Source organism: Eurosta solidaginis, chromosome 2 (assembly GCF_040869045.1).
Source record: "Eurosta solidaginis isolate ZX-2024a chromosome 2, ASM4086904v1, whole genome shotgun sequence".
Classification (NCBI taxonomy): Eukaryota; Metazoa; Arthropoda; class Insecta; order Diptera; family Tephritidae; genus Eurosta; species Eurosta solidaginis.
The window spans coordinates 18,926,839-18,998,927 of NC_090320.1; the positions used below are offsets into that span (position 1 = coordinate 18,926,839).

Sequence of the window (72,089 nt, forward strand, 5' to 3'; positions counted from 1 at the left end):
AAAATGACTTTAAATAACTTTTACGAGCAAAAATTAAGACTGACAGACAACGAACCGGTATATGTTAAAAACTATAGATTGCCATACTCTCAACGCGAAGAAATAAATCGCCAAGTAAATAAATTGTTAGACAATGATTTGATTGATCCCAGTTATTCGAATTACAATAGTCCTTTGATTGTAGTCCCAAAGAAAGATACAAATGGTCAACAAGCTTATCGTATGTGAGTAGATTTTCGCGCAGTAAACAAAAAACTCATTGCTGATAAATTCCCACTAGCTAGAGTTGACGATATTTTAGACAATCTTGGTAGAGCAAAATATTTTTCCACATTAGATCTTTTTTCAGGATTTCATCAAATCCCTTTGCATCCTGACTCTCGTGACATTACGTCTTTCAGCACTGACCGTGGCGCATTTAGATGGAAAGTGCTTCCATTCGGCTTAAATATAGCACCAAATTCATTCTCACGAATGATGACAATAGATTTTTCGGGTATACCACCCAATGTCGCATTTTTGTACGTCGACGATATTATCTTCATAGGTTGTAGTGAAGCACACCACATTAAAAATCTTTCAAAAGTTTTCGATACTTGTAGGTCTTTTAATCTCAAACTTAACCCAAATAAATGCAACTTTTTACGACCAGAAGTTACATTTTTAGGTCATAAATGTTCAGCCAAAAGTTTGTTGCCAGACGACTCTAAAATAAATGCAATTAAAAAGTATACAAAACCGACTGATAAAGACGCGGTACGACGATTCGTCGCGTTTGCAAACTATTACAGACGGTTTATACCTAATTTTGCGTCTCTGGCAGCGCCTCTAAACCGATTAAGCAGAAAAAGAGTTGAATTTGTATGGGATGTTGAGTGCGAAATAGCATTTTTATCTGTGAAAGCAGCGTTACTTTCACCAAAATTACTTCAATATCCAGATTTTACTAAACAATTCATTATTACAGTTGATGCTTCCACAACTGGATGTGACGCTATTTTGAGTCAAGAACAACAAGGTAGTGATTTACCAATTTGTTTCGCTTCTAAAGCATTTAGTAAAGCCGAACAGAAAAAACCCATTATAGAATTAGAGATTTTAGCTATTTACTTTGCAATCAAGCAATTTCGACCATACGTTTATAGCACCCATTTCATTGTAAAATCAGACCATAGACCTCTAGTAAACTTATTCAATATGAAAGACCCATCTTCAAAACTTTCAAGAATACGACTGGAACTATCTGAATATAACTTTACTATTGTATATATAAAAGGTAAATCAAACGTTTGTGCTGATGCACTATCGCGTATAACAATCGATGAGATTAAAGAAGTTAACAAACAAATTTTGGCAGTACAGACAAGAGCCATGACAAAAAAGGCAAACGACAAAAATTTACATAGGAAAACAGACAAAAACGATGAAAAACAACTTACTTTACATGTCTACGACAAATTTTCATTTTTCGAAAAAAGTTCCACGAATAAGATTTGCAATTACGCACGATAAAAGTAATAAAACAACAAGTTTAAGAATTTTTGCGCATATTAAACATAAGAAACTCGAGTTACTTAGTTTTGAGCTTGTTAACGAAATAATGACTTTAGAGAAATTATTTTCGAGGCTTGAATCAGAAGCAGGCAAACGCAAAATTAAGAAAATTGAATGGTCTAAAAACGATATTATGTTCGAACATTATACTATTACAAATTTCAAAAATATTGGAAATAAAATTTTAAAATCATTAGAAATTATATTAACAGATCCAGTGGAGACAGTAACAGATGAATATACAAAATTAAAACTAATGAAAATTTACCATAATGATCCCATTTCTGGTGGACATTGCGGAATGAAAAGACTTTACTCAAAATTGCGAACAAAATTTTATTGGAAGAACATGACTTGTGTTATTTTTTTTATTTTTATCAAAAATTGCAATGATTGTCTTTTAAACAAGGTTAAACCTAAAACAAAAGAAAAACTTGTTTTAACACCAACTCCTTGTAAACCATTCGATATACTAGTAATTGACACAATAGGACCCCTACCTGAGTCCAAATATGGTAACAAGTTCGCACTTACCATGATTTGCGACATGACTAAATACCTGGTAACAGTCGCTGTACCAGACAAATCGGCAAAAACAATCGATTCAGCTATTTTTGAAGGATTCATTTTAACTTACGGCACAATGAATCCCATAAAATCACATTTAGGTACTGAATTTAAAAATGAATTATTCGAAGAATTAACAAAGCTTTTAAATATTCAACATAATTTTTCAACTGCATACCATCATGAAACTGTTGGCACGATTGAATGTAATCATAGAGTTTTTAATGAATACTTACGTGCATATTTAAAAGACACCTTTTCTGATTGGGATGTTTATTTAAAATACTTTACTTTCCTACACAATACTACGAGTAGCACAGTTTTCGACAATCAATTTTCACCTTACGAGTTAGTCTTTGGGAAAAAGGCAACTTTGCCTAATGAATTAACAAAAGAAAAAATTTACCCAATTTATAACATCGAAAACTATGCCAAAGAAGTTAAGTTTAGGATGCAGAAAACGCACAAAATCTAATTAATAAAAATAAATTACAAAGTAAAAATCTGTACGGTAAAACGGCACGACCTCTAATTGTAAAAATCGGATATAAAATACTTTTACAAAAAGAACCACATCATAAGCACGAAAATATTTATCAAGGACCGTTTATTATAACTAAAATTAACGAACCCAACGTAACTATTTTCGATGAAGTTAAAAACAAAGAAAAAGTAGTACATAAAAACCGCCTAAGTAAAGTAAATTAACATTACTCCAATTCGTTTACTTTAAATTTGATTAAAAAACAAATCCAAAATTTACTTACTAGCATTTAAGCAGCCACGAAGGCACAATTTTGTATATTCAAAAAAAAAATTGTTTATAAAATTGTCCGTAACACAAAAATACATACTTAATATATAATACAAAATGTAAAACTTTAAATTGAATATGTAAAGCACAAATATTTATAAAAAAAAACATTCAACATATTTTGTCGTAAATCAAAATATTATTAATATTTATACCTTTTATTTAAGTTACAATGAACTATTAAAATGTAACCAAAATTTAACTATTTGATGTATAAAATCTTTTTTCAATTATTAATAAAAATGGTTCCGAACCAACGAAATAAAAAGGGGAGGTATACCCTAATATAAATATATATTCCTTTGTTCGCAACAATTTTTATAAGTTTTTGGCCAAAGAAGAATGTGACAAAATTGATCACTTTGTCAATTCTTCTTTTCCCCAAAAAGGATGATGTAAGAGAGCCTTAATACATAATAAAATGTCACCCTGTGTTCAAGTTGCTGCAACACCCGTTGTCTACCCACGGGTGTGGAACAACTTGAACACAGAGCAATTCGGCTCTGGATATTCATTTAAAAAAACTTTGGACGACACAAGTAAAACACGAATTAAGTGAAAAAGTTAAAATCAAACTAAATACAAACTAGAAATAAAACTAAATACAGAAGTGTACAAATAAATGAAGAACATTTATTATACAAAAACTTTGATAAATAAAAGAACAAGAACTTAAACAACAAATACGTGTTATGTGGAGTGCGTTGCGACGTGCAATGAACCTTTATAGTGGGCTTCAATCTTTCGCACAATACACTTGAAAGGACCTCATATGCGATATTAAGAAGGCTGATTCCACGATAGTTGGTGCATTTTGCACTATCCCCCTTTTTGTGGACTGGGCAAAGAAGCTGCATGCGTCTTACCAACTCCTCGCCACCGAACTTGAATAGCTCCGCAGGCAATCCATCAGCGCCCACGGCCTTGTTGTTTTTCAATCTGGTTATTGCTATTTTAACTTCGTCATAATCTGGCGGGGGACATATATTCCATCATCATCGATTGCGGGATCGGGTTCTTCATCTCTGCGCGGTGAATTGCTGCCTCCATTTAGGAGAGCAGAGAAGTATTCCCTACATAATCTAAGCACTCTCTGGACATCAGTTACAAGGTCGCCGTTTTCATTCCTACAGGAGTTTGCCCCTGTCCTAAAACCTTCCGTCTGTCGCCGTATTTTTTGGTAGAACTTTCGGCCGTTATTCCTGGTGGCTAGCAGCTCAAGCTCCTCGCACTCAAGCCTTTTTGCTTCTGCTTTTTCTTCCTGAAAAGGCGTCTCGCTTCCCTTTTCAACTCACGATAGCGTTCACACACTCCTCTTGTCGCGCTCGCTTTTAACGTAGCCCTGTAAGCAGCGTCTTTTCTTTCGGTTGCAACGCGGCATTCTTCATCGTACCAGTTGTTTTGTCGTGGCCGCCGGTAACCAATTTTTTCCTCGGCGGCAGTACGAAGTGCTTTGGAGATATGCTCCCACTGCTCCTGTATTCCTTCAGGATGAGTTGTGCTCTCAGAGAGCAGGTATGAGAGTCGAGTTGCGAAATCATTGGCAGTCTGTTGTGATTTAAGCTTTTCGACGTCTAGCTTTCCTTGTGTTTTTGAAATATATCGAGTACTAATTACTTTCGCCCACCGTTTGGCTCGGAATGATTTACCGCAGTTGAACTGTTGTGAAGCCAATTTTCAGAATGTTGGGTGCATAGTTGGGTTCATATAATCCAAGTTAATGGCCTCATGTTGCCCCATCTTCCATCACATTAATGTTATTGTTATTATATATGTACAATAAATTCCTTTTGCAATGTTTTTAAAGAGATTTTGTATACATACGGCATTAATACAACCACATGCATACAGAATTAGTATAAAGGGAATAATAGAGTATGCATGATCAATGAGAAACTACACGTGTTAATAAGAAATAAACGTGTATTGATACTGGCACGCATACATACATATGGTCCAATTCATGCCTCAACTATCGATGTTTTATGCATACATTTACAACTGGATGGTGAGCACCCTAACCAAGTTGATTCCCAAAGCTTATTATAACTTAAAGCCAAATAAAGGAGACATTTTATAATTGCTTGCAAATCGATTAATATTTATTAAAAAACGTACTCATATGTTTACATATTTGTAATTAAAATTTCCGTGGTCACATATCCTATTGAGTTCCCCTGATTTTGAAGGTATCGATTGCTGTCACTCTACCCACTTTGTTCACAGGTTCGCCTACAGGCTGCTAAGTTGCAGAAACGATTCGAATTGCCAGCACAGCCACGATATTGATAACAAACGCAACGGCGTCCATAGAAACCCCACCTTACGCCAGCTTGGCAGCCTCTACCACTATTACCCCTAATAATGGGGCTTTGGCAATTAGGACGTCCTGGAAGAAGATATTAAAGAAATGTATAACGAGTTTCATGAGGATCGATTAGTAGACACTTACTTGGTGTATTTGGATACTGAGCTTGTGCCTACTCCAGGAAGAGCCATACAACCACGATGAAGAAGACGGCGATGAATTTCATGTTGAAGGAGTTAAAAAATTTAGCTGAAGTAGTTTGTGAGTTGATATTCAGTTGTAGAAGCTTGGGCTGTTTAATAACACTGGATCACAAATTCCGGCAACAGAGACGTCATTATGAAATTCCTATGTAAAATCACCCCCTGATTCCGAAAATCGAAGTTATTTTTAATTCTATGGTAACGTTTTTGAGATACTTACGAATAACGGTTTTTTCCAATAAAAAAATTGGGTCCACTTAATCATATATATCTCAAGAACGAATTCAGCAATTCCAAAAGGTTTAAAGCTTTTAAAAGGTAATACAATTTGCTATAATCTGTGCATACAATACTTTTTGCTAGATTCAAAGATAACAAACAATCATTACGGATTTTTTCAAATCTCGAAAACTTTTTATTTTTTTGCAGATCCTTTTTTCTCTCTCTAAGCTCTGTTTTATTACAAAAAAAATAAGCTTTCATTCAACAAAATCGGTGATCTAATACAAAAGTTATAAGCATTCAAATAAATATATCCATTTAATACTTAAGTACCCTCTTGGTACATATGTGTTAGTATTGGTATATAAGTTGGTTAGCAGGTAGATTTTCGAAGGTTTATTAGATACAAAAAACTGTTAGTGTCATTTTCTCAAAACCAGGTACATTTAAGGCAGGTAGCGTTTTCTTTGTGGAACTAGGGAACCTTTTTGTCTAGGTAGGCTTAAATTTATATGGTCTAAGTATAAATAACAGTACATGCGCCTTGTTCCTTCATAATATCTGCAAGGCTCGCCGGATACTGTTCAGTTTATAATTGCAGGATATAACCCGTCATTTACTTCAAAATATAATATGAATAAAAGGGCGTGAGAGTTTGAGTGTACAAATGATTCAGATATGTTCTGCTTCATCTGCGGTCAATTTATCGTTAAAAGGATGCGACGTGTGTTTTCAAATCCTTTGAAAGTTACATACTATAAGTATTTTGGAATTAAGCCTAAAAACCATGGACACCGTATACTGTGTGCACCACATGTCGAGTCGAATTGATTTTTTCGGAAACCGGAACAAAAAGGTGCGTTGTAAAAATTAGGAATTTGCTCCCTTTTAATGCATAGCTGACTAATTTCTGACGCCACCGTGGTGTGATGGTAGCGTGCTTCGCCTACCACACCGTATGCCCTGGGTTCACACCCTGGTCAAAGCAACATCAAAATTTTAGAAATAAGGTTTTTCAATTAGAAAAAAATGTTTTCTAAGCGGGGTCGCCCATCGGCAGTGTTTGGCAAGCGCTCCGAGTGTATTTCTGCCATGAAAAGCTCTCAGTGAAAACTCATCTGCCTTGCAGATGCCGTTCGGAGTCGGCATAAAACATGTAGGTCCCGTCCGGCCAATTTGTAGGGTAAATCAAGAGGAGCACGATGCAAATTGGGAGAGAATCTCAGCCTTAGATCTCTTCGGAGGTTATCGCGCCTTACATTTATTTTTTTTTTTATTGACTAATTTCTGAAACTATCTATTTAGGCGACATATGAAATTTATTACACCAATGAAGTGGCGGGAACCAACTTGCCATTCAACGGACTGCTATATTTGTAGTACAAAAGTACTTGGAGTTGGAAAGTCAAGAAAAGTAACCTATGCGAGCGTATCTACATTGTCATTACCAAAACTATATTCAACATAAGCTACATTGCCAGAATCAAATTTGCCTTTAGTTCCGGTTCCAGTTTCATTGGCAACGGCAGTATCTGATTACGCGACATCATGTTGTACTGGATTTCAAACGGAAAACGAAAGAAACTCTTTGTCACAAGCACAACTCAATGATTGGATAAGGGATTTGGAATTGTCCAAGAAAAAGGTCGAACTACACGCCTCTCGTATGCAAGAATTTAAATTTGTTTCATTCGATGTTAAGGTAACATATTATAGAACTCGTTACGAACAATTTTCCAAGTACTATACGAAGGAGGACAGTGTTTGTTACTGCAAAGGCATTGCTGGTCTATTCAAACAGTTGGTGAACCATATGATTCAAAAGAGTGGCGATTGTTCATAGACGGCAATAAATTAAGTTTAAAGGCCGTATTATTGCATATTGGCAACCAAAAGCCATCTATCCCGATCGCGCATGCAGTAGATACGAAGGAAACGTATGAGATAATGCAAAAATTGCTAAAATTAATGAAATACGAAGAACATGATTGAAAAAAATGTGCCTATCTTAAAGTCGTTGGAATGTTATGTGGTCTACAAAGTGGATACACAAAATACTGTTGCTTTCTATGCAAATGGGATGGCCGAGCTCGTCAAGACCACTACATAATAAAGTATTGGCCAGGATGAATCGAGTTTCAAGTTGGGGTGGATAATATAAAATACTTCCCACTTATAAAGAAGGAAAAAATAATTCTGCCTCCGCTCCACATCAAGCTCGGCCTAATCAAAAACTTTGTCAAGGGATTTTTGTGGGACCGCAAATAAGGAAAATGATGACCAATAACCATTTCAAAGAATTATTGTCACCAGTGGAGGCAGCAGCGTGGGATTATTTTGAAAAGGTCGTTTTAGGCAAACACAAAAGTCCTAACTACGAGATGACAGTGAACGACTTAATCAAAAACTATGCGGAAATGGGTAAATAAAAAAACATATTTAAGACCGTTTTCTCCGTTAATTTTAAAACCTATCTGCCCAATAAACAAAAAATTTATATGAAAATTTTTAAATTTACATGAGAATATATAGCCCTAAATCTGAATTCATCGTCCAGTTCCGAACAAACAAGAACGAGAAAAATGTAAACAAAAAATTTGTTCTGAATTGAAAGATATATCCAGCCTAAGAAAATTATATACTAATGTGTCACTTATGTATTTATCTAATTTACTTTTTTATTTTCTTTCAGGAGTAAATATGTCTTTAAAAATTCATTTTCTACACTCACATATAAATTTTTTCCCGCAAAATCTTGGCGACGAAAGTGACGAGCATGGCGAAAGGTTTCACCAGCAAATGAAAATGATTGAAAGTGAGTATCAAGGATTCTGGGATGTCGCTATGATGGGTGACTACTGTTGGTTTCTCATAAGAGAAACCGATCCTAATCTAAATAAGTGTCAAAACAAGACATATAACTTTTTCAATTATAAAATAAGATCATAGAGTTAAGACAGAATCATATGCACATATGCTATTATTTGTAGGGTACTTAAGTTTTATTATATGGATGTATTTATTTGAATGCTTATAACTGCTTATGAAAACTTACGTTTTTTGTAATAAAACAGAGCTTAGAGAAAAAAAATCTGCAAAAAAATAAAAATTTTTCGAGATCCTTCCTCGCAAAGTACAAATTTTTTTATATTTTTACAAAAAAGATTGAAAAATTCCGTAATGATTTGTCGTTATCTTTGAATCTAGCAAAAAGTATTGTATGCACAGTTTATAACAAATTTTTTTAACTTTTAAAAGCTTCAAACCGTTTTGGAATTGATAAATTCGTTCTTGAGATATATGTATATGATTAAGTGGACCCATTTTTTTTTTTTTTTTTTGAAAAACAAAAACGGTTATTCGTAAATATCTCAAAAACGTTACCATAGAATTAAAGATAACCTTGGTTTTCGGAATCAGGGGGTGATTTTACATAGGCATTTCATAATGGCGTCGCTGGTGCGTTTTGGCTGTAAACCAGTGTAATCTTTAAACATAATATTCCCACTCTCATCTACATATAAAGCTAAAACTTCATGTGGCATAGACACCCAAACATTCCTAAACTGACCTCGTTTTTGTAGAGTCTTCTTTACCTTTAGAAATTCTGGTAGCTTTGTTAAGCCGGAGTCATTGGTGCCGTATGTCGTATCGCCGTATCCGTATCCCTAACGTAATCAGCTGTTTATCGTTACGACGGTAAACCAAAACCCAATTGGTTGGCTACGATACGGTTACGACCTTAGCGGCACCAATAATCGATTGCATTGATTCTCATAAGGTTGGTCGAATCAGCTGTTATAAGGTTACCGATACGGTTACCGATAAAGCACCAATGTCTCCAGCTTTAGTTGGAGGTGGTTTTTAGCTGTTTGATAATTTAGAGGTACCTGATATTTCTTTCCATCTTCAGTAGTAAGAGATTTGATGGCGACGGTGTTACTCTTTTGATCCTCATCTGCTACCAATTCAATTTCAAGCTGTAATCTTGACTTTATCCACTTATCCAAAACTTAGAAAATTGTTGATTTATAATATGTGTCGAAATTTAGGAGTAATCACTGCATTCATCTAAAGCAGAAGTTTTTATTGAAATTTACACAATTCACATGTGATCAACTATGCTAAAACAGAAGAATCAGCAATTAAAGTTTTTTATTTCCAGTACTAAGTATTTCGATCGGCAAAGTATTCACAACTTGTATTCATTAATAAATTATATTTAATAGTATAATAACTTCAAAGTTAAATTAAAATAGAAGATTTTATTATAATTTACACAATTCACATGTGCTCAGCTTACTTTCATATACTCAGAAAATGTATTCCTCTCATTGACTTGTCCTAGCACCTTTCTTTTCCATTCTCTTCCCACTTCTTCGTATCGTCGTGTTGCTTTACATAAGGTGCGTACGCATATACCTATAAACAGAATAATACAAAGCTTACATGTATGTATTTGAAATAATTTTTTTTTTTTCGTAAAGAACTCCACGCCATGAATAACTGATTAGAGATTGGGCAACTTGGAGCAATAAACTTGAAATATATCGAGTACTAATTACGATCGCCCACCGTTTGGCTCAGAATGTTTTACCGCCTCTGAACTGTTGTGAAACCAATTTTCAGAATTGTGGGGTTTGAATGCATAAGTAGTTGGGGTTCATATAATCCAAGTTACCCAATCTTCCATCATATCAATGTTATTGTTATTGTTATTATATATGCACAATAAATTCCTCTTACAATGTTTTTAAAGTGATTTTGTATGCATTCGGCATTAATACAACCATATGCATACAGAATTAGTTCAAAGGGAGTAACAGAGTATGCATGAACTCTGTTGCGTATGAAATAAACGTGCATTGATACTGGCACGTATACATACATAGGTCCAATTTACGCCTCAACAATCGATGTTTTATGCATACGTTTACAACTGGATGGTGAGTACCCTAACCAAGTTGATTCCCAAAGCTAAAAAGATTATTATTACATTTAAACCAAATAAAGGAGACGTTTTATAATTGCTTGCAAATCGGTTGCTATTTATTAAAAAAAAGAACTCATGTGTTTGCGTATTTGTAATAAAAATATCCGTGGTCACATATCCTATTGAGTTCCCCTGATGTTGAAGGTATCGATTGCTGTTACTCTACCCACTTCGTTCACAGGTTCGTCTAGAGGCTGCTAAGTCACAGAAACGATTCGAATTCCCAGCACAGCCACGATATTGATAACGAAGGCAACGTCGTCCATCGAAACCCCACCTTACGCCAGCTTGGCAGCCTCTACCGCTATTACCCCTAACAATGGGATTTGGCAATAGGACGACCTGGAAGAAGATATTAAAAAAACATATAACGAGTTTCATGAGGATTGATTAGTAGACACTTGCTGGTGTATTTGGACACTGAGCTTGTGCCTGCTCCAGGAAGAGGCACAACCACGATGAAGATGAAACCGACGAATTTCATGTTCAAGGAGTTAAAAAATTTAGCTGAAGTAGTTTGTGAGTTGATATTGAGTTGTAGAAGCTTGGGTGTTTAATAATTGTTGTAGTAATTTAGTTTAAATTAAAGGGTTTTATGTGAAACTTTTAGGACTTGCGAATTCTTGAAATTAATTGTTTTTATAATTTTACATTGTTGTGAATGTTTAAGCGCTTTTGTAACACAATCGAATGAATTGGAACAATTGAAGTTCTGCATCTGATTTATGTACCTGCAAAGTATTTATGTTTTAAAAATTTCTGTTATTAATTTAATAAGCTTGCGTGACCTAATTTAAATTTTTAGTGACCGAATTAAAAGCCGTATATGACAATTGAGAAATAATAACAACCCAATTTATTTAATAGAATAATAGCATATAGGGCCAGGTCACATCTTGACGCCCGATCGATGAGCTTTGTAACAAAATAAACAGCTATATCCCTGATCTCTCCAGTTTTTTCGCCTCGCGAAACCTGACATTGTCACCGACCAAATCATCGGCAACCTTATTTACAACATGGACGCGCCAAATGTCGACCAAAGTGAATATCCACGTCGATGGCACCACGCTACCGACTGTCTTACACCCTAAAATCTTGGGTGTGACGTTCGATCAGGATCAACATTTTGGAGAGCACGCAATTGTACAGAAAACATAGAGCCGTAATAAAATCCTCAAAACTCTTGCCGGCAGCACTTGGGGTAAAGATGGAGAAACACTCATTACCACTTACAGGTCGGCCGATTGCATGCTACACGTCCCCGATATGGTCCAAAGGTTACTCATTGGAAAAAACACAGGCCTGCCAAAATACAACCCTCAGAACAGGTACGGGATTAAGGGGTCATCTCCGTAAGCATTACGAGGAAATATAGCACCTGAAAATACAGCCGTATGAAGCAAAAAAGCACAAGCAGGTTCTCAGCGATATCCACAAACAGGCGTCGGACCTCTGTCAGGAATTGCCCGGCAAATACGGTACTCAACGAAAAATACCCAGAACTAGCAGAGGAGGAACGCACTCTACCTAGGGAAACGCGCGTCAATCTAGCTCAACTTCGATCTGGATACTGTAAAAGGTTAAGCTCTTACCTATTTCGAATCAAGCCCGACATACAAAATATATGTTCTGCTTGCAATGTGTCCCCAATGACACCAACCATCACCTATTGGATGGGGTGAAGCACTGCTACAACGAGAACAACAACATGGGGATGACACCATAATCTGAGAACGATACTGGCGTGGAATTTCAGGACTCTTGCAGGCAAAGGCGCCGATAGAGGGATATAACTCAAAATGATATATAGCCATGCTTAACCTCCTAAAAAGCAGCCCAAGAATTTTAAAATACATACCCACAAGTCACTGCAAGCTTAATGCAAAAAGTAGGCATATGGTCTAATAACCTCTGTCGTTTCTGCTAAAGAACACATTTTTATCGAATGTCATGTCGTCGCAAAAAGAATACTAAGGATGCTTGGATCGCTAAGACTAGATAGTAAACTCATACACTCTCTGAATTTCCGCAGGGAGCTTGGCATGGAGAAGTTGCTGTGAATAGTATGAGGGCACAATAGACCCAAAGGTCGTAGTGCATTACATCACAACAATCTATCTAACTTCCCTTCTTTTTATAATCGACGGCTGACTGGAATATGACCCTATGTCGGCAGCAAGTTGACAGTGTCTCCAAACCGGAAACCGTATATAAATTCTTTGAACCCCGCTTTCAACTTATTTTTATCGCTTTGATAACGTTTATGTAATTTATCGATGACTTATCGGCTTGTTATCGACGAGCTAGGCGCGTGTTATCCATTATCGGTTTGTAATCAACTAAGAGATATCAATTTGTAATCCATAACAAATTGCATTGGACCGTTAAAAAAGCTATCAGTTTGTTATCGAAAATTATAGATTTGTTATTGGAGTTTAACCGAATGGTTTTCGACAAGTTATCTTTTTGCTATCGATTGTTATCAATCAGATACTGATAAATCCCAAACATAAAATCAATAACCCGGCGATAACAAGCAGTGATAAGAAACCAACAACTAGTCGATGGTTCGGCGATAACACGCATAACATGGTGATAACAAAGCCAAAACACGACGGCAATTTCGTTATCGGTAATAAGTTGACAGAGAAACGATGACTCATCCATATTGGTTGCAAGAAAGTACGAAATCAATTCAAAAAGATGAAGAGGTGATCCCTTAAGATTATCATTTACATTGCCGCAGGATTTTCGTTTTGAGATTCTTTGTTTTTGAATTTTCTTGTTCTTGTAGCAATAACGATACTCCGCGAAAGTTTTGGGGAGTGTTATCAATGTTGATATTCCCGAGATAGTCGGGCTTCTACGTTAACGGTGTTTGTTTCCGGAACGTACCGTATTAGGAGGGAGTGCGACAAAAAATTGAGGCAAAAATACAAGAAAAAATACACGAAAACAAAGTAGTGTCATATAGGCATTATTAGTTTATGTTTATGTTTATTGATAAGAAGTATTAGTATAGCAAGATTATTGATCTTTTATAGTACAACAAAGCAGGAAAATATTAATAGTGGTATAAAATTAAAAAATTACAAAATATTAATAAGCATGTATTAAAAAGTATGTATGTATACAACGGAGGCTTATTCAAAATAAAGCTATTTAGTTTTAATGTCGGTATTTTAAAATTATATAAAATTATATATGGCCAGCCTATGTCTTAAGTATTAACTGAGAAATAGTTATAGATAACATTCTTATAGTTGCATACACTTAAATTATTTCTTATAGAATTGGGAATAGAATTCTAGGTACGTATAGTGTTTACGAAAACTAGTTTAGTCGACGAAACTGATTTAAATGTAAGTACGATTAGATCATTTGTACGAGCAGATCTTGTGAAGGTAAGCTTAATATAAAGGTATAGTGGCGTTTTATTAAGAATTAGTCGATAAAAGAAAATGCAGCTCCTGGCTTTAAGATAGTCAGAAATTTTACATCCCAAAAGCGAGACACGAGATATATGATCGAACTTTTGCAATACATACGCGTAACGTGTAATATGGTTAAAGGCCACACCTATTTTATGAGCAGAGTGCGAATCTAGCTTATTGTAGATCAATTCAACGTATGTCTAATAAGGTAGAATTAGCTGAACAGCCAGTTTATGCCTTATGTTATAGGGAATAAACATAGCCGATAGCCGCAAGTTCCGCAGGGCACCATATACCTTACCTATGGCAAGTTAACGTAATCAACATTTGTTAAACTTGAGTTGATTACAAGGCCAAAGTTCGTAATTTTATTCACTAGCGTAATTTGGGCCTATGTAGAGAGGTGGTACCTATGTAGAGAGGTGAAATTCTCATCTCAATCAACTTTCTCTTTGAGATAGGCAGAACAAACGTGTTATTAGGTTTGAGGCACAGCCCGTTATTATTAGTCCAAAGGGAAATAGATGAAAGGTCAGCATTAAGTTTCGAACACAAATCATCAACCTCATCAATGCGTCTAGACAGGTAAAGTTGAACATCATCCGCATCAGTATGCATACTGACGAATTCGCAGAACGTAAAAATATCATTGATGAATAAACTAAATAACAGTAGGCCAAGTATTGATCCTTGTGGTACACCGCAGACTACTTCGCTAAGGCATGACATTTTGGACCCGATCATTACGCGTTGATATCGGCTAGTTAAATAGCTGTTGATTAATGCCAATGAATCATCACTAAATCCAAAGTAAGCCTTTAGCTTAGCGCAAAGCAACTGATGGTCAACGGAGTCAAATGCCTTAGAAAAATCAAGTAGACAAAGTAAAGTTACAAAGTTTTCATCAAAGTGAGTGCAACCATGCTTGGCCCTACAACCAGTCTGAAGAGGTGACAGCAGCTGATTATTTTGTGTGTGGTTCGTGATTTGGTCGGCTATTAATGCTTCAAAAGCCTTGGAGAAAGCCGGCAATATACTTATAGGGCGGAAGTCGGAAGGAGTATCGGCAGTTCATAAGTCATTATTGCTAATTAAAACCTGATTTAATAGAAAGGAAGTTGTACCAATCCTATCCGAATACATACCCGGCGCGAGTATAATTCCCCATTCGCATTCAGGTACACCCCTAGTGTTCAACGTATGCTATATATTCGACCGATTTCATCATTTTTTTCAGACAGTAATATGTGCAATATACGAAAACATATGGTGAAGTTTGAAGCTTCAATATGATAAATTAAGGAAGATATGACAAAAATCCTCTTTTCTGAAAAGTCGGTTATATGGGAGATATATGCTATAGTGGTCCGATTCGGCCGGTTCTGGCAAATGTCTAATCGAACACCTAAATATACCCGCTTACAAAATTTTATCAAGATATCTCGAAACTTTAGGGACCAGCTTCCATACAAACAAACAGACAGACGGACAGGCGGACATGGCTAAATCAACTCAGCTCTTCATCCTGATAATTTCGGTATAATTAATGGTGGGTCTACCTATTTTCCTTTAAGGACTTACAATTATGAGATTCGTGACGAAGTTAATATACCATTTCATTTTCATGAAATGTATAATAAAAGTCTAGACAAAATTGTATTAAACACAAACGGACGTTTTATTTTATTAGTAAAACATCCAAATTTGCAAAACCGATGAAGCCTGTCCTTGAAATCATGTTTCTCTGTCCAGGATTAGGGGAAAGAATAAAATAATTGATTTCAATATCATACACATATTTGGTCTTTTATTCCAAATGATAGAAATAAAGTGTGACCGCTTTTGATTTCCGGATGGACCTTATTTGCGATTCGTCCACGTATTTATAAATAAACAAACAATTGCAAAGAAACTTTTGTTTTCAAAAGTATAGCATTTCGCTAGAATATCAATAAATACATTTCTGTTATTTAGGTAGAGCTAATTCAGCAAATTAAAGAGTTTGTTCAGCGAACTAAAATAAACAAAAACAAGTAAGGGTGTCTAAGTTTGGGTATAACCGAATATTATATACTCAGCATGAGTTTGAGCTGTACAGTTCATTTGAGATAAATTACTTTTTCGAATTTCGTTACGAGGGATTTTTGAAGGTCTAGAAACGTTTTGTAATGCTTGATCGGAATAGGGGCGTGGCTTCGCCCATTAAAAACCTTTAATTTTTCTTCGAGTTATTGTTCCCGAAATATATAAAATTGTTTGGTCATAAAAGGACGTGGCACAGCCCATTTTCAAAAATTAAAATTTTTTTTGTTTTTTCTTGTTATAATTTCACTTGCAAAATAAAACACCATTGATACAAAGCTCTGTTTTGCAAAGATATAGCTTATTTTATTCGTCCACGACCCTTTTAAAAATCTTTTATATAAAAATGGGCGTGGTACTTCAACGATTTCACACATTTTTCGTGGAAGCATTCTTTATAGTAATGGCAACCTCTCTGTCGAATTTTGTTACGATAGGTTTAACAGTTTTTAATTATGATTAATAATATTTGTTAAATTGAAATTACCACATGTGGGCGGTGCCGCGCCCATTTTCATAAAATAATCAAGAATCTTTATATCAGTGCACACATGAAACTTTAACAGTCTAGATTAATTATTTACTAAATAATCAGGTTTTATGTGTTTTCCAAAATGTTATATATGTAAAAGTGGGCGTGGTTACCATCCGATTTCCCTAACTTCTAATAGCGATGGGAGATGCGCGCCAAAGACCCCATATACGAAATTGCAATATTTTATTCTCAATATTTACCCAAGTTATCGTGTGCACCGACAGATAGACGGACGGATGGATGGACGGATTGGCGGACATGGCTAAATCAATTCCTTTTTTCAACCCCAGCATTTTGATGTATGGAAGTCTATATTCATCTCGATTCGTTTATGCCCGTTATGTTACCAAAGTTAACACACTCTGTGCGCAAAGCTCGCTGAGTATAAAAAGAGTAGCTTTAACTTAAATTTAGAGGTACTTTTGTTATTTCAAATTCTTGAAATCGTATTTTTTATTTACACGTCTCAAAACAGATAAAACTCATTAAAAATACGTTCATTGTACACATGTCAACTTAATAACATATTTTCAAATACAAATGGGCAAGTCCATGGTAACGGGCGCGCCGCACGCATTTCAACCTGCATAGAAGAGAACAAGAGCTGCGGACTGAGCGAACATTACTTATTTATTATATTTAAAGCAACAATTATGGGTACCTCAAAAATTTAAGTACATATATTTGACAAGGTTCGGACGCGACAAGAAATAAAAACAAATTTTAATGCTTGTGAAAGTATGCAAAAATTAATGAAGGAAGGGAAGAACAGAAGGTGAAATAAAGACCCAATGAGCGTAATTTTTCGAAATTTGAAATATCCTTTAAAAATGTTTAACTACGGTTACGCACGCGACATAAGAACTTGATGACTATATGATATTGAAAATATATTCCTTGCGAGACATCAAGTCTTAGGTCGAGTAGAGTAAGCAAAATTGTTCAAGTTGTTCAAAAATACGGGTTTACATAACCATTACTTACAGTACTCGATTCTACGCTGCAAGTATTTTCAATTGAACAAAAAGTGTTACAAAGCTTATCTTTGTAAAATGAAAAGAAATATAACTTGCAACCCGAAGGCATTTTATGGATTTGCAAACTCTAAACGCAGGGTGAAAGGGTTTCCATCATCCATGAAATTCAAAGATAATATTTCCAGCGATGATCAAATTACGCTATTGAGACCAAGGTTTCACCTAATGAATACCCATACCATATTGATTCATGTTCTTCAATCAGAGCTCCATTTATATCTTCAGAAGATGTATTATCTTATTTTTAAACTTTAAAAGTATCATATACATACGGCCCAGACTGGATCCCGACACACTTTCTTAAAAAATATGCTGCAAACATGTATCAGCCGCTAACAGATTTATTTAATTTGTCTTTAATTTATGGAGTTTTCCCAACAATGTGGAAGGAATCTTTTCTTATACCGCTTCATAAAAATGGAAGCAGGTCTTTAATGGAAAACTACCGGAGCATAGCAAAGTTATCCGCTATCCCAGAGTTATTTGAGGCTATTATTACCCACCACCTAACATTCTCTATTTCCTCCATAATTGAAAGGGCAAATCACCTATCACCAATTTACTAGAATTTACCACCCACGTTTCTAATGGATTTAGAAAAGGCCTTCACACTGATGTAATTTACACCGATTTCAGTAAAGCTTTCGACAAAGTATCACACCCATTACTTATTCATAAGCGCGGTCAACTCGGTTTTCAACCCCGTCTTATATGTTGGATTTCTTCGTATCTTGGTTATCGTACGCAAAAGGTAATCTTTAAAAATACACTTTCTGGGGTCATCAATGTTTCTTCTGGTCTTCCATCTTGGTCCGATTCTGTTCTTGTTGTTCATAAACGATATATCTAGTACAATTAAATACTCAAAAATCTTGATGTACGCAGACGATGTAAAACTTTTCAAATCATGTGCCTCACTTGAGGAACATTCCTTGCTTCAAATGGATTTAAATCACTTGGTTACCTGGTGCAATGTAAATTATATGCCGCTCAATCTCAAAAAATGTAAATTCATGTGTTTTTCTCGGAGAGTTTCGCCACCAGCTTCATATACAATTAACAACTATAGTCTAGAAACTGTTAATCATTTTATTGACTTGGGAGTCATGATGGATTCCAAACTTAGTTTCAATCTTCATATTAATGCTACAGTGAATAAAGACAAAGGTGTTTTGGCATTTGTTAAACGGTGGTCAAAAGAATTTAACGACCCTTACATAGCTAAAGCACTTTTTACAACATTAGTTAGGCCAATATTAGAATACGGCTCAATAATTTGGAATCCGCGTTATCAAGTCCATGCAGACAGTCTCGAATTAATACAAAAACAATTTTTACTATTTGCCTTAAGAAATTTTCAATGGGACTCTTTAACTAATCTTCCACCTTATACTAATAGATTAAAACTTATCAATCTTCCAACTCTTGCTAGACGAAGGGAAATGCTTGGTCTAATATTTATGACAAAACTTTTAAATGGATCAATTTCGAGCCCATTCCTTCTGAATGAAGTGAACTTTGCCGTTCCCTCTCGGACATCGAGACACTTCAAACCTCTTCTGCTGAAACAATGTAGAACGAATTTCGAACAAAACGAACCTTTCCGGCGTTTATGCCAAGATTATAACTCTCACTCAAACATATTTGATAGCTCGGACAACCTTTTTTCTATGAAAAAGAGTGTTCTTACCTCTCTTAATTAATGTATAATACGTTTGCTTCTGTTCTCTTTAAGTATTACGCTTGGCTGATGAAATTTCTTCTGTAGCTGAGAAGTCTCAGATCGCGACGCTTGACAAACCGCTCCCCATCAAAGACTCGGCAAAATGAAAAAAAAAAAAGTTATTGTATATATATAAATCGATCGCGTGAACAGGATTAGCCTGGTTTCATTGGGCCACTTGAGGGCAGCGCGCTGCCACAACGTCCATTAAAAAAAAAAAAACAAAAAAAAATTTGCATACCTGGAATTTCGAATACGCCCATAAGCGGAGACGTATACTGGTATATAACTTTCCCTGTGTTTATTCTTCGATAAATTTTATGGAGGGAATAGAAAAGAAGTACAAAATAAATCAAAATTAAAAGAGGCCATAATAAATCCATGGAAATTTGGATAAGATATTCCCATTTAACCGTTTCTAGTCGACAAATATATTCACAAGAAAAATGCTTTCTTTTCGTCTTCATATGAAATTGTTGAATACACCAATAACCAATAAAAACCTACATTAAACGTTAAAGTTCATATCATGTTGAAATCAGAACTGATTTTAGATTTTCCTCAGATAATCCTCTGTATATATAAATTAAAAAAGAGATACAACAATTTCAATTTTCGTCATATTTTGTAAGATTTCTCTAACATCACTCTAGGAATCAATTAACAGTTCATACACGGCTGAAAGCGCAAAATGCCCTCTTTCTGACAAGATATAAGTTTTGTTCGTTGGCTAAAGAGAAATAAAGTTATAGGTCATTATATGGATCAACTAATGGACTTCACAAATTTTAGACACCAATAAGAAATGTTACCCGAACTTTCCGGAAATATTTTAGTAAACAGACCTATTTAACATCTGAAAGCTTTTTTAATTTCAAGTCGAGGTTTGCTTACTAGGAAAATAATGAGGATAAGGGCAGGATAAGTTTATAAAATCTCCGTTTTCCGAAGTTGTTTTAATACTAAATAAAAATCTAGACAAAATTTTATTAAAAGCAAAAATGTATATCTGGGTTTAACAGCGCAACAATATAAAGAAAGGACGTTATATTTTGTTAGTAAAACATCGAAATTTGCAAAACCGATGAAGCCTTTCGTTTAAAAGAGAAACATGTCCACGATGAGGGGAAAGAATAAATTTTTGGTTTTGACATCACACACATATTTCGCCTTTAATCCCAAGTGATAGAAATAGAGTCTGGCCACTTTTGATTTTCGAATCGTGATGGACCTTTTTTGGGATTGGCCCACACATAAATACACAAACAATTGCAAGGAAATTTTGCTATGAAAAAACATAGCAAAATGCGTTATTTCATTTCGCTAGGATATCAATGAATACATTTTATTTGTTATTTTGATAATGCAAAATCTGTTTGTTCAGCAATTAAAACAAACAAGAAACAAGTAAAGGTGTCTAAGTTTGGATGTAACCGAATATTATATACTCAGCGTGAGTTTGAATTGCTTTTTCGAAATGTGTTACGAGGGAGTTTTTTTTCGAGGCTCTAGAAGTCTAGTTTGATCGGAATAGGGGCATGGCACCGCCCATTAAAAAAAATGTCTCCTAATTCCCTCTTAGATATAAACTTGGTAAGTAAAATACATATATACAAAACTATTTTTCGCTAAGATATAGCTTATTATTCTAGCGTACGACCCTTTTAAAAAACTTTTGTATAAAATAGGCGTAGTCCTTCACTGACCTCTTTAATTTTTCTACAAAGCATTCTTTATAGTAAAGGCAACCTCTCTGTCGAATTTTGTTATGGTAGGTTTAACGATTTTTGATTTATGGTTAATAATATTTGTTAAAATGATATTACCACAAATGGGCGGTGCCGCGCCCATCATCAAAAAAAAAAAATCAAGAATTTAGTATCAGTGCACACATCAAATTTTAACATTCTAGATGAATTATTTACTAAATAATCAGGTTTTATGTGTTTTCCAAAATGTTATATATGTAAAAAGTGGGCGTGGTTACCATCCGATTTCCGTCACTTTTAATAGCGAGGGGAGATGAGCGCCGGGAACCCCTATACAAAAGTGTAATATTTTATTCTCAATATTTCAAACGTGTGCAATGACAGACAGACGAACGGACGGATGGACATGGCTAAATCAATTCCTTTTTTCCTCCTCAGCATTTTGATATATGGAATTCTATATTTATCTCGATTCGTTTATGTCCGTTATGTTACCGAAGTTAGTACACTCTGTATGCAAAGCACGTTGAGTATAACAAGGTTGAACTTGTGTAAACTTAAATTTAGATGTATTTTGTTATTTCAAATGCCTGAAATCTTATTTTTTATTTACACAACTCAATTAGGTATAAATAGCGCCCACAAAATTTACCTCGGTATACTTTATACTTTAAAATTGGTAGAAAAGGTTTTAAATTAAAAAAAAAATGACTCTACGAAATCAACTCGCGATGCTGTTTATGCTGATTAACTGCCCTGGGCATTTTTGTATTATAGATGGCGAATATATAACTATAGAGGGTAGCCCACATACAGTTGCAATACTTAAAGATGAAGCCTATGTATGTGTTGGTTCCATAGTTAGTGAAAATTCGGTGGTTACAAGTGCTCGTTGTTTATATCTTACACCTAAAAACAAATTCGACATTGTAGCTGGTGCAACCGACATATACATAGAAGAAGGGCATCGACGCAAAGTGGTGGTAATACATTATGATCGTCAACAATCAGAAGTAAGTTGTGCTGATTTAGCTGTGGTTAAAGTGGATAGACCCTTCGACCTGAATGATGCAAAAGTAGATAAAATAGAACTTTGCGATGGTCAATTACCTTCGGACCCAACGATGAAAATTAGTGCATGGGTTTCGTTACCTGGATACAGTAGAACTGCTTCTTCTTTTCTCGAAACTAAGTCCATGCGAATACAAGACTGTTATTATCCAAACTCACTACGTAAACTAATAATTTATACTAAACGTAACGAGTGGTTTGGAGAATCTGGAACAGCAGGCGTTCTGAATGGACGACTTTGTGCGGTGGCACAAGACACGTGTTGCGACGTAAATTTCCAGTGCGTATATATAGATGTAACATATGGCAGTGCTCGAAAATTTATAACAGACAATATGTAACTGAATTGTGTTATTATAAATTGACTGTTGATTGGAATAACTCGGCTGAGCGCCTAATTTCGAAACATTTTGAAATAGGGCGTTTTCGAAACAGCAGTTGAGTTATGGTGATATTCCCCTCAGCAGTCGAAGTGATGATATTTTTTTCTTATATCATGTAGAAATAAATTGTAATAATTTTAAGTAAATAAATATTTTTTATTGTATGCAATGAAAGTGTGACGCATTTAAATGAACTAAGTTGTGAGGCCAAAATTTTATCACAACTTTAAATTTCCCTCGTCTGTGAATAGATGATGAGATGAAAACAAAATTGCGAAATGACTAATTTAAGTCCCTGGCAAACTCCATGTAAAAAAGCTGATCCAACGATTTATATGGAAGTCAATCTAATCGGTTATTGAAGCCATTGAATAACACCTTAGTCATAACGATACCATAGCCAACCAATTAGGTTTTGGTTTTCTGCCATATCCATAATCTATAAAATTTTTGCGTTGACGAATTTATTCACATTTTGGGGATTTTATTTTTCGTTTTGAAATTTTTCGTATTTTCTATTTTATGAAGACATTTTTTAAATTAAGGCACCAATAAGCGATGCCAATATATATTTACCTACGATTAAGTGAAAATATGATTACGAATTGGGCATTATGAATATGGCAAGTTAACCCGGGCCTTTAAAGAGTCGATATTTTACCAAAATAGGATTTTACTTGGCCAATAGTTGTCGCTGGATGTCCAACTGATCGAGCTTTTTAGAAAACCCTCGGAAAGCGGTGCCACTATTTAAAAACAATACTTGGAGTGGGACTACGCCTATTCTCCTGAAATGAGAAATGGTTTTGCGTTTGCCGGAAAGGAGAATTTTTAGAATGGTCACATTCTTGTCAGTGTGTCCCCTGTAAGAGATGGGTGCACCAGACGGGATGTTCTTGGCTAAACTCTACGTTCTCTTAACATTTACAAATCTTTTGTGACTCCTTGCTGTTCACGCCCAAGAGAGTCCCGTAGCCTGCGCTGCAGCGCCTACTACCCTCTAGCAGCTCCGCTGCTCAGCAAGCTACAGCAAGTACCCACTGCTGCTCGCGCCCCACGACGCCGCCAGCTAATACATCCTACCCATAACTACGATCTCCGTAGTAGGGTGAGTAGCGATGCCGAGCATCAGCCCCTGTCCCCGTCTTCTCCTCCCCCTATTTTTAACACTAGCATTCGAGTAGGTCAGGGAAACAGGGTCTTAGTCCTTACCACCTTTTGCACCGTTTGCCAGCACAGAATATATATGTTTGCGATATCTGCCCAATGCAGCTCCTGCCTTGGACGGTGGCACTTTCCTAGATGTCAATACATATCTGTCCGGTCAGGCGATGTAAATTTAGAATTCATCAACATCTACATCCCTCCTGTCACCTGTTGTCCTTTTGGAGACTGCCTTGACATCAGCGCACTACTCACTGGCGATAATCGCGTTATCTTAGGAGACTTTAATGCCCACCACGATCTAACTTACAGGCGGAGAGCAGGGGCGAGATTTTGGCGGACCAAATAGAAAAAACGACGTTCTGCACGATAAACGCATTCGTATGGTAGGAAGGTGTTACAGTTCGTCAATATATCAATCGTGAGCGCAGGACTAGTAAACTACGCCAACTGGCAGCCGACGGGAAATTGGCATCCGACCACCTACCACCATTACTTATCACCATTGAGAAACGCACTTTCATTAACTTCATGAAAAGAAATTGGGAAGATTACAAAACTTATACGGACAATCGTTTTGCTGCCCTCTCTATCCCGACTGATGCCCGTCAAGGGGAGTGTGCTTTCCACAAGGTCATTGATTCAGCTTCGGTTCGTTTTTTTCCCGCCTGAAGAATCCCGGAAATCGGGCAACATTTTCCAGCGGAGGCCGCAACTCTAGCGAGAGAACGTGACCTTATAAGACTGCACGACCTCTAGGCCCTCAAATAAGGGATATAAACCAACGCATCAAATTGCTGGCGCGGATGAAAACAATCGGGCGAAATGGGAGGAGCACTTAAAGAGTTGTAACCTCTCTGCTGGTGTAGGTAAGCTATCGTCCACAGTGAAGACCCTATCGAACCAGACTAAGCACAATGACAAAATCTCCATCGCCTTTGGCGATAAAGTACTGTCGAATACGAAAAAATGCGCGAACGCTGTTTGCTTTTTGCCGACAATATGTAATGCATACTACGGTTGACAAAGTCAGACGCCGGGCCAACAGACGCGCACACAAGCATAAATACATCATGCTAAACCACCTAAAGCAGCGGGCCTAGGCGGCGTAGCCATGCCGGTGTTTAAAAAACTAGGCAAAGAGGGATTTAATAATCTAGCGCATGTCCTTAACCTGTCCCTGTCCACCTTCGTCATCCCCGGAAAATGGAAAATGGCCATTGTGGTTCCGCAATTAAAGATGAGAAACATGAGCCAACATAGGAGATTCTTACTGTTCGATATCTCTCCTATCGCCAGTAGCCGAGATACTTGATGCTATTCTATTTCCCTACTTCACTGCAAATTTGCGTCTTGCCAATCATCAGCATAGCTTTCGAAAACTACAAAGCACTACCACCGCGCTAAACGCCAATAACACGCAAATAAATTGCCGTTTAATGAAAAACCCCACCATAGGACAGTACTCGTTGCGTTACACCTGTCAAAAGCTTTTGATACGGTCAACTACGGCACTTTACTGCAAGACCTGGAAGGGTCCCCCCTTCCTCCAAGTCTCAAAAGATGGACTGCAAATTATCTGTCTAGTCGCCAAGCATCGATGCAATTCAGGAACATAACATTTAAACCCAGAAGAATTAAATAGGGGGCACCACAGGGTGGTGTCCTATTCCCACTTCTGTTTAACTTCTACATATAGAAGCTACCTTCACCACCAGAAGGAATCAGTTTCGTTTCCTACGCCGATGACTGCACAATAATGACCACAGACCCAGGCCCACACATCAATGGGCTTTCTAATAAAATATACCGCCATCTTCCTGGTCTCTCCAGTTTTTTCGCCTTGCTATATCTGACATTGTCGCCGACCAAATCATCGGCAACCTTATTTACAACAGAAACGATTTAATATGACCATATTAAACATTGTAGGCCATTCCGTCCTAGTTTTATGAGGAACTTAGGGTCACCAGAGCCTCGGCTGCTAAACATCTGGTTTCTGACTTCTGCGGGGGAAGGCCTACACTAGCGGGTAAAAGACATATGAGTTCAAATTAAGGGTATGATGCTTGGTCGGGAATACCCTACATTTTTGTATGCGTAGCTCGACAGTTCTCCATCTCACCTCCTCTATCACACAAGCTAGTTCTTTGTCTTCATCTCCCTCTTCTTTCTGCCACTCACTTCTCCTATATTTCCCTCTCAATTTCTAATCTTTAGTTTTTCCTCTTTTACCTTTCCTTTTTAACTTTCATCTTCATCCTCCTACTCTCCTTATTTTGGTTACTATTATTAATCCCTTCCTCTGTTTATTCGAGCACCGTTTCCCTTTCCCTCTAATATTCCTGTTCATATTTCCCCTTCTTCCCCTGCCCCACTTCGTCTCTGTCGAATTTAAAGTCTATATATTATTTCGCAGGTATAGCGATTTTCGATTTTGCCCTGAAGAAGGCGCGTGACCGCTCGGGCTCCAAAACTATTTATAAAATATTTCACGCCAGCGGTTACAGCACGTCTTATCTCCGAAAGGACGCCTTTCTAGGACGAGGTTTCTATTTAAAAGCATTATTTCTCATTTTTATCAAAAGAGAGAGGGGTGTAACTATTTCGCACTGATTGACTTACTACATTCTTTATTCGATCGTGCATAATCGGGTCACTAGAAGTCTTTAAAAGAGGTCACGCAGTCGTCTTAAATAATTAAACAAAAACTTAATAGTAAAATATAAATATTTATGCTTCATTTCATAAAAAAAGCATAACAGAGGAAGTGGTAAGTAAAATTTGATCAATAGTAATCAAGTACAGAGAAGCCTCGCCTAACGTACAGCTCTATTAGGCGGACACCTTTCTTGGACGGGCAGCTTTTCATGCGCCAAGTTTTGGGTACAGTTTTAAGAACAAATTGCCCTTCGTTAGGCGGTCATCCTCTAGGCGGTCATGCTCTAGGCGGACCGTTATTTGCTATAAAATGGGATAAAAAAATCCACTGAGCAAATGCGAACCTATTATTGACGGACATTGAGAACTGTTTTCATAACAAATCAATCGAAAACCTCCTTTGGATGGACGCAAACTCCTCTTAAGTGGGCAAAGTGTGATCATATATGTGGTTGCATACATATGTACATATTTTCCAAATGAAAAAGGGACTCTCCGAATAAAACCGATTTTGTGTTCGAAAAAAATTTAGTTTAAGTAGTGTCATAGTGTGATTCGCATAAAATGAAATTTGCATTAGTAAAATTTCGAAGGTTAAAAAGCGCACCAGTAAGTATCACTTTCATGTAATTCAAAACTAAGGATTGCCTAATTGCCGGATTGCCTGAAGTTAAGTTGAACTGGCCGGACCGTAAGGACCTCATACAAACAGAACGTGTCCACAGCCTTACCAGAAGTTTATTCGACGACCAAATTAAAACCTCCTCAAAAACCATAACCTATGAAATAACTATGTACGTCCTGTTGGAAAATACTAGACGTTTTCTAGGGCATATGCCACTAGGTTGTTCTAAACCTCAAAAGTTGATTTGAAATTATTTTTGACACCTTGCAAACCCACGCTTGGTTTCACACCTTTCCTTTTTGGTTGATCATGTGCAGATATTGTCTCGTTTCCCAATTCATCCACTTTTTTGTTACCATCTTTTCTTATATGACGGCGGCCATATAACGTTTGAAAGCTTCCCCTTGCCCCAAATTCTTCCTAGTGCTTATTTGCTCTCTAATAAACTTCTAGTTGTTGTGCTATGCCGACACCTCTCTTGCCTAAGTGGGCTCCTCTCTTGGGCGGATAAAAAATGGCCAAAGGTGAATGTCCACCCAAGAGAGGTTTCACCATATATGTAATACTCCTATATTGCTACAAAAAGCTAGGTACATTCCCAAACATCAGAGTGCTGATATATTGCTGTTTAAACGTATTTGTTTTTGTATTCAATAATCGAATGGACTAAATTTAAATTTTTTCTTGTCACACTTATGCTGTTACAATCACAAAAACTTTATAGGCTGTCTTGTTTTGATCTCGAATTCAAAACACATTGCGAGCATTTTCTATTAGCAATATAGGAGTATTACATATAGGGGTTTCACTGTAATAATAAAATAAAAAATTTAAAAGAGGTGTTTTAATTTTTTTATTATTTGAATTGATTCAATTGATTTTGTTGCGCCAGCGTTTAAAAATCTCAACAATGTGAACTTCTGCAACAATGTATATTATAAATTCGCAAATTAAATTTCCTTAAAAAAATTTGCACATAAAACCCCTTGATTAGCACTTGAAAATTATTCACAGCTCAAGCTTTTACAACTCAATATCAACTTACAAAGTACTCAAGCTAAATTTATTGACGTTATCAACATGAACTCGTTGCCCTTTTCTACATGATGGTTGTATGCTTCTTCCTAGATCAGACACAAGCTTAATTTCCAAATACACCAAGTAAGCAACTACTAATCGATCCTCATGAAACTCGTTATATATTTTTTAATATCTTCTTCCAAGACGTCCTAATTGCCAAAGCCCCATTGTTAGGGGTTAGCGGTAGATAAGCTGGCGTAAGATGGGGTTTCGATGGACGACGTTGTGTTCGTTATCAATATCGTGGCTGTGCTGGCAATTCTCATCGTTTCTGCAACTTAGCAGCCTGCAGGCAAGCCCGTGAACGTAGTGGTTAGGATGCAAGCTACTGGATACCTTCGAAATCACTTAATTGACTAATGACAATGGAAAATTTATAACAAATATATATACAAATGGGTACTCGTAATTTTAATAAATATTAATAAATATGCCATAAACAAAATTAGATCTCTTATTCGCTTAAATCAAATTGTATTTTGGAAACCATTGAAACAACTCAAATCGACAATTTTCAATTCATTAGAAAGTTTGATAATTAAATGTCACTTTTTATATTTGTAAAACAAATAACTATTTCTTTCCGAAAAAAGCATATCTATAATATAAAAAAAGTCGGGTTTTTTTTCCTGACGCTATAACTCCAGAACGAACGAACCAATTTCCACGGCTTTGCATTCGTTGTATAGGTCTCGGGCTCCGTGAGGTTTATAGCAAAGAAAATTCAGGATGGACGCACAGGGTTTCGAGATATAGGCCCAAACGTGGACTCGGGTACCCCTAGAATGTGTTTATAGAATATGGATATCAAATGAAAACTGTTGATGAGTGCTTTAGTAGAGGGTAATTTTCGTACCCCTGGGTGACTTGGGTCTCGAGATATATAGGCCAAAACGTGGACCAGGACACCCTAGAATGTGTGTGTATTATGGGTACCAAATGAAAGCTGTTGATGAGAGCTTTAAATTAATTTTCATTGTGATATTCGATTTAGTCGCATCAACCTTGCAAAACTGATAAATATGCATGCGAAGCCGAAATAAAGACATGAATTAATAATACCCACATACCTACTTACATATGTCCTACTCGATTTGCCTGAAATTTGGTATATAAATTTGCCTGTATTAGTATTTACGATGCCTTTTTCCGGGAATTAGACCAGAGACGGACTAGGACTGGGATTAAGACTAGGACTAGAACTGAGACTGAGACCGAGACTCGGGGTGGGATTGGGACTGAGACTCTGAATGGGACTGGAACAAAATACATACCACCCTCTGGGACTGGCAATAAGATATGAAGAAGAATGAGAAAAACTTGAGAGAAGAGAAAAGAGAGAAGGAGACTGAGAAAGAGATAGAATGATACGAAAATGGAGATAGATGAAGCGAAAAATACGGAAGGAGGAGTGAACACAAAGATTATGAAAAAGTGTAGAGGGGCGAGGTCAGAGTTAGACGGAAAGAGCTTATTAAAATGTATGCAAATTTAGGGCAGAACAGCGTCTGCCGGGTCTGCTAGTACATACATAAATAGAATAAAAATTTTTTTTAGCAAGAATAATTTTAAACTTGTGGCAATTTCGAAATACGCCAATAAAAATAAGGTTTATTTTGAAATTTGAATCAAGTGCGAGTTAGCAAGTTTGGGTAAAGTGTGTAAAATAACAAAAAAATAAAATAAATATAGTTATTACAAAATTTTAATATATAAAACACACGTGTCACAATATTTTTGGCCGCGATGGACTCCTAAACTACTGAACCGATTTTGAATTTGGTTTGCACCCCGTGTGTAGTTTGCTCCAGCTTGAGAGATAGGATAGGGTATATATCAATTTATAGTCGCAATATTATTTTATTGCAAATTTTTTTATTTGTTTATACGTAATAATAAAACGTTACGTATGCGCAGTGGCACTCATATTTTCAGGTGGTGCGGATAGACTTCCGTGTAATTGCTTGGTGTTTAATTAAACAACCTGCTTATCAATAAAAAATATTATGGCGAATGATATTAAGTATAGCACATCACCAGGCCCGCCGAGATGGTGGGGTGGGGGGGTAGTTTCTGGGGTGGGGGTTTCTGGGGCCGCTATTTAGAGGTCCTATGACATTTTTTTTAATTCAGGAGAGTCTTTAGTTGTGTAGAGGGTAATTTTGATACCCCCGGGTGACCAGGGTCTCGAGATATAGGCCAAAACGTGGGCCAGTGGGACTGGGACTGGAATAAAATACATACCACCCTCTGGGGCAGGCAATAAGGGATGCAGAAGAATTAGAAGAAATTCAGAGAAGAGAAAAGAGAGAAGGGAAGAGAGAGAAGGAGATTGAGAAAGAGATAGAATGAAGATAGAGATAGATGAAGCGAAAAAGACGGAGGGAGGAGTGAATAAAAGGATTAGGAAAAAGTGAGGAGGGGGGGGGGGGGGGGCAGAGTCAGACGGAAAAACTTATTAAAATGTATGCAGATAGGCCAAATTTAGGGCAGGATAACGTCTGCCGGGTCTTCTAGTAATCATATATAAATGTTAATTAAGATCGATTTATGAAATGTTAATTAAGATCAATTTATGACAGCACTATTAGTTTCACTCAAATAGTCGAGATCAGCAGTAAAACACCGGTACATTGCAAATGAAAAAAATCAATGCACTTAGCGTTTTGAACTTTAGGTTGACCGCGATCGACCCAATTTCCACAAATACACGGAATTTTAGATTAGCTTTTCAAGTAAAACAAAAACAATCAATAATGATTGATATTTGCAAAAATACAAGCGAGCGCTTAGAAACACGTCCGAACAGCGCGAAGGTTGACAGTTGTACTTTATTATTACTCCCTTTTCCGCGTTCAACACTTATTAGTTGAATCAGATTTGTGACCGTATTTACGTATTAGGTGAAGCACAGTTTTGTTAAACGCAGGTATAAATGAAATTGACAGGCATTTTAAATATTGCAAGTCAGTCCACGTTTTTTGACTGTTACATGACAGGCCTTTATGTTGTTGTTGTATCGATAAAGACACTCCCCGAAGGTTTTGGGGAGTGTTATCGATGTTCTTGGTCTTTTGCAGGATATAGAACCGATACGATCCTGCAACAAGCACCATCAAGGTATACTTAAATCCAACAATCTCGGGAACAATATCATATGACCACATTGAGCCTTTTCGGCCATCCCGCCCCACCTCTAGTTCTATGAGGAACTTGGGGTCACCAGAGTCTCGACTGCTATGGAAACATCATTCGCCACGGGTTGGGGAGGTTAAAAATTGGGTTGGAGAAGCTATAAATTGCGCCGGCATCCGTTTGAAAGGGTTGTGCGTTTTTACAAACCTATAACGGTCTTGAAACTTCTGCACTGTTTTGATGGATGCCATCCCAACATGGTCCCGAAGTACATTATTCTGAATCAGCTATTCCAAACACGACCAAACCCTTACCATACATAATCCCAACAACAACTAGCCCAGACAAAAATCATGACTTATCTTAATAAAATTGTCGATCTTTTTTCAGGATTTTTATATATATGTACACTAGGTTCTGTGGCGTATATTCTATTGTTATAAAAAATGTATCTAGTCGGCGTTTAACATTGTAGGGAGTTAGCTTTGTCTTGTTTAATCTGATCTTGTAGGGAGTTAGCTTTGTCTTTCTTAATCTGATTTCGTCGGGGTTTCCTCGCTTTTTTTCGCCTCTAAAAACGATCTTGACCATAATCTTAACAAAATGTGCTTTAAACTCGAATATACCTGCATTTATTGTGATGCTAAGATAGATGCTTCGATCCGCTTAGCCATTCGAATGCCCCGCTGCGCGCTTTGTATTAAAAAATATATAGCACTTATGTTTATATCGATGTCTTTCACATCCAAATATATTTTGTGGTTTGTTTCCTTTAGAGATTCTTTTCAGGTGATGGGTTTAAAACTCGGCCCACTACCGAGATTACGGGATTGGCGTAGAGGGCTTCTCACTTTTTTAGGTTTAGGAAAGCTTCACCTCTGCTATTTTGAGTTCTGTTTAATCTTACTAAATAAAGTAAGTACCTACACTACTCGACTTAACTTATAGTTCACACATACATATTTTGCTAACCACCCGAATTTCACAAAAATGTTTTAAATTCATTTCATATCACTATTTTACTTCATCCCCAAGTAGGCTAAGTTAATTCCACTGACCTCCTTTGCTCTTTTCAACAAAATAATCAAATTATTTCCTCTTGCATTGTCAGTGGCTCAGTATTATTTTTTAGTTTTTCCTCCATTGACCCTTTAAATGCATTAGATAGCCGACGGACATGCGGAATTGTAATGCAAATGTAAAAGTGAAGAGAAAAATAGAAAATTGAATTGATAACCACTTCTTTCGCTTTTATTTTCTGTCTCTTTTTTCAAGAATTTCATTATTAAATTTTCCACTTTATTTGTTGTTTTTCGGCCTTCAATATTTAAATTATTAAGTTTTTCGAGCTCAAGGCCACGCATAAATAAAAACCAAATATTTTATATCTTTCAATAAATATACTTGTTTAATGTTAATCGATATTTCGACCTCAATCTGAGATCATCTTCAGGACTGAAAAGATTACAAAACAATAAAAACATCAAAAAGTGCATTTTACGTACATCCTTATAACACAACTTACACTCTTGGCTGTGCCTGATCGACTAATTTTAAAAGATTACATATTAAACGAATATAAACAATATAATGTAAACAAATAAATACCGTAAATATAAACAAATTTTGACAAAAACAACCATGTACAAATTTCTCCAACTGTATGTCGCGCTCAGCATACATATATATGTACATATAAACTGTTGTTGTCTAACATTATAATACGAATATTGGTGGGACATTAAACTAACAAATTACTCTCAAAAGCGCTTTTTTGTTTCTGCTTATTAGCTGCCTATAGGCCGAAGCACAATTTTCCGTGTCTTTTTTTAAATTTATCCGTTTGTCGCTCTCTATATTGATAATATGAAGCATTTCAAGTATGTATCTCTTGTTATATTGCTTCTCTTGTTGCAAAATTCTCACATTGTCTAAATCTGGACAATGTCCCGTAGCGCTACAATGATGTGTTAAGGCTGTTTTGTTATCGTTCAAATTATTTCTGTTTTTTATATTCGACTTGTGTCCGGAAATCCTTGTCTTAAGCTTAGATTTAGTTGTCCCCACATATACTTTATTGCATAAGTGGGACCCGTCACCATTGCAATTAATTTGGTATATTACATTGGATTTCTCGTATTTTTCAATCCTGCTTTTCATGTTGCTGTATATTTGTCGTAGAGTGTTGTCGTACGTGAAAGCTATTTGGAACTTGTCCCGGTCATATATATTTGAGTTCTTCAGTCTGTTGGACAAGCCTGGAATGTATGTGGCTGTCTTGAATATTTTCTTGGCATCCTGTCTGATCTCAGTAGTATTTGGTCTAGCGTAAAAAGCTCGTATGTAGCTATTGATTAAAGATAGAGGAAAATCGTTGTCTGTTAATATTTCCTTGATCAGGGCAACATTTTCTTCATGGTAACATGCGTCGCTAATAGAGAGAACTTTTCTGACAAAGTTCTTTGCCGTGTTTACTATGATTCTTCTTTCATGCTTGGAATAAAAGTTTATTAATCTCCCAGACGCAGTGGGTTTTTTGTACCATTTGAATGTAAGTTTATTGTTATGTCTTATTACCATCGTATCTAAGAATGGTAATTTTCCGTCAACTTCTATCTCTGACGTGAAATTTATAGACCATGTAGCTATTTAAAGTGGCCACCGTTTCTTGGACTTTATCTGTTTTGACGATAGCAAATATATCATCCACATATTTCGTTAAAAAACGTGGTTTATGTGGAAAATCTTCCATGAATTTGTTCAGCAATTCCTCCATTACAATATCTGCAATGACTGGCGATGCTGGGGATCCCATAGGCATTCCATAGCGCTGTTCATATATTTTGTCTCTAAATTTAAAATACCTGTTGTCCTTTATGCAGAATCGTACTACCCCAAGAAATAAGTCCTTCGTTAACGAAGTGTGGCTTTTTATCAAATCCCACTTATTCTCAATAATTTTCATCGCATGGTCTACTGGAACGCTAGGGAAAAGAGATACCACATCAAAAGAAACTAGACTTTCATCGTCATATATATATATGACTGGTGATGCTGGGGATCCCATAGGCATTCCATAGCGCTGTTCATATATTTTGTCTCTAAATTTAAAATACCTGTTGTCCTTTATGCAGAATCGTACTACCCCAAGAAATAAGTCCTTCGTTAACGAAGTGTGGCTTTTTATCAAATCCCACTTATTCTCAATAATTTTCATCGCATGGTCTACTGGAACGCTAGGGAAAAGAGATACCACATCAAATATATATGACGATGAAAGTCTAGTTTCTTTTGATGTGGTATCTCTTTTCCCTAGCGTTCCAGTAGACCATGCGAAGAAAATTATTGAGAATAAGTGGGATTTGATAAAAAGCCACACTTCGTTAACTAAGGACTTATTTCTTGGGGTAGTACGATTCTGCATAAAGGACAACAGGTATTTTAAATTTAGAGACAAAATATATGAACAGCGCTATGGAATGCCTATGGGATCCCCAGCATCGCCAGTCATTGCAGATATTGTAATGGAGGAATTGCTGAACAAATTCATGGAAGATTTTCCACATAAACCACGTTTGTTAACGAAATATGTGGATGATATATTTGCTATCGTCAAAACAGATAAAGTCCAAGAAACGGTGGCCACTCTAAATAGCTACATGGTCTATAAATTTCACGTCAGAGATAGAAGTTGACGGAAAATTACCATTCTTAGATACGATGGTAATAAGACATAACAATAAACTTACATTCAAATGGTACAAAAAACCCCCTGCGTCTGGGAGATTAATAAACTTTTATTCCAAGCATGAAAGAAGAATCATAGTAAACACGGCAAAGAACTTTGTCAGAAAAGTTCTCTCTATTAGCGACGCATGTTACCATGAAGAAAATGTTGCCCTGATCAAGGAAATATTAACAGACAACGATTTTCCTCTATCTTTAATCAATAGCTACATACGAGCTTTTTACGCTAGACCGAATACTACTGAGATCAGACAGGATGCCAAGAAAATATTCAAGACAGCCACATACATTCCAGGCTTGTCCAACAGACTGAAGAACTCAAATATATATGACTGGGACAAGTTCCAAATAGCTTTCATGTGCGACAACACTCTACGACAAATATACAGCAACATAAAAAGCAGGATTGAAAAATACGAGAAATCCAACGTAATATACCAAACTAATTGCAATGGTGACGGGTCCCACTTATGCAATAAAGTATATGTGGGGACAACTAAATCTAAGCTTAAGACAAGGATTTCCGGACACAAGTCGAATATAAAAAACAGAAATAATTTGAACGATAACAAAACAGCCTTAACACATCATTGTAGCGCTACGGGACATTGTCCAGATTTAGACAATGTGAGACTTTTGCAACAAGAGAAGCAATATAACAAGAGATACATACTTGAAATGCTTCATATTATCAATATAGAGAGCGACAAACGGATAAATTTTAAAAAAGACACGGAAAATTGTGTTTCGGCCTATAGGCAGCTAATCAGCAGAAACAAAAAAGCGCTTTGAGAGTAATTTGTTAGTTTAATGTCCCACCAATATTCGTATTATAATGTTAGACAACAACAGTTTACCTGTAGCTGATATATGTACATATATATGTATGCTGAGCGCGACATACAGTTGGAGAAATTTGTACATGGTTGTTTTTGTCAAAATTTGTTTATATTTACGGTATTTATTTGTTTACATTATATTGTTTATATTCGTTTAATATGTAATCTTTTAAAATTAGTCGATCAGGCATAGCCAAGGGTGTAAGTTGTGTTATAAGGATGTACGTAAAATGCACTTTTTGATGTTTTTATTGTTTTGTAATCTTTTCAGTCCTGAGGATGATCTCAGATTGAGGTCGAAATATCGATTAACATTAAACAAGTATATTTATTGAAAGATATAAAATATTTGGTTTTTATTTATGCGTGGCCTTGAGCTCGAAAAACTTAATAATTTTCCACTTTAAAAATTGTATTCTAAGTGGTACTTTGACCGCAGAGCAAATGAAAATTGCTAGCTACATTAAATACTTACGAAATTCCAAACAAATGTTATGAAAAAATCGACCTTAATGCTATTTGCAATATCATTTGCTTTTTGCGTTTACTTCTATTTTATTAATTGAAATTGAATTTATTGGTGCACTAGCAAACCAAACATACCCAGACTCTTCGCTGACTTGCACAACTTTAAAAGAATTTCAAGAAGTATCTGTTGCTTGCTCTTTCTCTCTTACTATCTCCACGTTTCTCTTCAACTTCCTCTTCTTTGTCCTCCTCCTCCTCCACCTTTTCTTATTCTTCATTTTTCTCCTACGTCCTCTCTTCCTTCCCTTCACTATTTCTATTCTTCTGTTTTCTCTACGAATTTTCAAAGCTTCACGGCTCCAACATGGATCACCGTAAGGCATACAAATCCCCTGCCAATTTTTAAGCTAATAATAACGTCTGGACTTAACACCTTGGCATCGGACAATTTCTGTTAAGGAAACAGTTATACTTCAAGCACCAGCTTCCGAAAATATTGAACTTTTAATCAAGGTCCTTGTAACTTTTTGCGCTTTCGTGACGAAATCAACGACTTTATGCTACCTCTGAACGACATTTTCCAAAAGAGGCCGATTCTTTATAGAAATATGGAAAACACGTTGGGGTGACATAATGTCAAAGGTCAAAAGGCCAACTGACGTCACGACCACTTGAAATGGTTGTTTGACCAATTGGCCTTGTGACCACTTCAAATTTTCGTTTGACCTTATGACCATTTTGGGTGACATAAGATCAACACACACAAGGTCAGTTGATATTATAACCACTTTATGCTACCTCTGAACGACATTTTCCAAAAGAGGCCGATTCTTTACAGAAATATGGAAAATACGTTGGGGTGACATAATTTCAAAGGCCAAAAGGCCAATTGACGTTATGCCCACTTAAAATGATCATACGACCAATTGGCCTTGTGATCACTTCAAATATTCATTTGACCTTATGACCATTTTGGGTGACATAAGATCAACACCCGCAAGGTCAATTGACATTATAACCACGCGTAATGTTAACTGACTTTACGACCTTTCCTAATTTGACTTAATAGCCATTTAGGAAATTTCCGTTTGACCTTATGAACATTTCCGGAAAAGATCACAGCCATTTAAGATCAGCACAAAAACAAAAAACTTGAGCTTTTATACAAGTATTCGTACATACGTATTTTAAAAGGTGCAGGTGCGAAACTAAATAACTGACCTTATGGCCACTTGAGAAAAAAAAAGAGTTAACTTTAATACCATAACTTCAATTGACATCGTGGTCATTTGAAATAGTGAAAAAGTATATAGGCGAACACTATCTGAACAAAATTCTTATCGATCCTGTGCTCACGTTTTTGATACAGATGAAAGTTCTTACACGAAGTAATCGATTACGAAATGTATTTTGTAATAATTAATGCTCATACTGGAATATTTCCAGTAATCATATCATGAGCTCAGATATGTCACACATCAAGAAATAATTTTTGAGGTTGTGGTCAGAAAAATGAAAATTGGACTATTAAAGACTACTGTTGGAATTTTTGCTCAGAAGTTTGGTCATTTCGCAAAATTTACTCGGTCTATCAATAAAGCAAGGCTTTAAGCCTAAGCGAGAATAATGCCGAAATACCTAAGCGCAGGTATCAATCATTAAAAAACAAAAAAATACATTGCACCTCTTGAAGATATTTAGACCGAACTTCTCTTGATTAGATTAAATTGAAAATGAAAATAGCCTTTTTTCGAAATCGGACGTGACTCCTAGTATTGTTGTAATAATCGGATATTGTTCCACTCGCAATCACACACACCATACATACAAATAAGTATTTCCATCATTTTTCGCTTTTAGCTAACTGTTAGAGAATTGTACAATTTATCGTAACAATTACTTCAAATTACATAGTTCAACAAACTTTCTTCCTGCAACAGTGTAACCATGGTTATTTTCAAAAAAAATTTTCTCAATCTGAATCCGGCGTCAGAATTTTTAAATTGGTTATGATTTTCGAGATATTTGTACTTGAAAGTATAGAAGTACGCCAATACTTTTTTAAATGCCTTCGGAATGTTCAATCTGAATCCGGTGTCAGAATTTTTATATTAGTTATGCATTTAAGTTTTTTTTTACATGAAAGTGCTGATAGTTTTATTTTTTTGAAGGCTCTTTTTGCTCTTTGAGATATTGTTCATCAAAGTGTATCACGTTTGCAAATTTATTGGCCAACTAAATTTTTTTTTTCACCAATTTGAAGTCTACTTTTAGCACCTTAGGCACTTAGTAACTCCATTTAGGCGGGATCAGCAAACTGTGCATATTCAATAAATAAATTATTAAACTAATAAAATAAAACATTTAGGATAAAATATATGAAGAGATAACAAGAAAACATCGGAAAAAAATTAGATAGTTTGTGAGTGAAATGATTGCGCTTTAAAATGGTTTATTTAGATTTTTAATGAAAATTATTTACAGTTTTATTCGAGCTCTAGGCCACACATCAAAATTTCAAAAACCGTTTTTGATTTTGCATATACAATATTTATTGTTGCCGATATTTCGACCTCCACGAACAACAAATGAAACTCAGCATTGCTTGTAGCTATTTTTGATGAGTTGTCTGTAGGATTGTGCACAGTGGTCCGTATCACTCTTAAAATTGATACGTATATCCGTAGGAGTATTTATAATGTGCAACATTTCAGAATGAAGCGCTTATTATAATGGTTTTTTTTTCTAATATCGCTATATTTTCTAAATCTGGATAGTGTCCCGTGGTCCTACAATGTTGTGTTAAAGCTGTTTTGTTGTCATTAGGTTGGTCGCAATTTTTTGGTAATATAGTAGTGGATATAGTAATGGTAGAATTACTATCAAAGTTTGAAGAAGAATATAAACACAAGCCGTGTCTGCTAACGAAGTACGTTGACGATTTGTTTGCTATTGCCAAAACAGATGCCATAGAAGACATGCTGGCAACCTTAAATTCGTACAATAAATTCATAAAATTTACACTTTGGGTTGAGAGCGATGGACGATTGCCGTTCCTAGATGTATTGGTAATAAATAAAAATAACCACCCAACCTTCGAGTGGTATAAAAAACCGACTGCGTCTGGAAGGTTAATAAATTTTTATTCCAAGCACGGTGAAGCAATTATTATAAACATTGCCAGAAATTTATCAAATATATCACGGGAAAAATATAGAAATCATTAAGCGAAAACTTGGGTTAATGACATTCCAACCCATCTTATGAACAGATACATACAAAATCACTTCGCTAAAACAGAAAATAATAAAAACGAGGCAAATACAATATATAAGACAGTCACCTTTGCACCAGGCTTGTCAAGCATAATGAAGCATTATTAATGTGTATGACAAAGAAAAAGTTAGAATAGCATTTAGATATGACAATACTCTGCAAAAATATATATAGCAACACAAAAAGTACAATCGAAAAATACGAGATATCCGACGTAGTTTATAAAATCAAATACAATGGCGACGTGTCCCAAGTATGCAATAAGGTATATGTGGGGACAACTAAATGAAAATTAAAGACAAGTATTTCCGCTCACAAATCGAATTTAAAAAATCGCGACCACCCTAATGACAACAAAACGGCTTTAACACAACATTGTAGGACCACGGGACATTATCCAGATTTAGAAAATATAGCGATATTAGAAAAAGAAAACCATTATAATAAGCGCTTCATTCTGAAATGTTGCACATTATAAATACTCCTACGGATATACTTATCAATTTTAAGAGTGATACGGACCACTGTGCACAATCCTACAGACAACTCATCAAAAATAGCTACAAGCAATGCTGAGTTTCATTTGTTGTTTGTGTTCTCTCCTACGACTTTTGTATGTTCTCTCGCCATACAACAACAACTAACCTGTTGGTGATAAATATGTTTTGAGCGTCGCTTACAGTTTATTAGTTCATATATAGTTGTTATTGTTAAATTTTGTTTACCATTACGGTTCTTTAATTGTTTACATCTGGTCTTAGGTGCTTTTTATATTGTTTTACTTTATGTTTAAAATTAGTCGGTAAGCAACAATTATATGTGTAAGTTGTTAATTTTTATGTACATTTAATGTTTTTAGTGTAATATTTATCTTAATTTCCAGACCTGAAGATGACTTCAAATTGAGGTCGAAATATCGACAACAATAAATATTGTATATGCAAAATCAAAATCGGTTTTTGAAATTTTGATGATAACTACAAAGAAACAATTATTTACAGTGGAAAAATTTCGTATTTAAGGCAACCGAAAAGCGTGATTTTCATACCTTTATGTAAGAATATCTCAAAAACAAAAACTAAAGTGTAAATTGGACGCGATATGGTGATTTGGCGTGCCGAAGACCTTTAATAAAGTATTAGCTCATGTCTGGTTCTAGAGTTTTTTTTTTTAATTTTGTCTGCTTATGTGGTCTTATTATATTTTTTTTAATTTTTTGCAATCAAAGATTAAGGGGTCACAAAGGACCTATGTTCAATGTTCCACAAATCTGAATGATTTACAACTTTGGTGTTCTAGAAAATATTTCCTCCTATACAAATTAATATTTTATACTAACACTTCAATTCTCCACTACACTATAGTTTGCTGTAATTTCTATTTTTACCTCTGAAGTGTAAAAGTGCCGAGTAAGTCTTTAACAACATGTTGCATCAGCAACATTAGCAACATGTTGTAGCAACTACCTGATGCCTTCAGAAAAAATGTTAAAAAGTTGTGGAAGGAGAAATAATGGTGTTTCCAAGTCTTAGAATGAAATGTTACCTATTTTACATATTTCTTAGAAACGAAAGTTCAAGCACTTCAGGATTCTGCACACATAACCAAAGCACACCTTGTGATCAGTTTAAGCTTTAAAAGCAAATTAGAAGTAAATTAGACGAGCTGGAGCATAAGTTTGTTCAGAAAAATGTATCTCTACGATGCCACTTTTCCGAAAAATACCAGCATTACTTTGTTTAAAAATAGCTGTTGCAGAGTGTTATTAAAAAATCCCAAGAGTCCATTGGCATTTTTTGTTGCACATAGCTACTATTATGGTTATTTTTATACTCAGCGTGCTTTGCACACAGAGTATATTAACTTTGGTAGCATAACGATTGAACGTAACGGCATAAACGAGTCGAGTTAAATATACCTCGTGCTCCAATGAAACATGAACCAGATACGGAAAGAGATTTAATATGCAAATGCAACAACAATGTGAACCATATGGTTCAGGATAGACTTCAATATATCAAAACGCTCAGGACGAAAAAAGGAATTGATGTCATTCCGTTCGTCTGTCTAAGCGCACAATAATTTGTGTTATCTTATTGAAATTTGCTATATGAGCTCCTAGGCACTCATCTTCCGTCGCTATTTAAAATGAACGAATGATAACCACTCCCAGGTATTACATATATAACATTTTGGAAAACACAAAAAACTTGATTATTTAGTAAATAATACACCTATAATGGGCGTGGCAGCGCCCACTTGTGATAAAATCAACTTTACAAATATTATTAATCATAAATCAAAAACCGTTAAACCTATGATTAAGGACCGCGCCCACTTTTATATAAAAGATTTTTTAAAGGATCGTGGACGAATAAAATAAGCTATATCTTTGCAAAAAAGAGCTTTATATCAATTGTGTTTTATTTCCCAATTGGAATTATAACGAAAAAAAGAAAGAATGAAAATTTTTGAAAATGGGTGTAGCACCGTAGCAAAATTTTTGAAAATGGGTGTGTCACTGTTTAACATCTTAATATATAAAAAACACGTGTCACAGGTTTGAGGCCAATGGACTCCTAAACTACTGAACCGATTTTGAATTTGTTTTGCACCACGTGTGAAGTTTGATCTAACTTGAAATATAGGATAGGCTATATCTCAGTTTATAGTCGCAATATTATTTTGTTGCAATTTTTTTTATTTGTTTATACGTAATATTAAAATGTTACGTATACGCAGTGGTTAACCTCTTTTCAATCGGTATGGATATGTTTGTGCACGTGCTTATTTGACTTTACATACATAAGTATAATATATATATATATATAGCACATCACCAGGGCCGGCGAGAGGGGGGCCGGCGAGAGGGGGCCTGGGGTTTCTGAGGGGGCCCGCGATTTGAGGTACTAAGACATTTCTTTAATTCAGGAGAGTCTTTAGTTGTTCCATGTGGAATTTTTAAGTCGAATTTCAAAAGCAACGAAAATCTGCATTTCGTTTTAATATTATAGTGAAGTGTGAAAAATAAAAATCTATGTATATAAAAAGAAAGGCTAAAATCGAGATATAGGCCAAAACGTGGGCCAGTGAATGCCTAGACAGTGTTTACACAATATGGATATCAAATGAAAGCTGTTGATGAGTGCTTTGGTACAGAGTAATATATTATCCAGAGACGGACTGGGACTGGGATTAGGACTAGGACTGGGACTGTGACTCGGAGTGGGGCTGGGACCGGGACTGGAATAAAATACATACCACCCTCTGGGACAGGCAAGAAGGTATGCAGAAGAATGATAAGGAATTGAGAGAAGAGAAAAGAGAGAAGGAGATTGAGAAAGAGATAGAATGAGAGGAAGATGGAGATAGATGAAGCGGACAAGACGGAGGGAAGAGTGAATAAAAGGATTAGGAAAAAGTGAAGAGGGAGGAGGGTAGAGTCAGACGGAAAAAGCTTATTAAAATGTATGCAGATAGGCCAAATTTAGGGCAGGACAACGTCTGCTGGGTCTTCTAGTATCCTATAAAATTGGGTACACATATTTTCCTTATAGCTGGAAATATTTCTAGTAAAAATGGACGTGATCGTTTAATGGCGTGGTCATTATAAAAAGGATGTTTAAAAGGATCGTAGACTAGAATAATAAGCAATATCTTAGCGAAAAATAGTTTTGTATCAATGATATTTCAACTTACCACGTTTTATTGTAAGAGGAGGTTGAACTGACCGGTCCGTGAGGACCTCACATAAACTGAATGAGTCCGTGGTGTTTATTGTAAGGCGAAATTGGGAAACATTTTTTTGTGGGCGGTGCCACGCCCCTTTCCGATCAAGCATTACACAACAGAACCTAAAAAATAAATCCCTCGTAACAAATTTCGAAAAAGTAATTTATCTGAAATGCACTGTACAATTGAAACTCACGCTGAGTATATAATGTTCGGTTACGTCCGAACTTATACACCCTTAGTTGTTATTTATGTATTTTTCAAATTGTTGTGTTGCATTTTTGTTAGATGCACTACAAACTGGCTCTTATTTATTTTCCAATATTAAAATATTCAAGTCAAAATCAAGAGTGAATACTAGCAACTACAGCGGAAAAGTTTAAACATTTATTTGCTGTGATTTATAAAAAAAAAATGCTTGGATTTAAAAAAAAATATATCACTACTAAATTTACATTTGCACCCTTGTTTCAGCTGGTCAGTAATTTGATAGAATTTTTACGCGAGCTTACTTTGATTACAAATTGGCATGGACTGTTTTGACTTTGTTTATTGACATTGTGTAGACATGGGGATTAGTTCGAGTTTGAATTTGTGTAAATTTTTATTTTTATTAAATAAATTTGAAAAATATTTGTATAACTGCTAAAATGATAAATTTGACAAATGGCTTTGAAATTTCACATAAAAAGTTTGTTAATAAAACAACAAATGCGAGGATTTAGATTAGAGCAAATAAGTTCCACTAAGTTCCATTGAAATGGATTCATTTAAATTGAATTAAACTCACAGTTACTCCACAATCGAATAAGGATGATACGATGTTTTTTTACGTAGATTGATGTGAATTGGAATGATTTTCCGATATCCTTTTCAAGTTTGATTTGGGAGCAAATCGGTGGTAGCCAGGCGTCTGTGCAATTAAGGAACGTAACTCCGAAAATAAAAATAACAAAAGAGGCGTGCCAAAGGTGGTGTTCTATGGCCATGAGATTTTTTCCCAAAAACCCTTACCCACCAGCAGAAGCTACCTCGCTTTCCTGTCCAAATGACTGCACATCAAAAATAATTATACCAAAATTAAATTAAAACAGTTCCATGGCGGCCACCGTGGTGTGATGGTAATGTGCTCCGCCTACCACACCGTATGCCCCGGGTTCCTACTCCGGGCAAAGCAACTTCAAAATTTTAGAAATAAAGTTTTTCAATAAGAAGACAATTTTTCTAAGCGCTGTCGCCCCTCGGCAGTGTTTGTCAAGCGCTCCGGGTGTATTTCTGCCATGAAAATCTCTCAGTGAAAACTCATCTGCTCTGCAGATGCCGTTTGGAGTCGGCACAAAACATGTAGGTACCGTCCGGCCAATTTATAGGGAAAATCAAGAGGAGCACGACCCAAATTGGAAGAGAAACTCGGTCTTAGATCTCTTCGGAGGTTATCGCGCCTTACATTTATTTTTTATAGTTCCATGCAAGATCTCTTTTGCACTTCATCAGACTTGGAACGGTCGCCAATAAAGTCTTCGTTAACGTGGTTTACGAGGTGAGACTAATCAAAGACACATCGATTGGAGTTACTCGTTCATGGGTTTTCGCTTCTAACAATTGGTATACACCGCTCCATATACCAGGCAATTAACGAAACATATTCGAATGTATTATGTTTAGATCCGCTACACTTAAAGAAGCAATGTCCGCCCAGCTTTTATTAGCTGGCTGTATAAGAGCAGAGCATAAGCGGTAAGCTACAAATTCCCTACAGTCCTATAACCGGTTCAGTTGAATCCATGCGATACCGTTGGTTGGTTGTTTGGTTGTTACGCTGCCTGAATGCTAAAGACCTGAGTCTAAAAAGCGCACGTGGTGCCATGTTGATACACTTTCTTGAAGTTCCGACAGCATGTAATTGCTCATAGTTTTAAGCGTAGTGTGTGCTACAGTTGAAAATTCGCAATAATAAGGCGCGATTCTTTCTTTGCTGCACTCCACATTACAGCTCCTCCAAATGCTGTTAAGAGGGATCCTAATTCTCTCAGCATGTAGGCCATGCGGTCAGTGTCCGGTGATTGGGACAGTGATCCTAAATACTTTTTTTCCTAACATGACTAACAGGTCCTCTGTTCTCCTACCATCGTAAGTTGGTCAAAATTTCTTTGTTATCCTGCAGGTGTCCGAGGAGTACTGTGCATGGACGTTGCATCTCGACCGCCTCCGCGTTGAACAGTACCCCTGTCTTTGCAAAGCAATATTAGAGTTATATTTTCAAAGTTAACTGCGGCTTGAAGCGACCTCTTGCAGTTGAAGGAAGTAATGGGGGAGTTCAGCGCCATTAGACTACTTGGCCATCTGAGTAAATGCCTTCTAACGGATACTAGAGGAGTTGGGAACATGAAATGAAAGCGCCACCTTAACTTTTGCTCAACGACCAAACTGAAAAATCCTAAAAGGAACCATGACCTATATTATAAAATATTTCCGTGACTTTTGCAAAAGCTAGAAGTTTTTGTAGAACGGAGCTACTGCATGCCACGGGCACAAAACGTTCTTGATCGTTTCATGCTTAAAGCCACACTTTCTTACTTCAAATCAAGTGACACCAGAAGACAGTGTCCAGTCAGAATACTAATAATTAACCTACAGTCAACACTTTTCAATGATAAGGGTAAATTTGTTATTCTAAGGCTGTAAGACCTGCACATGATACCTTACAGCCCTGTGCCTGGTTCCTTGCCTATACTGCTTAGTCAATCATACGCAACTCTCGCCTTCCTTCAATCTCTCCCAATCTGATTGGGACATCTACAGTACAGGCTTCGAGGGATGCTCCCTTTTTAGCTAACTCATTCGCCATTCCATCACCATTGATTGATACTTAAACACAAACAGTCTCATTATTTAGATTGATTACCTCATTTTAGTCAAGGCAAGTAAAGCTATAATAAGTTTTTTGACTCAAGAAAAAAAGCTTAGATTCTAAGTGTTTGCTTTTTGCTATCGTTGCTTACACAGCTGATTCTTTTTGCTTAGTTCACTTTTAGTTTTATCAAACCCATTTTTCTGTATGTAATATGTTTCTATTTAAGTATATACACTAACGTACAAGAAACTAATATAAAAGGATAAAATACAGACTACCGCCTTACTTCTAACAACCCATTTTTATACCTTTCATGAAAATGAAATGGTATATTAATTTCGTCACGAAACCGAAAATTGTAAGTCCTTAAAGGAAAATAGATAGTCCCACCATTAAGTATACCGAAATAATCAGGTTGAAGAGCTGAGTTGATTTAGCCATGTCCGTCTGTCCGTCTGTCCGTCTGTCTGTTTGTATGCAAACTAGTCCCTCAATTTTTGAGATATCTTGATAAAATTTGGTGAGCGGGTGTATTTGGGTGTCCGATTAGACATTTGTCGGAACCGACCGGATCGGACCACTATAGCATATATCCTCCATACAACCGATTTTTCAGAAAAAGAGGATTTTTGTAATATCTTACCCAATTTAACAGATTGAAGCTATAAACTTCATCATATACTTTCGTATATTGCTTGTATTGTTGCCTGAAAAAATTGATGAGATCGGTCGTATATATAGTATATATCCCATACAACCGATTGTTCAGATAAGGAACTTTTCGTAATTAATGCCCTATTTTAAGAGCTAGAGGCTTCAAATTTCAACGAAAGCTTACGTATATAGCATATATTGTTGTCTGAAAAAATCATAAAGATCGGTGGTATATATAGTTTATATATGATGGTATATATAGTATATATATATAGTATATATATATATATTTTTGCAAATTTTAGCCCCATTTTAACGGCTAGAAGCTTCAAATTTCACAGAATACTTACGTATATAGCATTTATTGTTTTCTGAAAAAATCATAGAGATCGGTTGTATATATAGTATATATCTCATACAACCGATTGTTCAGATAAGAAACTTTTCGCAATTTCTACCCCATTTTAACAGCTATAAGCTTCAAATTTCACCGATTGCTTACGTATATAGCATATATTGTTGTCTAAAAAAATCATAGAGATCGGTTGTATATGTAGTATATATCTCATACAACCGATTGTTCAGATAAGAAACTTTTCGCAATTTCTACCCCATTTTAACAGCTATAAGCTTCAAATTTCACCGATTGCTTACGTATATAGCATATATTGTTGTCTGAAAAAATCATAGAGATCGGTTGTATATATAGTATATATCTCATACAACCGATTGTTCAGATAAGAAACTTTTCGCAATTTCTACCCCATTTTAACAGCTATAAGCTTCAAATTTCACCGATTGCTTACGTATATAGTATGTATTGTTGTGTCAAAAAATCATAGAGATCGGTGATATATATAATATATATATGATGGTATATATAGTATATATATATATAGTATATATATTTTTTTTTGCGATTTCTGCCTCATTTTAACAGCTATAAGCTTCAAATTTCACCAAATGCTTACGTGTATAGCATATATTGATGTCTGAAAAAATCATTGAGATCGGTGGTATACATAGTATATATCTCATACAACCGATTGTTCAGATAAGAAACTTTGCGCAATTTCTGCCCCGTTTTAACAGCTAGAAGCTTCAAATTTCACAAAATGCTTACGTATATAGCATATATTGTTGTCTGAAAAAATCATAGAGATCGGTGGTATATATATTATATACTTCATATAAACTGTCATTTTTGCCCCTTTTTTACGGCTAGAAGCTTCAAAATTCATCAAATTTCATCAAATAGTTACGTTAACGTCATGTATTTTTGAAAGACGTGATTCGTAGTCATAGTTTTTACATACAGACCACAAAAAACGTGAAGCTTTGCATCCCCACACAGATTAACTACCTATTTTTTATTTTATATTTATCTTAAAAATCGTTTAGATATGTTCAAATTTCACCAAATGCTTACGTGTATAGCATATATTGTTGTCTGAGAAAATCACAGACACCGGTGGTATATATAGTATATATCTCATACAACCGGTTGTTCAGATAAGAAACTTTGCGCAATTTCTTCCCCATTTTAACAGCTAGAAGCTTCAAATTTCACCAAATGCTTACGTGTAGTCCCTCAATTTTTGAGATATCTTGATAAAATTTGGTGAGCGGGTGTATTTGGGTGTCCGATTAGACATTTGTCGGTACCGACCACTATAGCATATATCCTCCATACAACCGATTTTTCAGAAAAAGAGGATTTTTGTAATATCTTACCCAATTTAACAGATTGAAGCTTCAAACTTCACCATATACTTTCGTATATTGCACATATTGTTGCCTGAAAAAATTTATGAGATCGGTCGTATATATAGTATATTCCCCCACAACAGATTGTTCAGATAAGGAACTTTTCGTAATTACTGCCCTATTTTAAGAGCTAGAGGCTTCAAATTTCAACGAATGCTTACGTATATAGCATATATTGGTGTCTGAAAAAATCATAAAGATCGGTTGTATATATAGTATATATCTCATACAACCGATTGTTCAGATAAGAAACTTTTCGCAATTTCTACCCCATTTTAACAGTTATAAGCTTCAAATTTCACCGATTGCTTACGTATATAGTATGTATTGTTGTGTCAAAAAATCATAGAGATCGGTGATATATATAATATATATATGATGGTATATATAGTATATATATATATTTTTTACGATGTCGGCCCCATTTTAACAGCTAGAAGCTTCAAATTTCACCAACTGCTTACGTGTATAGCATATATTGATGTCTGAAAAAATCATTGAGATCGGTGGTATACATAGTATATATCTCATACAACCGATTGTTCAGATAAGAAACTTTGCGCAATTTCTGCCCCGTTTTAACAGCTAGAAGCTTCAAATTTCACAAAATGCTTACGTATATAGCATATATTGTTGTCTGAAAAAATCATAGAGATCGGTGGTATATATATTATATACTTCATATAAACTGTCATTTTGACCCCTTTTTTACGGCTAGAAGCTTCAAAATTCATCAAATTTCATCAAATAGTTACGTTTACGTCATATATTTTTGAAATACGTGATTCGTAGTCATAGTTTTTACATGCAGACCACAAAATACGTGAAGCTTTGCATCCTCACACAGATTACCTACCTATTTTTTATTTTATATTTATCTTAAAAATCGTTAAGGTATGTATATCTGTTCACTATATATTTCTTATCTTATACATCCGATTATTCGGAGATTACGAACGGGATAAGATTATTGTTCAGCCCCATTCATGAAAGGTATGAAGTCTTCGGCAAAGCCGAAGACAGTCCCGTTCTTACTTGTTCTTTTTGTATACAACAAACATATTCTTAACCCCCTTTACTAAAATGCCTGAAAGCGCTATATGGTACACTCAGTCTTATAAATTATAGTAAAAGCTAGAATGTTTTGAGTTTGCGACACAAAATCAAAATGAAGCAGTCATTTGTAATAGGTGTTGTTTAAAAAATTTAATTTCCCCTTTTCTCCCATGCAAATATCCTATAAATGATTTCTACTCATACAAGCAGCGCTTATTGAAGCAATTAAATACTTATATCATACATTCTCAAAGGCTTTTTAGAATTTCCCCTTATTTTGCGCCCAAAAGCAGACTACTTTTTATCACAGCTGTTGAATTGGCTTTGTATGCTACCAACATTTCAGTTAACAAAAGAGGTAACAGCGTAAACGTTATAATGGCGGAATATCTACGTAAATATTTTTGTCATTTTTTCAAACACGCGAACGCAAACAAAATATTTTGCCACACATAAGATACCTGCTGAACTATAATTGACTTAAATAATAACAGATTTAATAATTTGGGAAACATTTTAAACAACGTGACATCAGGACGGACAAGGCGACAGTTGTTTCCATCATACTATGAGGTGGGTTTTGTCGAAGACTGAGGTAACGCTCAGTCAATTCAGAGTCAAGTAAAGATCCCACAAACCCCTACTGAATAAAAACACTGTATTTATGGTTACGAACACACGCACACACGGCTGGAGGTGTTAGGAGGACAGCAGCTTTCCGTACCAAGATGGTGGGGAAGGAAGGAGCGCGGCGGCTAACGGTTGTCGTAGCAGAGGAAGGAACGGCAGGGCTGTTGAACGGTTGTAGGGTAGCGGACGGCCAGCGGTTGTCGTAGCACTGGTGGGATCAGCACGGCTACTGAACGGCGGAAGGGTAGCGGACGGCCAACGGTCAGCAAACGGGAGGGTAGTGGACGGCCAATGGTCGTCGTAACAGGGGAGGGATCAGTACGGTGGTATGGAAGCAGTGGCGGCTCCAGATGGGCGGCGATTTGACAGCGGCGGTAATGGGCTATGGAGCGCGTACCAGGGCGTAGGCGGAAGGGGTTGAATACCGGTGTTTTACCTTTGCGGTGGCCGGTTGTTCCTGCAGGGGTAGTCGTCGGTCGTATAGGCAGAATCGGACATGTACGGCGGTATGGTAGCAGTGGCGGCAGCAGTGGGCTACGTAGCTCATACCAGGGCGTAGGCTGAAGGAGATGGATACCGGTAACTGGTTTTACCTTTGCGGCGGCCGGTTGTTCCTTCAGGGGTAGTCGTCGGCGGTATACGCGGGTCGAATCGAACGGGTCGGTGACCTGCAAAAGACTGCGAGGACTCAGTTAGTGCTGGCTCCACCACTGGACACCCCACCTCCATATTTTCACGCTAGATAGAAGGTGCTCAAGGAGGGCGAGACTCCACCAGCCGTGACACCGGGGATCGATCCGTGGGCGGAGGGGAAGTGCACCTTAAAATCGCAGCGGTAACCACTTGTGCGCACGCAACGGTTCACGGCCGAAGCCAGAGCTGAGGAGAGGGAGTATTGTAGTTATTTGGGCGGCAGGACAATCCTCACCAGGTGACGGGGAGAAAAGTAGCGCGAAGGCACCGCCCGTCGTCCAGGCAAAGCGAGGTGTGACATATGCCCTAGGGCATCCTCTCCGGCCAGCTTACCAAAAGTACTGGCTTCGTCGCTTCACACTGCCGCCTCCAGCATTTGCACGCTACTTCGTAGGTGTCGGTCTGGAGACGGCGTTGCATCAGCTCGAGCACGTCGGCCGGTCCGGGTGAGCGGGGAAAGGGTGTATTCCGAAACAGTGTTACAAACGCATTCAGAAACCGCCACTAACATAAAGCATAACTTTAACACATGATTACAAACAAAGTATGTACTGCGCAAAAACAATAAACTATGCAAGGAAGGCAATTGGGATAAAGTTTACAACAAATAAGTCATAACGTGGCTGAATGCGTTTGTAACACTTGAAGCATCGTAGGAGTGCGGGTTCAAACCACACTCCCGGGAGAAAAATCTTTGAAGATATTTACAAGGGTACTCGAAACAGATGTCGCCTTGTCTGTCCTGATGTCACTATGTTAAAAATGTTCCCAAATTCCGTCCGTAAACACGATGACTTGAGTACAATTTGAGGCATTTTAATGAAATTTGGTATGTGAGCTCCAGGGCACTCATCTCAGATCGCTATTTAAAATAAACGAAATCGGACTATAACCACGCCCGCTTTTTCGATATCGAAATTTTCGAAAAACAGAAAAAGTGCGATAATTCATTACCAAAGACGGATAAAGCGTTGTTTTGTATTTTGTTGCACCATACCATTACTGGAGTTGAATGTTGACATAATTTACTTATATACTGTAAAGATATTGCCTTTCCTTTTAAAATTTGACTTAACAATTTTTTTTTAAAAAGTGGGCATGGTCGTTCTCCGATTTTGCTAATTTTTATTAAGCATACATATAGTAATAAGAGTAACGTTCCTGCCAAATTTCATCATGATATCTTCAACGACGAATTACAGCTTGCAAAACTTCTAAATTACCTTCTTTTAAAAGTGGGCGGTGCCACGCCCATTGTCCAAAATTTTACTAATTTTCTATTCTGCGTCATAAGTTCAACTCACCTACCAAGTTTCATTGCTTTATCCGTATTTGGTAATGAATTGTCGAATTTTTTCAATTTTTCGAAATTTCCAATATCGAAAAAGTGGGCGTGGTTATAGTCCGATTTTGTTCATTTTAAATAGCGATCTGAGATGTGTGCCCAGAAACCTACATACCAAATTTCATCAAGATACCTCAAAATTTACTCAAGTTATCGTGTTAACGGACGGACGGACATGGCTCAATCGAGTTTTTTTTTCGATATTGATGATTTTATCAATCATTATGTATCTACACAAACGAATCAATAAATTATGTCTACACATATGTACGTACACGCAGGGAGAAACAGTGCCCAAACACATGCATATATCTTATCTGAGATGCTCCCAAAAGTATGCAATTGTAATTGTGGAAGTGTCGCTCACAAATACACGCATATGAGAAGCTATATACGTACATCTGTAGTTATAATTATATGGCGGTAACTAAGTAAATTCTGGAAGCGCCTAGAAGATGCCACGAGGAAATCACAGAGTATAAAAGCACCAGCGAAAGAGGCGCCACGAGGAGTTTCGATTAAGACGCTATCTAGCGAGCAATAGCAGTATTATTTGAAAATAGTAGAGTTATTTATTGTGAAGTACTTTAATAAAGGCCATTTTGCATTATTAAATATTGGAGTTATTTATTCAACAGTTTAGTGGTCGAACTTAGCAAAAGGGCAAATAAGAGGATTTGCAGTAAATTCGTTACAATTGGTGTCAGAAGAGGAATTGTTGAATAAATTCCGAAGATTGGGAATACAACTTGGACATGGCAAAGTTGAGTGAATTGAGGATCCAGCAACTGAAAAAGGAGTTGGAGAACCGTGGATTGAATACAACCGGCAATAAGATCGAACTTCAAGCACGGCTACGAGAGGTAATGGAGTCGCAAGGAATCGAGTATGTATTTTATCCTGATGGGGACGAGACAACAACAAAAATTGAAGAGAAAAACGAAACATCGCAGACAGTTACGAGCACAGACTTGAACATGATTTTGACTGCAATATCTGCACAAACATCTAAAGTAACATCAATGTCGTCGCAAATGTCATCTCAACTTTAAGAACAGAAGACACGTATGTCAGAAATGTCGACACAGATGTTATCTCCAAGATGGAAACACAGCTCGAAGAACAGAAGACATATATGGCATCCCAACTGGAATCACAGGAGGCACGTATTTCACAAATGACGTCGCAAGTGTCATCTCAACTGGAAGACCAAAAGACATATATGGCATCTCAATTGGAAGCGCAAGAGGCACGTATATCTGAAATGTCGGCAGAAATTTTGGAACAGGTATCATCAAAACTGGAAGTGCAGGATGCAAAAATGGCTCAATTTCAGGCAGAAGTAGATGATTTAAAGGGTCGTATGGAGCAGTTACAACTAAATCGCCCAGCTGTTTCAGCAAGCAATTTAAAGGTAAAAACACCATCCTTTGACAGTTCTGTTCCTTTCCTGGTGTTTCAGATTCAGTTTCAGAAGACCCCAGCAGTGAACAACTGGAGTGCTTAAGATAAAGTTGCTGCACTATTCGTGGCATTGAAAGGGTCTGCTGCTGAAATCCTAAAGACTATTCCCGAGGGAGAGCGGAACAACTACGAAACATTGATGAGCGCTCTAGAGAGGCGATACGGAAGCGAACACAGGAAGCAAATACACCAAATAGAGTTGCAAAACCGCTACCAAAAAGCTAATGAGACTTTGCAGGAGTTTGCGTCAGATGTCGAAAGGGTTGCACATTTGGCGAATGCCGACGCACCCGTGGAATACACCGAAAGGGTAGAAATTCAGAGCTTTATAAATGGCATACGGGACGTCGAAACGAAGCGAGCCACATACGCAAACCCAAAGCCAAAATTTGCAGAAACGGTATCACATGCATTGACTCAGGAAACTGCCTCACTATTGAGTAAACCAGCATACAAAGCTCATTGTGTGGAAGTGGAAAGACCAGACTGGGTAGACACAATTTTGGAAGTACTGAAGGGATCACAACAGAAGAATGCCGGAGTTATTAAATGCTTCAAGTGCGGCAATCCAGGTCATATTGCACGACATTTCAGCACCTGTCCCAATAGCTCCAGCAATGTGGGTGGCCGTAAACGTAGAGTTGGAGGAGATGAGGAAATCTCCAAGTCCACTCAATCGTTAAACTAAAGCGAGTCAGCCGCAAGGGGCGACAGCTGGCTCCCTCAATTGAATGTCCCATAATATCTATCTCACAAATTGGAAGAAGGTCAAACAATCTTACTGTCGGAGGACATGTGGATGGAAAGGAACGTTTACTGACTGTAGATACGGGGGCATCTCATTTCATCATTCGAGCGGATTTAGTCAACGAGATAATAAGACCATTGCATGGAGCAAGATTGCGTACAGCTACTGAAGAAAGACACCACGGTTCTAAGAGAAGTATCATGTGAAGTCGCAATTGGGAACGTCACGGTAGTACACACAATTTTATATATTTTTATAATCTTAATCGACCAAGGCGTCAAGATCGACATCCAAAGCAAGACGATGAGATATAAGAACATGGATGTGCCACTTAATTTCGGCTAGGAGAGAGGCTACAGCAGTAAACGAGTGCTGGTGGAAGAGAGTCAGCAAATACCACCAAAATCAGAAGCAGTCATCTGGGCAAAGGTTGATGGTGATTGTGGGACAAACAAATTATGGGTTGTCGAGGCAGCAAAAAAATCAGCACCGAATATACTTGTAGGAAAAACCCTGGCTATGACAAAACAAGATGGACGTATTCCGGTAAGAGTACTCAATGAGTTCAAGTCACCACTCAAACTGACCAAAGGAGCTATTTTGGGAAGATGCCAAGAGGCTGAAGTAATTATTAACTGTGATCAGCTCCAGGAACACGTTTCATCTAGTAATACTGATCTTTCAAATGACATCAAGGCATGGACGGAGGGGCTAGATCAAGATTATCAGAGAAAGGAGAAGCAACTGCTACTAAAGTACGCAAACATATTTGATCAGGATGGTTCCAACCCAGGCCGCACCAATGTTGTGAAACATCAAATTGACAATGGAGACGCGAGGCCGATACGTCAAGCTCCACGTAGTGTTCCACTGGCGAAGCGGGAAGTTGTGAGTCAAATCATACAAGAAATGAGCGACAGCGGCGTCATCGAACCATGAGCTAGTCCATGGAGCTCACCGGTGGTACTTGTGAAGAAGAAGGAGGGGAAAATGAGATTTTGCGTGAATTGACGTGAATTGCCAAGAATTGACGACACTCTGGACTCGCTCTCTGGTACGAAATGGTTTTCCACATTGGACTTAAAAAGTGACTACTGGCAAGTGGAGGTGAAGGAGGAAGACAAAGAAAAACAGCCTTTAGCGTCAGAGATGGTCTTTGGCAATTTACAGTAATGCCTTTTGGACTTTGTAATGTACCAGCTACTTTTAAGAGACTCATGGATCAGGTATTGAAAGGACTGCACCTGGACAGGTGTACCTGGACGACATCATCGTATTGGACAAGAACTTCGATGAACATCTTAAAAACTTGGAGGAAGTTTTCCAGAGAATAGCTGGGGCTGGTCTGAAACTAAGTCCCAAAAAGTGTGCGCTGTTTAGAAAGGAAGTAAATTATTTGGGTCACAAGGTAACGACAGAAGGTATCCGTACAGCGAATGAAAAGATAGAGGCAGTAAAGGATTGGCCAAGACCACAGAATCTGCATGAATTGAGAAGTTTCCTTGGGCTGTGCACATATTACCGCCGATTTGTACCAAATTTTGCCAGCGTAGCCCATAGTCTCCACGAGCTAACAAGAAAAAATGAAGTTTTTGAATGAGAGAAGGAGCAAGAAGTAGCTTTCCAAACATTGAAAGAGCGTTTGTGCACTGCCCCAAAGTTGGCTTATCCGATTCCAGGACCAACGTTTATTCTAGATACAGATGCGAGCGGATATGCTATAGGAGGCATTTTATCACAACTGGTCGATGGACAGGAGAAGGTAGTTGCATATTACAGCCGTTCAATTGGAAAACCAGAGAGGAACTATTGCGTTACACGGAGAGAGCTGTTGACATTGGTAGAGTGCATTAAACATTTCCACAAATACCTCTAACGCCAGCGATTCCACGTCAGGACAGATCACGCAGCGTTAAAATGGCTTCTGCAGTTCCGTAATCCAGAAGGACAATTAGCACGGTGGATCGAGCGACTACAAAGCTATAACTTTTCCATTGAGTATCGAAAAGGTAGTACCCATGGAAATGCTGATGCAATGTCACGAAGGCCATGTAGTTTGTAATGCAAGCACTGTTCAAAGGCCGAGGCTAAAGAAAACATTATAGATGTCGGGCTAATGACTATAACATGTACAGATGAATGGGACAAGGAACAACTAAGAAAGTGTCAGCTAGGAGATACAGATCTGTCACGTGTTATGCAAGGGCTCGAACGAAACGAAAGACCAAACATATTAGAGATGTCAGCAGAGAGTCCCATTGCGAAGTCTTATTGGGCACAGTGAAACAGTTTAGAATTGATATCCGGTTGCTTGCATCGAGTATGGGAGAGTGAGGATGGTCAAAGAAAAAAGAAATTGATAGTTGTTTCCAGAAAGAGGATTCCTGACGTGCTCAGTGAGCTGCATAATGGTCCAAGCGGAGGTCATCTTGGAATCACGAAGACGCTCGAGAAGATTAAACACAAATTATATTGGGTTGGTTGCCGTCACTCGGTCACTGAGTAGATTGCGAACTGCGAGATTTGCAGCAGAGCGAAAGGGCCCAAAACCCGAAGCCATGGCCAGATGAAGCAATATAACTCAAGTGCGCCATTTGAAAGGATCGATATGGATGTCGCAGGTCCATTTCCTACTAGCAACTGCGGAAACAAATATGTACTGGTGGTTATGGATTATTTCAGCAAATGGCCAGAGATATACCCAATCCCAAATCAAGGAGCGGAAACTGTAGCAGAAGTGTTTATAAACAATTGGGTTGCAAGGCATGGTGTACCAATGGAGTTACATTCTGACCAAGGCAGGAATTTCGAATCAGCTGTGTTCCAGGAAATGTGTAAATCATTGGTTATTCAAAAAACACGGACAACTGCATTGCATCCTCAGTCCGATGGTATGGTGGAACGATTCAATAGAACATTGGAGGAGCACTTAAGGAAAGTAGTGGACAAGTTCCATAAAGAGTGGGATACCCGAATACCATTATTCTTGATGTCTTACCGATCAGCAGTGCATGAGACAACGGGTCAAACCCCTGCAAAAGTAATTTTTGGCAATTACCTTCGACTGTCAGCTGATTTGAAGTTTGGGATAGATGCCGATGCGGAGAGAAATGTCAAGAAATCCACTGGTGATTTGGAAGAAGAGCTGAGAAATACACGATCTGATAAGGCAACGAACAAAGATTATGAGTGACAAGATGAAAGCCAGATACGATAAAGCAATTAATTCGGAAGGTTTTCAGGAAGGAGATTTGGTGCTGCTATACATCCCACAACGAAAAAAAGGTTTGTTCCCGAAATTGCCGTGTAACTGGGAAGGCCCATACAAAGTTGTAAAATGGATCAACGATGTAGTGTACCGCACACAAACCATTACCAAACCACGAACCAAAATGAAAGTGGTTCATTTGGAGAGGCTAGCAGTGTTTAGATCGAGAGATTTGTCTGATTGGGTCGATCAGACTTAGGTGGAGGGCAGTGTTACGAATATTAGCAAAACTAAGGGGTGCTGCTATCTCTAAGCCGATGCTAAGCAGTGACGTGAATTCACATCAATAATTCAATCATTATGTATCTACATAAACGAAACAATAATTGCGTCTACACATATGTACCATGTACGTATACGAGCAGCGGAGAGTCAATGCACAAACACATGCATATATCTGAGATACTCCTGAAAGTATGCAATGAGATAAGCTATAAAATCGTGCAATTGTAGTTACAGCTGAGAAGTTTGAGAGCTGATGGACTAGAAGATTCTGGAAATGGAAGCGCCTAGAAGATGCAACGTTGAAATCAGAGAGTATAAAAGGCAGCAAATGTAGAGGCGCTGAAATTCAGTTTGGGTTGAGCTATCAAGCAGTTATTGATTAAGCACGCAATCTGGCGGGCAATAGTAGAGTTTCATTTAAGCTATCAATCAGTTTGATTATTACGCCAGCTAGTTGCAAAGTATAAGTGTTATTGTGAAGTACTTTAATAAAGGCCATTTTTCCATTATTCAATATTGGAATTATTTATTCAACAGTTTAGCGATACGAACGTTAGCAGAATATTGCAAATAAGAGGATTTGCAGCAAATTCGTTACAATATATATGTAGCTATACACGGCAGCATCACTCATCGTTCATATTTTCTAATTTGCATACAGTGTTACTTATTCATGAATTCGAACATTTCAAGTCGATAGTTGTATAGTTTTAAATTTCATTATTGTAGTTTGATTTACTCGAAATATCTTTTGTTACATCTTCGCTATTAGTTCATAAGTCATTATTGTTAATTAAAACGTGAATTAATAGAGAAGAAGTTGTACCAATCATATCGGAATACATACCCGGCGTGAGAATAACCCCCCTTTAGCATTCAGGCACACCCCTAGTGTTCCAAATATGCTATATATACGACCGATCTCATCCTTTTTTTCAAACAATAATATGTGCAATATGCGAAGGCATGTGGTGAAGTTTGAAGCTTCAATATGATAAATTGAGGAAGATATGACAAAAATTATCTTTTCTGAAAAACCGGTTATATGGGGGATATATACAATAGTGGCCCGATCCGGCCGGTTCCGAAAAATGTCTAATCGGACACCTAAATATACCCGCTCACCAATTTTATCAATATATCTCAAAAATTGAGGGACCAGTTTGCATACAAACAGACAGACGGACAGGCGGATATGGCTAAATCAACTCAGCTCTTCATCCTGATAATTTCGATATTCTTAATGCTGGGTCTATCTATTTTCCTTTAAGCACTTACAATTTTGAGATTCGTAACGAAGTTAATATAGCATTCCATTTTCATGAAAGGTATAATAAAAGACTAGACAAAATTGTATTAAACACAAAAGGACGTTATATTTTATTAGTAAAACATCCAAATTTGCAAAACCGATGAAGTCTTTTCTTGAAATCATGTCTCTCTGTCCAGGATGAGTGGAAAGAATAAAGTAATTGATTTCAATATCATGCACACATTTGACCTTTAATCCCAAGTGATAGAAATAAAGTGTGACCACTTTTGATTTCCGGTTTGTGATGGACCTTACTTGGGATTCCTCCACGTACTTATAAATAAACAAACAATTGCAAAGAAATTTTGTTTTGACAAAGTATAGCAAAATGCTTAATTTCATTTCGCTAGAATATCGATAAAAACATTTGATTTGTTATTTTGGTAGAGCTAATTCAGCTAATTAAACAGCTCGTTCAGCTAATTAAAATAAACAAAAACAAGTAAGGGTAATAAGTTTGGGTGTAACCGAGCATTATATACTCAGCGTGAGTTTGAATTGTACAGTTCATTTCATATAAATTACTTTTTCGAATTTCGTTACTAGGGATTGTTTTTGGGGGCTCTATAAATGTTTTGTAATGCTTGATTGGAATAGGGGTGTTGCACCGCCCATTAAAAAAATGTCTCCTAATTTCCCCTTACAATAAAACTTGACAGTGAAATATCATTGAAACAAAACTACTTTACGCTAAGTTATCGGTTATTTTTCTATTCTACGACCATTTTAAATATCTTCTATATAAAAATGGGCGTGGTCTTTAATCGATCCCATCCATTTTTCCTAGAAATATTTCCTGCTATAAGGAAAAGGAGAACCTCGGCCTTAGATCTCTTCGGAGGTTATCGCGCCTTGCATTTATTTTTTTTATAAGGAAAATATGTGTACCCAATCTAATTACGATCCTTTAATTTTTCTTAGAGTTATGGCTCTCGAAACATAGAAAATTGTTCGGTCATAAAAGGGGCGGTGCCACAACCATTTTCAAAAATTAAAATGTTTTCCTTTTTCTTGTTATAATTTCACTTGGAAACTGAACACCATTGATATACAGCAAAGATATTGCTTATTTTGTTCGTCCACGACCCTTTTAAAAATCTTTTATATAAAAATGGGAGTGGTCTTTCATTGATTTCGTTAATTTTTCTTCGAAGTATTCTCTATAGTAAAGGCAACCTCTCTGTCGAATTTTGTTATGATAAGTTTAACGATTTTTGATTTATGATTAATAATATTTGTAAAATTGGTATTACCACAAGTTGGAAGTGCCACGCCCATTTTCAAAAAAAAATCAAGTGTCTTAATATCAGTGCACACATCAAATTTTAACATTCTAGATGAATTATGTATTAAATAATCAGGTTTTATGTGTTTTCCAAAATGTTATGTATGTAAAAAGTGGGCGTGATTACCATCCGATTTTCTTAACTTTTAATAGCGATGGGCGATATATATATATAGATATAGCATATTTTATTCCTCCACGACGAACCTTTTATAAAACCTTTTATATAAAAATGGACGTGATCCTTCGCCGATTTCGTTTATTTTCCTTCGAAGCATTCTTTACAGTAAAGATAACCTCTCTGTCGAATTTTGTTATGATATGTTTAACGGTTTTTGATTTATGATTAATAATATTTGTAAAATTGATTTTATCACACGTGGGCGGTGCCACGCCTATTTTCAAAAAAAATCAAGAGTCTTTATATCAGTCCATACATCAGATTTTGACATTCTAGATGTACCTTTAACAAATAATCATGTTTTAGATGTTTTCCAAAGTGTTATGTATGTAAAAAGTAGGCGTGGTTATCATACGATTTCCCTAATTTTTAATAACGATGGGAGATGGGCGCCAAAGAACCCATTTACCAAATTGCAATATTTTACTCTCAATATTTACTCAAGTTATCGGTTGCAAATGGACGGACAGATGGACGTGCATGGCTAAATCAATTCCTTTTTTCATTCTCAGCATTTTTATATATGGAAGTCTATATTCATCTCGATTCGTTTATGCCCGTTATGTTACCAAAGTTAATACACTCTGTATGCAAAGCACGCTGAGTATAGCAATAGTAGCGTTTATCTAAATTTAGAGGAACTTTTGTTATTTCAAATTCTTGAAATTTTATTTTTTATTTACATGTCTCAAAACAGATACAAGTGTACGTGTACCCATTGTACTTTTAATTAAAAAATACATTCATCGTACACAATAACACACTTTACAAATACATATGGGCAACTCCATGGTAACGCTCGCATTTCAACCTGCATAAAAGAGAACATAAGCAGCGGACTGAGCGGATATTAGTTATTTATTATATTTAAAGCAACAGTTGTGGGTACCTCAAAAATTTAAGTACATACATAAATATGACCATATATGATGACACGACAATAAATAGAAGTAATTTTTTAATGCTTGTGAAAGTATGCAAAACTTAAAGAAGAGAAGGGAAGAACAGAAGGTGAAATAAGGACCCAATGCTCGTAATTTTTCGAAATCTGAAATATCTTTTCAAAACGCGGGATATAAACTTAAGTACGGTTACGGAGGCGACAATTTTTTCTCAATTAATTACACTATATGACATTGAAAATATATTCTTTGCGAGACATCAAGTTTTAGGTCTAGTAGAGTAAACAAAATCTGCATACTTGGAATTTCGAATACGCCCTTAGTCCGGGCTAAGGGCCCAAACCCCCCTTTTCATAAGCGGATACGTATACTGGAATATAACTATCGCTGTGTTTATTCTTCAATAAATTTTTAGGCCATTAATAGAGCACGTTCTTGTGCTTCTAACGATGTACAAATGTTAGTTTTATGGATGAAATAGAACAAAACTATAAAATAAATTAAAATCTAAAGAGGCCATAATAAATCCATTGCAATTTGGATAAGATATTCCCATTTAACCGTTTCTAGTCGACAAATATATTCACAAGAAAAATGCAAGCTATTTTGTATTGCTTTCTTTTGTGCCTTCATATGAAATTGTTGAATAACCAATAACATCTACATTTAACTTTATAATTCATATATTTTTGAAATCAGAACTGATTTAAGATTTTCCTTAGATAATCCTCTATATATATAAATTAAAAAAGAGATACAACAATTTCAATTTTCGTCATATTTTGTAAGATTTCTCTAACATCAATCAAGGAATCAATTAACAGTTTATACACTGCTGAAAGCGCAAAATGCCCTCTTTCTGACAAGATATAAGTTTTGTTCGTTGCCTAAAGAGAAATAAAGTTATTGGCCATTATATGGATCAACTAATGGACTTGACAAATTTTAGACACCAATAAGAAATGTTACCCGAACTTTACGGAAAAATTTTGGTAAACAGACCTATTTAACATCTGAAAGCTTTTTTTAATTTCAAGTACTAGAAAATTATAAGGATAAGGGTAGGATCAATTTATAAATCCTCCGTTTTCTAAAGATTTTTTAATGCTAAATAAAAGTCTAGACAAAATTTTATTAAAAGCAAAAGGACGTTATATTTTGGTAGTCTGACCACTTTTGATTTCCGGTTTGTGATGGACCTTATTTGGGAATCGCCCACATATAAATAACAATTGCAAACAAATCTTGTTTTTAAAAAGTATAGCAAAATGCGTAATTTCATTTCCCTACAATATCAATAACGACATTTGGTTTGTTATTTTGGTAGAGCTAATTCAGCTAATTAAAGAGTTTGTTCAGCGAATAAAAATAAACAAAAACAAGTAAGGGTGGCTTTGTTTGGGTGTAACCGAATATTATATACTCAGCGTGAGTTTTTTTTTGGAGCTCTAGAAATGTTTTGTAATGCTTGATCGGAATAGGGGCGTGGCACCGCCCATTAAAAAAATATTTCCTAATTTCCCCTTACAATGAAACTTGATCAGAGAAATATCATTGATACAAAACTACTTTTCGCTAAGATATAGGTTATTTTTCTATTCTACGACCCTTTCAAACACCTATTATATAAAAGTGGGCGTGGTTTTTAGCCGATCTCGTCCACTTTTCCTATAAATATATATATATACGTAATCTCATTACGATCCTTTAATTTTTCTTCGAGTTATGGCTCCCGAAACATAGAAAATTGTTTGGTCATAAAAAGGCTGGTGCCACGCCCATTTTCAAGAATTATAATTTTTCCTTTTTCTTTTTATAATTTCACTTGAAAATGAAACACCATTGATATAAAGCAAAGATATAACTTACTTTATTCGTCCACGACCCCTTTAAAAATATCTATATATATATTGCCACTCCATAACTCGAGAACGGATAGAAAGATTGCCATGAAATTTTTAGGTAAGATACTGGAGGGAGAGATGATGGTCAGTTGATTTTGAAATCCTAAATCGGTTTAGCCATTCTTGAGTTATGGTTTTTTTTTAGAAAAAATTCAAATATGTATATAAAAGAAAGTGGTGTTAGTTACACTACGCATAACTCAAGAATGGATTAACCGATTTGGCTGAAAATTGGTGGAGAGGTAGCTCAGAACCAGGGAACGGACATTGGATACTTTTTATCCCGTTCTGGCTAGGATCTTGAGATCAAAACGTGGACCTGGGTAATCCTGGGATATGTTTGTAGAGTATGGGTGTCAAATGGAAGCTGTTTATGAGTACTTTGATACTGGGTATTTTTCGTACCCCTGGATGACTAGGGTCTCGAGATATAGGCCAAAACGTGGACCGGGCACCCCTAGAATGTGTTTATATAATATGGATATCAAATGAAATCTGTTGATGAGTGCTTTAGTACAGGGTAGTTTTCATACCTATTTGTGACTAGGGTCTCGAGATATATGCAGAAACGTGGATAAGGGTAACACTACGATGTGTTTTTAAATTATGGATATCAAATTGAAGCTGTTGATGTGTACTTTAGTACAGAGTGAGTTTTATGCCGCTGGGTGACTAGGGTCTCGATATATAGGCCAAAACATGGACCCGGATACGCCTAGAATGTGTGTGTATTATGGATATCAAATGAAAGGTGTTGCTGAGAGCTTTAAAGTAATTTTCATTGTGATATTCGATTTAGTCGCATCAACCTGGCAAAACTGATAAATATACATGCGAAGCCGAAATAAAGACATGAATTAATAATATCCAAATACCTATTTACATACGTCCTATTCGATTTGCCTGAAATTTGGTATATAAATTTGCCTATATTAGTATTTACGATGCTTTTTTCCGGGAAGTAGACCACAGACGGACTGGGACTGTGATCAGGACTAGGACTGGGACTGAGGCTGAGACTGAGACCCGGAGTGGGACTGGGACTGAGACTCGGAATGGGGCTGGAACAAAATACATACCACCAAGAATGAGAAAAACTTGAGAGAAGAGAAAAGAGAGAAGGCAAATACTGAGAAAGAGAAAGAATGAGACGAAGATGGTGATAGATGAAGCGAAAAATACGGAGGGAGGAGTGAATACAAAGATTAGGAAAAAGTGTAGAGGGGCGAGGGCAGAGTTAAACGGAAAAAGCTGATTAAAATGTATGTAGATAGACCAAAAATATAGGGCAGAACAACGTCTGGCGGTTCTGCTAGTTTTATATAAAAATGGGCGCGGTCCTTCATTGATTTCGTTAATTTTTCTTAGAGGTATTCTTTATAGTAAAGGCAACCTCTCCGTCGAATTTTGTTATGATAGGTTGGCGGCCACCGTGGTGTGATGGTACCGTGCTCCGCCTACCACACCGTATGCGCTGGGTTCGCACCCCGGGCAAATCAACATCAAAATTTTAGAAATAAGGTTTTTCAATTAGAAGAAAATTTTTCTAAGCGGGGTAACCCCTCGGCAGTGTTTGGCAAGCGCTCCGGGTGTATTTTTGCCATGAAAAGCTCTCAGGGAAAACTCATCTGCCTTGCAGATGCCGTTCGAGGTCGGCATAAAACATGTAGGTCCCGTCCGGCCAATTTGTAGGGAAAATCAAGAGGAGCACGACGCAAATTGGAAGAGAAGCTCGGCCTTAGATCTCTTCGGAGGTTATCGCGCCTTACATTTATTATACTCAGTTGAGCAGAGCTCACATATTATATTAACTTTGATTGGATAACGGTTGGTTGTGCAGGTATAAAGGAATCGAGATAGATATAGACTTCCATATATCAAAATCATCAAGATCGAAAAAAAAGATTGAGCCATGTCCGTCCGTCCGTCCGTCCGTTAACACGATAACTTGAGTACATTTTGAGGTATGCTGATGAAATTTGGTACATAGGTTCCTGAGCACTCATCTCAGATCGCCATTTAAAATGAACAAAATCGGACTATAACCACGCCCACTTTTTCGATATCGAAAATTTCGAAAAACCGTAAAAGTTTCATAATTCATTACCAAATATGGATAAAGCGATGAAACTTGGTAGGTGAGTTGAACTTATAACGCAGAATAGAAAATTAGTAAAATTTGGACAATGGGCGTGGCACCGCCCACTTTTAAAAGAAGGTAATTTAAAACTTTTGCAAGCTGTAATTTGGCAGTCGTTGATGATATCATGATGAAGTTCGGCAGGAGCGTTACTCTTATTACTATATATATGCTTAATAAAAATTAGCAAATCGGAGAAGGACTACGCCCACTTTTAAAAAGAAACTTTTTTTAAGTCAAATTTTAACAAAAAATTTAATATCTTTACGGTATATAAGTAAATTATGTCAACATTCAACTCCAGTAATGATATGGTGCAACAAAATGCAAAAATAAAAGAAATTTTCAAAATGGGCGTGGCTCCGCCCTTTTTCATTTAATTTGTCTAGGATACTTTTATTGCCATAAGTTGAACATTTACCACTCCTTGTGAAATTTGGTAGGGGCTTAGATTCTGGGACGATAACTTATTTGTGTGAAAAAGTGCGAAATCGGTTGAAGCTACGCCCAGTTTTTATACACAGTCGACCATCTGTCCTTCCGCTCGGCCGCTAACACGATAACTTGACCAAAAATGTATATATCTTTACTAAACTCTGTTCACGTACTTATCTGAACTTACTTTGTATTGGTATAAAAAATGGCCGAAATCCGACTATGACCACGCCCACTTTTTCCATATCGAAAATTACCAAAAACGAAAAAATGCCATAATTCTATACCAAATACAAAAAAAGGGATGAAACATGGTATTTGGATTGGTTTATTGACGCAAAATATAACTTTAGAAAAAAGCTTTGTAAAATGGGTGTGACACCTACCATATTAAGTAGAATGAAATGAAAAAGTTCTGCAGGGCGAAATAAAAACCCTTGAAATCTTGGCAGGAATACTGTTCAATTCAATTCACATTTTCGTCGATATCCCAAAAATGCCTTCACATATACAACTACCTCCACTCCCTTTTAAAACCCTAATTAATACCTTTAATTTGATACCCATGTCGTACAAAAACATTATAGAGTCACCGCTGGTCCACCTTTATGGCGATATCTCGAAAATGCGTCCACCTATAGAACTAAAGCCTACTCCCTTTTAAAATGCTCATTAACCCCTTTCAAACAAATTCTAGGTTCACCCCTGGTCCACCTTTATGGCGATATTCCGAAACGGCGTCCACCTATGGAACTAAGAATCACTCCCTTTTAAAATACTCATTAACACCTGTCATTTGATACCCATATCGTACAAACAAATTCTAGTTTCACCCCTGGTCCACCTTTATGCCGATATCTCGAAAAGGTGACCACCTATACAACTACCACCACTCCCTTTTAAAACCCTCATTAATACCTTTAATTTGATACCCATATAATACAAACACATTCTAGAGTCACCCCTGGTCCACCTTTATGGCGATATCTCGATAAGGCGTCCACCTATAGAACTAAGGCCCACTCCCTTTTAAAATACTCATTAGCACCTTTCGTTTGATACCCATATTGTACAAACGCATTCTAGAGTCACCCCTGGTCCACCTTTATGCCGATATCTCGAAAAGGCGACCACCTATACAACTACCACCACTCCCGTTTAAAACCCTCATTAATACCTTTAATTTGATATCTATATCGTACAAACACATTCTAGACTCACCCCTGGTCCACCTTTATGGCGATATCTCGAAAGGCCGTCCACCTATAGAACTAAGGCCCACGCCCTTTTAAAATACTCATTAGCACCTTTCCTTTGATACCCATATTGTACAAACGCATTCTAGAGTCACCCCTGGTCCACCTTTATGCCGATATCTCGAAAAGGCGACTACCTATACAACTACCACCACTCCCGTATAAAACCCTCATTAATACCTTCAATTTGATACCCATATCGTACAAACAAATTCTAGAGTCACCCCTGGTCCACCTTTATGGCGATATCTCGAAAAGGCATCCACCTATAGAACTAAGGCCCACGCCCTTTTAAAATACTCATTAGCACCTTTCGTTTGATACCCATATTGTACAAACACATTCTAGAGTCACCCCTGGTCAACCTTTATGGCGATATCTCGAAAAGCGTCCACCTATAGAACTAAGGCCCACGCCCTTTTAAAATACTCATTAACACCTTTCGTTTGATACCCATATTGTACAAACGCATTCTAGGGTCACCCCTGGTCCACCTTTATGGCGATATCTCGAAAAGGCGTCTACCTATAGAACTAAGGCCCGCTCCCTTTTAAAATGTTCATTAACCCCTTTCATTTGATACCCATATCGTACAAACAAATTCTAGAGTCAGCCCTGGTCCACCTTTATGGCGATATCTCGAAAAGGCGTCCACCTATAGAACTAAGGCCCACTCCCTTTTACAATGTTCATTAACCCCTTTCATTTGATACCCATATCGTGCAAACACATTATAGAGTCACCCCTGGTCCACCTTTATGGCGATATCCCTAAATGGCGTCCACCTATAGAACTATGGCCCACTCCCTCATAAAATACTCTTTAATCCCTTTCATTTGATACACATGTCATACAAAGACATTCCAGGGTTACCCTCGGTTCATTTTCCTACATGGTTATTTTCCCTTATGTTGTCACCATAGCTCTCAACTGAGTATGTAATGTTCGGTTACACCCGAACTTAACCTTCCTTAATTGGTTTTTTTTTATTTTTAGGTTGAACGGTTTTTGATTTATGATTAATAACATTTGTAAAATTGATATTACCACAAGTTGGCGCTGCCACGCCCATTTTCAAAAAAATCAAGAGTGCTGATTTTAGTACACACAACAAATTTTAACATTCTAGATGGATTATTTATTAAATAATCAGGTTTTATGTGTTTTCCAAAATGTTATATATGTAAAAAGTGGGCGTGGTTACCATCCGATTTCCTTCATTTTTAGTAGCGATGGGAAGTGAGCGTCAAGGAACCCATATACCCAATTGCAATATTTTATTTTCAATATTTACTCAAGTTATCATATGCACCGACAGATAGACAGACGGATGGACGGACATGGCTAAATCAATTCCTTTTTTCCTCCTCAGCATTTTGATATATGGAAGTCTATATTTATCTCGATTCGTTTATGTCCGTTATGTTACCAAATTTAACACACTCTGTTTCAAAGCACGCTGAGTATAACAAATTTGAGCTTGTATAGCTTTAACTTAAATTTAGATGTATTTTTGTTATTTCAAATTTCTGAAATCTTATTTTTTATTTACACAACTCAATTAGGTATAAATAGCATCCACAAAATTTATCTCGGTATACTTTTTACTTTAAAAGTGGTAGAAAAGGTTTTAAATTAAAAAGAAAAGGTTTTAAATTAAAAAAATGGCTCTACGTAATCAATTTGCGCTGCTATTTGTGCTGCTTAGCTGTCCTTCACAATTTCATATTATAGATGGCGAGGATATAAGGAGAAGCCCACATACAGTTGCAATACTTAAAAATAGAGCCTATGTATGTGTTGGTTCCATAATCAGTGCTAATTTGGTGGTTACAGTGGCTCATTGCGTATTTGATGAACCTAAAAACATATACGAAATTGTAGCTGGTGCAACCCATATATACATGGAAGAAGGGCAACGACGCTCAGTGTTGGCAATATATTATGAAGTACCATTTCCAGAAGTAACTGCTTATGATTTAGCTGTGGTTCAAGTGGATAGACATTTTGACCTGAATAAAGTAACAGTAAAAAAAATAGAACTTTGCGATGATGAATTAACTAAGGACTCAACGATGAAAATTAGTGCATGGGCTTCGTTACCTGGATCCATTACATTTGCTGCTGCTTTTCTCGAAACTAAGCGCGTGAAAATAGCAAAGTTTTATGGTTTAGATTCACGAAAATTAAACATTGATACTAAAGATAATGAGTGGTTTGGAGAACCTGGAACAGCAGGCGTTAAAAAAAAAAGACTTTGTGCGGTGGCACAAGAAAAATGTAGAGGCGCCGATTACCCCTGCGTATATATAAATATAACAAATCCAACAGCTAAATGTTTTATAAATTCCATGATTGGCTGTTGATTGCAAGATCACCCTTACTCGACAGAGCGGCGAATTTCGAAACATTTTGAGATGTGGGGATATTCCGCTCAGCAGTCGAAGTCATGTTGTTTTTTTCTTATATCATGTAGAAATAAATCGTAATAATTTTGAATAAATAATTATTTTTTATTGTATGCAATGAAAGTGTGATGCATTTAAATGAATTAAGTTGTGAGACCAAACTTTGATCACAACTTTAAAGTTCCCTCGTATATGAATAGATCATGAGATGAAAACAAAATTGCGTAATGACTACTTTAAGGCCCTGGCAAACTCCGTGTAAAACAGCTGATCTAACGAATTCTATGGAAGTAAATCTAATCGGTTATTGAAGCCAAACAATTGGGTTTTGGTTTTCTATAATCTATATATGTGTTGACGTATTTGGGGATTATATTTTTCGTTTTGAAATTTTTCGTATTTTCTATTTTATGAAGTCATGACATTTTTTAAATTAAGGCACCAATAAGCGATGCCAATATACATTTATCTATGATTAAATCAAAATATGATTACGGATTGGGTGTTATGTATATGGCAAATTTTCAAGGGCCTTTAAAGAGTCGATATTTTACCAAAATAGAATTTTACTTTGGCAATAGGTGTCGCTGGATGTCGCACTGAAAAGGATCTTTTGAGAACGGTCACACTCTTGTCAGTGTGTCCCGTGTAAGGGATGGTTACACCAGACGGGATGTTCTTGGCTAAGCCCTACGTCCCCGTAACATTTACAAATCTTTTGTGGCTCCTTGCTGTTCACGCCCAAGAGCGTCCCGTAGCCTGCGCTGTAGCCCCCCCCCCCCCCCCCCCTACTACTCTCTAGTAGCTCCGCTGCTCATACGGCCGCTCCTACTCATAACTACAATCTCCGTAGTAGAGTGGGTAGAAATGCCGAGCAGCAGCTCCTGTCCCCGTCTTCTCCTCCCCCTATTTCCGACACTAGCATTCGAGTAGGTCAGGGAAACAGACTCTTAGTTCATACCACCTTTTGCACCGTTTGCCAGCACATAATATATATGTTTGCGATATCTGCCCAATGCAGCTCCTGCCTTGGACGGTGGCACTTTCCTAGATTTACTGGTCTCAGCGACGGCAACCCCCCCGACGAGCTTCATCGCGCCATGCTGACAGGTCGCATACCCAACCACACCGGGTACTCCAATGCTTATCCAGAGACTTCCAGTCCCAGTGCCACAACAGCACTTGCGCCCTGGCCTCCCTCAACTCAAGCGAAGTCAACCGTCACTTACCCCCAGAGTGACGACGTCTTGTCCGTTGCACTTCTGAATATTACAGTTAAACTGTAATGAGTTAACTGGGAAGGACACGGAGATAGTTGATTTTATGAATCGGCATAACATCCGCATTACTGCGATCCAAGAGACTAAACTCACGGCAAGATCTCCTTTGTAGACCTGCCTGGGTATAACGTCCACAATCGCGACAGCGGAAATGGAGGCGGTCTCGCGTTTATCACCCACGACTCAGTGCAATATAATCTATTTGATCCCGACATCGGCCACTGGAACTTTGTACTGGAACGTCAAGGCATATCTGTCCGGTCAGGCGATGTAAATTTAGAAATCATCAACATCTACATCCCTCCCGTCACCTGTTGCCTCCGTGGATACTGCCCTAACATCAGCGCACTACTCACTGGCGATAATCGCGTTATTTTAGGCGATTTCGATGCCCACCACGATCTAACTTACAGGCGGATAGCACAGGCGAGATGTTGGCGGACCAAATAGAATGAACGACGTTCTTCACGATAAAGGCATTCGTATGGTAGGAAGGTGCCACAGTTCGTCAGATATATCAATCGTGAGCGCAGGACTAGTAAACTGCGCCAACTGGTAACATTGGCATCCGGCCACCTACCCATACTCCTTTCGCTCGAGAGATCTGCTGTCTTTATCACCATTGAGAAACGCACTTTCCTTAACTTTATGAAAATAAAGTGGGAAGATTACAAAACTTATACTGACAATCGTTTTGCTGCCCTCCCTATCCTGACTGATGCCCATCAAGGGGAATGTGCTTCCCACAAGGAGCTTCGGCTCGTTTTATTCCCGCCTGAAACATCCCGGAAAACGGGCCACATTTTCCAGCGGAGGCCGCAACTTTAGCGAGAGAACGTGACCTTATAAGACAGCACGACCCGGCGATCCCCAAATAAGGGATATAAACCAACGCATCAGAATGCTAGTAAATGAAC

At 36.9% G+C, this 72,089-nt stretch overlaps 2 long non-coding RNA genes across 2 annotated transcripts; one reads left to right on the top strand and one right to left on the bottom strand.

Moving 5' to 3' along the window:
- Positions 1 to 5,026: 5,026 nt before the first annotated feature.
- On the bottom strand, positions 5,027 to 32,856 carry LOC137239359 (uncharacterized). Its single transcript, XR_010949336.1, has 6 exons — positions 32,829 to 32,856; positions 32,362 to 32,758; positions 9,972 to 10,090; positions 9,559 to 9,739; positions 5,388 to 5,415; positions 5,027 to 5,324 (listed from the first exon to the last, which is right to left on the bottom strand). It is a non-coding gene; the product is annotated as an uncharacterized lncRNA (long non-coding RNA).
- Positions 32,857 to 40,377: 7,521 nt separating this feature from the next.
- Positions 40,378 to 40,791, top strand: LOC137242011 (uncharacterized). Its single transcript, XR_010950053.1, has 2 exons — positions 40,378 to 40,454; positions 40,517 to 40,791. It is a non-coding gene; the product is annotated as an uncharacterized lncRNA (long non-coding RNA).
- The last annotated feature ends 31,298 nt before the right edge of the window (positions 40,792 to 72,089 follow it).